The 72089-nt window shown below is 36.1% G+C and overlaps 1 protein-coding gene across 1 annotated transcript; it reads right to left on the minus strand.

The window, feature by feature from the left end:
• Positions 1-32472: 32472 nt before the first annotated feature.
• On the minus strand, positions 32473-33345 carry LOC111905651 (uncharacterized). The gene has a single exon (XM_023901342.1). The coding sequence runs from the start codon at positions 33343-33345 to the stop codon at positions 32473-32475; it is 873 nt and encodes a 290-aa protein (XP_023757110.1).
• Between the last annotated feature and the right edge of the window lie 38744 nt (positions 33346-72089).

Genomic DNA, 72089 nt, shown 5'->3' on the forward strand with positions numbered 1-72089 from the left:
TATGTATTGTTTCTAGTATATCTGTATATGTATTGTTTCTAGTATATCTGTATATGTATTGTTTCTAGTATATCTGTATATGTATTGTTTCTGCGTTACCCCGATGGTAACCAGCTAATGATGTACTGATGAGCATGAATATGGAAGTACTTTTATGTCTATACATGTATATATGATATATAAGTAATATGGAAATGACCTTCGGATGGTCACCCGAAATCCCACCAGACCACATCCAAATCGAGGAAAAGGAAATAGGGCGGATGGCATTCCTAAGCCTTTTGAACATTATTTATATATCTATACATATATGGGCATGCAATTGTATATATAAAGCATAAATAAGTTTTCATAAAACATTTTGAAGCGTAAATATAATTTCAAGAGAAGATTGATTTGATGTCGATCTATAAATCATTTTGAAAGCATAAGTTGATAAATCAGTTTAAGTAAAAGAAGCATTTGATTGAATCACAGCCTATAAGTAAGTTTGGATAGTAAGACAGTTTGTAAAACATTTCAAAGTAAGGCATTTTGATAAACAATTTGAACAGTGGTAAAAATCGTTGTTTTCCTAGTTATTAATCACATGTGATTAAACACAATCACATGTGATTGAAGTAATAACTTATAAGTATTTGACTTGTATCCCCCCCCCCCCATAAAGTATTTAAAACACTTAAAATCATTTCAAAGATTGATTCAAAGGGGTATGAACTCACTTGTGGTGAATCGTTTGAATTGCAGTGTCGGCTACCGTGCTAGGTGACAAACGGAGACTGGTTTACACGCACGAGCCTAGTTATCATATAATACACATATATATAACTAATTAGACATATAATAACTTAAATAAATAAGTTAAGACACTTAGAAAACATTTAAACACTTTTGTGAGTGTATAGGGTTCAAATGGTTGCATCTAAGTTGCTACGGGACAAGGCAAAAGGGTTTGAAACATCAAATAGCCTTGTATAGGAGTTCACCATCCAACAAACCCCACACCTTGGAGTTTACGGCCGTAAACTCATAGGTTTATGGCCGTGAACTCCTCAAATGGTGTTTTTGGGTGTTTTGTGGTGTTATCTTGCATCTAGAACACTTCTATCTTTATTGGAATAATGTATGAAGTAGTTTTAAGGCTCTAGAACACTCCATAAGGGAGTTTACGGCCTAAGGTCCTTCACCTTAGAGTTTACGGCCGTAAACTCTAGGAATTTAATTGATTTGAGGCACTTAGACATCAAGGATTGCTTTCATGAATTTATCTAAGGCTAATGGGGACAAGAGGCACACTTTGGTGCCTTCACTTGGAGTTTACGGCCCAAGTCATGTTCCTTGGCCGTAAACGCCTTCCAATGAGTGATTTCTATGTGTTCTACTCTCCATTCTAGTCCCAAAGGTGCAAGGTAAATTGTCTAAAGGCCTTAGGTGTGCTTGGAATGATTTTTGTCCCACAAAAAGGGGTTTACGGCCCAAGGGAGTTCCTTGGCCGTAAACTCCTAGAAACTTATGTATTTGATGTCTTTTGATGCCTAAAATAAGCACAAGCCATTTAGGGTAAAGGTCTTTAAGCATTTAGGGGGAGTTTAGGGCACTAATTGCCCTTAAAAAGGGGTTTACGGCCCAAGGTAGTTCCTTGGCCGTAAACTCCAAAGACTTATGTTTCTTGGATGCTTTTTGGCCTTTAAAGATCATACTCTAACTCCTAACCAAGTCCTCTAACATAGGAACGGGTCTAGAAGGCATTAAAGTTCCATTTTGGAGTTTACTCCCCAAGAACGTTCTTGGGCGGTAAACTCCCGGATCTTGAAATCTAAACATGTTATTGTTGCTAATATGCATTAAACAAGTATTGAAACACATATAGAAAAGTAGACTCACACTCTGGGATGAAAACCCGAAGATCCGTCAGAGAGAATATGGCTTTTCTCTATTTGGAATTGTGAATAATGAATTAATTTAATTCAGAAAACTATTTATAGTCCTGGAATATTTTAGCAGAAAATATTTTCATTCCTGATGTTGGACTGTAACAGTATGAAACTTGAAATGCCCAAGTTTCACAAAACCAGGAGTATCCACTCTCCTGATATCATCTAAAACATAAACCCTAATGTACACAAACTTGTTCGGAAAAGCTTGAAAATCACTGAAACTGAACTAGCTTCTATTGAATAGACGATGTTCGTACAATGGAAATTTCGGGTTGTCACATCATCCCCCTGTTAGAAGGAATTTCGTCCCGAAATTAGAATTTAAGCAAATAAAAATTACAAACAATTAAGCAAAAAAATGAGGGTATTTCAACTTCATCTGATCCTCGCGTTCCCAAGTGAATTCCGGTCCTCGCTTGGCGTTCCAGCGAACCTTCACGATAGGGATACGGCTTTGTTTCGTCTGCTTGACCTCACGGTCCATGACCTCTACAGGTTCTTCCACGAAGTTGAGGCTCTCGTTGATCTCGATCTCGTCGAGTGGGATTACGAGAGTCTCGTCGGACAGACACTTTTTCAAGTTAGATACGTGGAATGTAGAATGTACGTTACGCAGTGTGTCGGGTAGATCTAGTTTGTAAGCTACAGGGCCGACTCTGGCAAGAGTCTCGAAAGGCCCTATGTACCTCGGATTTAGCTTCCCACGCTTGCCGAAGCGTATCAAGCCTTTCCAGGGTGAGACTTTGAGAAGGACTCGGTCTCCCACCTGAAACTCCAAAGGTTTTCTTCGTTTGTCGGCGTAGCTCTTCTGTCGGTCTCTAGAGGCTTTCAATCGTTCACGGATTTGAACGATTTTCTCTGTCGTTTCCCGAATGATTTCCGGGCCAGTGAGAGTACTGTCGGAAGCTTGCCCTCTTGCTAATTGGGTATCACCAATCTCAGCCCAACACAGAGGGGATCTGCACTTGCGGCCGTAGAGAGCTTCGAATGGAGTAGCCTTGATGCTTGTGTGATAACTGTTGTTATAGGAAAATTCGACCAGGGGTAAATGAGTATCCCATGCCTTCCCAAAATCAATCACACAGGCTCGCAGCATGTCTTCCAAGGTTTGAATGGTTCTCTCACTCTGTCCGTTGGTCTGTGGATGGTAGGCTGTGCTCATGTCCAGCCTTGTTCCCAGGGAACGTTGTAGGGATTGCCAAAATCTTGAAGTGAACCTACTATCTCTATCGGAGATAATGGAAATAGGTACACCATGTAACCGTACAATTTCCCTAATGTATGTTCTTGTAAGTTTCTCCATCTTGTCGGTTTCTTTGATAGGCAGGAAGTGTGCAGACTTGGTCAATCTATCAACGATGACCCATATGGTGTCAAGTCCACCCGTCGTCTTGGGCAACTTGGTTATGAAATCCATAGTGATCCGCTCCCACTTCCATTCCGGGATCTCTGGTTGTTGCAGTAAACCAGAGGGCTTCTGGTACTCGACCTTAACCTTCGTGCAAGTAAGGCATTTACTCACAAAGGTAGCAATCTCTGCTTTCATATTGGCCACCAGTATAGCTTTTTAAGATCCAGATACATCTTATCTGAACCTGGGTGGACGGAATACCGAGTGTTGTGCGCCTCGGTCATGACCACGTCTCGGAAACCACCGTGTTTCGGTGTCCAGATCCGGTCCATGAAATATAAAGCTCCGTCACCCTTGGCTTCGAAGTTCTTGTCCATTCCCCTAAGGGCTTCACTCAACACATTTTCAGGTTTCATGGCCTCAAGTTGAGCCGCCTGAATTTGCTCAGTCAAGTGTGAATGGATGGTTATTGATAATGACTTGACCTTGCGACCAGAATATTCTTTCCGACTTAGGGCGTCTGCTACTACGTTGGCTTTACCCGGATGATAACGAATATCGCATTCATAGTCACTGAGTAGTTCGACCCACCGTCGTTGTCTCATGTTGAGCTCCTTCTGATCGAAAATGTGTTGTAAACTCTTGTGGTCGGTAAAGATAGTGCTCTTCGTCCCATACAAGTAATGTCTCTAGATCTTCAGAGCAAACACTATTGCTCCTAGCTCAAGATCGTGGGTCGTGTAGTTAACCTCATGTGTCTTCAACTGTCTCGAGGCGTAGGCGATGACCTTACCTCGCTGCATCAGAACACATCCGAGTCCTTGGTTGGATGCATCGCAATAGACTACGAAGTCTTCTATTCCTTCAGGAAGGGATAGTATTGGTGCGATGCACAAGGCTCGTTTGAGCGTTTGGAACGCTGTTTCTTGCTTCTCTTCCCAGTCAAAGGCCACGCCTTTCTGGGTCAGGGTCGTAAGAGGCTTCGCTATTCGGGAGAAGTTCTGAATGAACCTGCGGTAGTAGCCAGCTAAACCTAGAAATTGACGAATTTCTGTAGGTGTCTTTGGTGCTGACCAGTTCTCAATGGCTTTTATTTTGGATGGGTCCACGTGGATTCCTTCTTCGCTAACCACGTGTCCTAAGAATTCGACTCTTCGGATCCAAAATTCACATTTTGAGAACTTCGCATAAAGTTTCTCTTTCCGTAGTGTCTCTAGAACTTGTCGCAGATGATCACTATGCTCCTTCTTACTTCGGGAGTAGATCAGGATGTCGTCAATGAAAACGATGACGAACTGATCTAAGTAAGGTCGGCATACTCTATTCATCAGATCAATGAAGACTGCGGGCGCATTGGTCAATCCGAATGGCATCACCACGAACTTGTAGTGTCCGTAACGAGTTCGGAAGGCTGTCTTCGGCACATCCTCCTCGAGCACTCGTAACTGGTGATATCCGGATCTCAGATCAATCTTGGAAAAATAGTTCGCCCCTTGCAGTTGGTCGAATAGATCCTCTATGCGTGGCAGAGGGTAACGATTTTTGATCGTCAATTTGTTGAGTTCTCTGTAGTCAATACACATACGGAATGATCCGTCTTTCTTCTTAACGAACAAGACTGGTGCTCCCCAAGGTGAGAAACTTGGTCTTATAAAGCCCTTGCTGAGCAGTTCGTTAAGTTGACCAGAGAGTTCTTGCATCTCGGCTGGTGCTAAACGGTAGGGCGACTTGGCTACTGGGGTAGCTCCTGGGACTAAGTCTATTCTGAACTCGACTTGTCGTTGCGGAGGTAACCCGGGTAGTTCTTCTGGGAAAATGTCGGGAAAGTCGCTCACTACTGGGAGGTTCTTCAGTTCTTTCGTTTCTAGGTTCGTGTCGACGACGTGAGCAAGGAATGCGTGGTACTCTTTGCGCAGATATTTCTGTGCTTGAATACTAGATATAATGCGAAGGCTCGTACCAGGTTTGTCGCCGTAGACTATAAGCGTTTCGTTAGACGGGAGGTTTAGTCGGACTGCTTTCTCGTAGCACATGATGTCGGCGCGATGAAGACTTAACCAATCCATGCCGATAATAACATCGAAACTTTTTATCGAGACCGGCATAAGGTCAATTGGGAATGAATGGTTATCTAAGGTTAGAAGACAACCTAAGTATATGCTATTAGTACTTTCAGTTTTCCCATTGGCCATTTCTACTGTGAATTGTTCATTAAGTGCGTGTGGTTGTTGCTTAAGCATGCGAGCAAATTTGTGGTTTACGAAGCTTCGCTCCGCTCCACTATCGAACAGAATGCATGCATAGGAGTTATCAAGGAGGAACGTACCAGTCACCACTGTCGAGTCAGCAACTGCTTCCCCGTGGCCTATTGCTAGTATCCTCCCTGCTCCTCCAGTATTCCTCGCCTTTGGGCAGTCCCTTTTAAAGTGGCCTGCTTCGCCACATCCATAGCAAGTTGGGCTCACGCCAGAGCCAGGAACTTGGGAGATCGGTTGCGCCGGGAACTTACAGAATCGAACAGTGTGTCCTTTTCTGTGGCAGTTGTTACACTGCATTTCACGGCAGGCGCCGTTATGGTGGAAGTTGCATTTGTTGCACTTCGGCAAACTTCCAGAATACTGCTTCCCCGGAGCAGTAACAGCAGTAGGGGCTATCGCAGCATGTACTGCTATGATTTGTTGTTTCTTTGAAGCACGTTGTTTCTTCTTCTCATCCCAGAATTTCCTCTTGTTGCCAGCGGGTTTGGAGGGTTCTGGGACGGCTAGGGTGGTTGTAGTTGCAGGGGTCTTGACTCCATGGTCAATAAGTCTTTGTGCCAATCGCTTGGCACTGTCGAAAGTAGCAGGGTTGGATGCTAAGACGTTCCCCTGGTACGGAGGCACTAGCCCCCATATATACCGCTCAATCTTTTTCCCTTCAGTGGGAACCATATTGGGGCATAGGGCCACCAGTTCGCTACAACGGGCAGTGTAAGCGATCACGTTGGTGCCCTTCATTGTCAGATTCCAGAGTTCATGTTCTAACTTCTGGACTTCGCCCCTAGGGCAGTACTCCTCAGTCATGAGGTCCTTCATTGTTGCCTAGCCCATGTCGTTAGCCACGACGAGAGTTAGGGCTTTGACGTGGCCGTTCCACCACGTTAGGGCTTTATCCTCGAAGGTGCACGCGGCATATTTCACTTTAAATGCAGCCGGGCACGAACATATTTCGAAGACTGATTCAGTCTTCTCGAACCATTGCGAGAGAGCAATGACTCCGCCGGTGCCATAGAAAGGCTTCGGCTTGCAGTTTGTGAAATCCTTGTAAGAGCACTCCCTGGAGCGCACTGGGATTTCAACTGGAATAGATTCAACAGGGGTTCCACCTCTGCTAGCATCAGACGAGTGATACTGAGCCATGGCAGTTGCCACTGCTGCAGCTACGGCAGCATTCAGGGCTGCAGTATCGATGACTGCAGGTGGTGGAGGCGGTGGAGGTACAGGATTATTCCTATTTCTAGGAGACTTGCGAGGAGGCATCCTTCAACTATAAGTTTATAAAGACAAGAAGGATGTTAAGAATCAATTTGCAAGCAACTTGAGAGTGACCCATGGACTAACTAACCATAGCCCAACAGTTTGAATGAGTGTTAGAAATCACCATAAGAAATATCAGTAGGAATACACAAGTGTACAAATTTTCCCACAGATTAGGTAGATTTCAATAGCACTGGTATTATTGATGTAATAAGTTCAAGGAAAATCGACCTAACAGTAGGTCTTACATCATACCATAAGGACAATACTGATAGTCCTAGATTCCTAATTAGAGTACCGAAAGTTAGGAATATTTTACAGACAAGTGCCACTTAGAGCACATAAGTTCAAGGCTATCCCTAAATCAAAAGACAGAGATGTACTAGACATCATCTAATAGCGATGGGATTTCCTCGGGCGATCCCTGAGGTCGGACATTTGACGAAACACCTCTTGAAGGTGTCGGTCCTGAGCTCTCTGACGAGCTCGAAGTTCTAAGACTTCAGCACGGGAGGCAACCAGTTGTTGCTGCAGAGTTTCGTTGGTTCTCCGGGTCCGTTCCATGTCCTCTTCGAGACGGCGAATGCGGACTGTATTGACACCTGAATTGGCATCAATCTCCATGACCCGGTCGATGGATGCTCGACCTTGCTCGACATTACGAGCTATCCTGCGGATGATTACCGGCAGAGCTCTGTCAGCAGAGCCGCCATCGCTGATGTTGTAGAAGGTTCGGTACCCAAAGTATGGTAAGGGCTGACCCTGCTCATCACTCCAGCGATTCAGATTGTTTGCCCACATGGGTGTAGGACCTGGAAACGCTGGTCGAGGGTTGTTGTTCGGGGCTTGACCTACTAGCGGTAGGTTGTTGACTTCAGGCTCGGAGTCAGATCCATCTGAAAAACCTTCTGCGAGGTGATCATCCAAAGGGATTGGATGATCATCTTCGGGCTCTTCATCGATCCACCCGGCATTGCCTTCATTGGGAAAGTACGGGTCGCCATGATGGAATCCAGCCATTTAGATCTACGCGAGAAGAGAGGTATAAGAATATAGTATACGTGTAACTAATAGGACAAAATACTCCTATAGTATTTTAAGGTTAAGTTCTACTGATCTTCTTGTGGTATTGTTGGTAAGTTTTTAGACTTGTTAACATATCACAACCATTCTAGGGCATATGCTAATCACTCCTAGGACCAGCATAGTTGATCAGGCTATGCCATTCCAAGGACTGACCATACATCCCCGAGCTCACTTGTGATATTCAACAATCGTAATACTTTTGTTCTTGTCATTGTGACACTGATTTTAGTATGAATGCAGACTAGTATACTTAATTAAATATTTTATTATTTAAAGTATAGACTCTTGGTCAGAGTGTTTTAGTCCCTTTTGGGTTTATAGATTAGTATATCTTTTATGGGTTGATATACTTGATTCACTATAAACCTGGCTCTGATACCAATCTGTCACACCCCAAAACCAAGAACGGCGGAAACGTTCTGGGGCGGAGGACGTCATGTATAGTATCACAACACAGTAAATGTAAATAAGCAAACAACATCATCCATTGCATTAAATATATAATTTTAATACAAGTGTGTTCTGTACAGCTATAGACACCAAAAATAATGAAACACAAAATAATGTGAGATGAGTCTTGAATGCACTCCATCTTCTCAAAAGCTGGCCTCGGTACCTGTCTACTGATAACCTGAGAATACAAGTTATTTTGAAAGAGTTTATCAGCATAAAGCTGGTGAGTTCATAAGTATTTTAGTGTCAATGTTTCTTGTAAAAACGTTTGAACCTGTCTCAATGTATAAGTTTGTAAAAATGTAAACAAATGTTTGAAAGTGTTTGTAAAAGTTTAAATCACTCAGAAAATCCTATATTTTCTATAAAAGTAACCTTCTACCAAGGCTAGGCTGTTTTGTAAACTTTTCTGTTGTAAAGTGTGTGATTACCCAAATATAACTATCATTTGTTAAAATATAGTTTGTACATTAATGCTTAAGTGAGATTATCACTAAAATATGTAATGGGTAAATCATTGTAGTACGGTAGCTTTGTATATTAAGACTACTGCTGTACTAAATACTACTACCTTAAACCGGATTTATATTAAGGCATAATGTGATAAATTGCGCCATGCTATCGACTGGTAGCAACGACATAATGAATGGTCGTAATAAAAGAAATGACGTTTGGCACCCGCAGACCTGCAGGTCCGGCTGTAGCTAGCAGCAAGGTGTAGCATAGTCAATCCAGTATAGATCTATACGCAAACTCACGCTCTCCCTCCAAGAGAATTCTGGCTACAACTCGGGCCATGACAATTAAGGCATGCCCGATACAGTGGATCACAATTTTTACGTATTTATGTATATGTATTGTTTCTCGTATATCTGTATATGTATTGTTTCTCGTATCTTTGTATATGTATTGTTTCTAGTATATCTGTATATGTATTGTTTCTAGTATATCTGTATATGTATTGTTTCTAGTATATCTGTATATGTATTGTTTCTAGTATATCTGTATATGTATTGTTTCTAGTATATCTGTATATGTATTGTTTCTGCGTTACCCCGATGGTAACCAGCTAATGATGTACTGATGAGCATGAATATGGAAGTACTTTTATGTCTATACATGTATATATGATATATAAGTAATATGGAAATGACCTTCGGATGGTCACCCGAAATCCCACCAGACCACATCCAAATCGAGGAAAAGGAAATAGGGCGGATGGCATTCCTAAGCCTTTTGAACATTATTTATATATCTATACATATATGGGCATGCAATTGTATATATAAAGCATAAATAAGTTTTCATAAAACATTTTGAAGCGTAAATATAATTTCAAGAGAAGATTGATTTGATGTCGATCAATAAATCATTTTGAAAGCATAAGTTGATAAATCAGTTTAAGTAAAAGAAGCATTTGATTGAATCATAGCCTATAAGTAAGTTTGGATAGTAAGACAGTTTGTAAAACATTTCAAAGTAAGGCATTTTGATAAACAGTTTGAACAGTGGTAAAAATCGTTGTTTTCCTAGTTATTAATCACATGTGATTAAACACAATCACATGTGATTGAAGTAATAACTTATAAGTATTTGACTTGTATCCCCCCCCCCCCCATAAAGTATTTAAAACACTTAAAATCATTTCAAAGATTGATTCAAAGGGGTATGAACTCACTTGTGGTGAATCGTTTGAATTGCAGTGTCGGCTACCGTGCTAGGTGACAAACGGAGACTGGTTTACACGCACGAGCCTAGTTATCATATAATACACATATATATAACTAATTAGACATATAATAACTTAAATAAATAAGTTAAGACACTTAGAAAACATTTAAACACTTTTGTGAGTGTATAGGGTTCAAATGGTTGCATCTAAGTTGCTACGGGACAAGGCAAAAGGGTTTGAAACATCAAATAGCCTTGTATAGGAGTTCACCATCCAACAAACCCCACACCTTGGATTTTACGGCCGTAAACTCATAGGTTTATGGCCGTGAACTCCTCAAATGGTGTTTTTGGGTGTTTTGTGGTGTTATCTTGCATCTAGAACACTTCTATCTTTATTGGAATAATGTATGAAGTAGTTTTAAGGCTCTAGAACACTCCATAAGGGAGTTTACGGCCTAAGGTCCTTCACCTTAGAGTTTACGGCCGTAAACTCTAGGAATTTAATTGATTTGAGGCACTTAGACATCAAGGATTGCTTTCATGAATTTATCTAAGGCTAATGGGGACAAGAGGCACACTTTGGTGCCTTCACTTGGAGTTTACGGCCCAAGTCATGTTCCTTGGCCGTAAACTCCTTCCAAGGAGTGATTTCTATGTGTTCTACTCTCCATTCTAGTCCCAAAGGTGCAAGGTAAATTGTCTAAAGGCCTTAGGTGTGCTTGGAATGATTTTTGTCCCACAAAAAGGGGTTTACGGCCCAAGGGAGTTCCTTGGCCGTAAACTCCTAGAAACTTATGTATTTGATGTCTTTTGATGCCTAAAATAAGCACAAGCCATTTAGGGTAAAGGTCTTTAAGCATTTAGGGGGAGTTTAGGGCACTAATTGCCCTTAAAAAGGGGTTTACGGCCCAAGGTAGTTCCTTGGCCGTAAACTCCAAAGACTTATGTTTCTTGGATGCTTTTTGGCCTTTAAAGATCATACTCTAACTCCTAACCAAGTCCTCTAACATAGGAACGGGTCTAGAAGGCATTAAAGTTCCATTTTGGAGTTTACTCCCCAAGAACGTTCTTGGGCGGTAAACTCCCGGATCTTGAAATCTAAACATGTTATTGTTGCTAATATGCATTAAACAAGTATTGAAACACATATAGAAAAGTAGACTCACACTCTGGGATGAAAACCCGAAGATCCGTCAGAGAGAATATGGCTTTTCTCTATTTGGAATTGTGAATAATGAATTAATTTAATTCAGAAAACTATTTATAGTCCTGGAATATTTTAGCAGAAAATATTTTCATTCCTGATGTTGGACTGTAACAGTATGAAACTTGAAATGCCCAAGTTTCACAAAACCAGGAGTATCCACTCTCCTGATATCATCTAAAACATAAACCCTAATGTACACAAACTTGTTCGGAAAAGCTTGAAAATCACTGAAACTGAACTAGCTTCTATTGAATAGATGATGTTCGTACAATGGAAATTTCGGGTTGTCACAATTTCTCGGCACACTCCAATGTGGTGAAAATTGCACCTTCCACCCTTTGGAAGGTTTCCAGCATAACGACTGGTAGATGTTGAAACAGTAGGTGTCGTTGCGGCGCACATAGTACTCGCTTGTTGCTCTTGTGGGGGGGGGGTGTCTTGTGTTGTTCGCTTTCTCTTTCTCTTTTTCTCTGGCTCCTAATTATAATCCTCTTCCCTTGATGACTCGGGAATAGGGAATTTTATGCTGTGGCAGACTCCATGATCGATGAGTCATTGAGTCAAGCGTTTAGCACTAGCGAACGTCGCTAGGTTAGAAGACAACACGTTTCCTTTGGTCGGAGCAGTCAAACCCCAAATGTATCTTTCTATCTTCTTTCTCTCCGAGGTAATCATCTCGGGGCTTAGAGCTGCTAGTTCGCTGAACCGGTCGGTGTAGGTCACTATGTCTAAGCCGACCATAGTGAGATCCCACAGCTCTTGTTCCAGTTTTTGAATTTCGCCTAACGGGAAATATTCTTCCCGCATTAACTCTTTTAGGCTTTCACAACCCATTGAGTTTTCCACTGATAGGGTCAGTGACTTAACATAGCTGTTCCACCATGTTAGGGCCTTGCCATCGAAGGTGCAGGCAGCAAACTTTACTTTGCTTCCTTCGGGGCATAAACAGCTTTCGAAGATCGACTCTGTTTTCTCGAACCATTGCAAAAGGGCAATGACTCCTTCAGTCCCTTTAAAGGACAGTGGTTGGCATCTGGTGAAGTCCTTGTAGGAGAACTCTCCCTGGCGCACCGGAACCTCACCTTGAGTAGAATCAGTAGGCGTTTCGCCTCCACCTGTACTGATGGGGTGATATTGTGCCATGGCTGTTGCTATAGCCGCGGCCACTGCAACATTCAGAGTTGCTGCATCGATTTGTGGAGAAGGTATGGGAGTTATCGGAGTAGTGTGTCTGGGTGATCTGCGAGGAGGCATCTTTGCTAAAAGAAAACAAAGATGAGATGGAATAAGTCAATAGCAACGGACGCAAGGCGAAAGCTGAAAAGACAAAGTTATCCTAGTTCTGGATGTATCGGGTCCTTACTTCCACAGGGTTCTAGGAACAATTCATAAATGAGTCTATACCAAATAAACTCTATGAATTTGAAATAACTATCCTCGAATGAATATCTGTTTCCTGAATAACTGTTACCAGCTGCATGTAAGAAAATAATTCTAACACATGTAATGTGAGCAGTGTTTCCACTCGCTCGATAAATTAACCTAGTTAATATTTATTAGTGTGATGCGTATGACGTTTTGGTTACTTCGGCTGATCTTTCCTTGAAAAACATCTCGTGAACTTGTCCTCGTTCCTCCTGAACTCTTCTGTTGTCTACTATGAGGAAGTGGTTACGTTTATCTGGGCTTGTCGTGCGAGAATGAAAGTGACTAAAGAATCTATGAGCTTTAAGGTAACTTTATGGGGTGATCCTTACAAAAACCTCTTATAATTGTACAAGGTACACCAGTTTGTATTGTATATAATTAAAGATCAAATAGACCTTCGAATGATTGATCCCACCTCAACACTACTTCCTTAAAAGGAATGGATAGCGTAGCGTCGGTCGTCGATTCTACGTCTATAAGATCTTGATTATATATAAACTTTATGAATATACCCTGTAAGCTTATAGACCTATCTGTAAGGGTCTTTTAAGTTATCACATAAGTTATTTATCTAGATCAAAATACTCCTATAGTATTCTAACGTAATGTACTTGTTATGTTCTAAACTTGTTATCGCCCTATCGTATCATAGAATACTCCCATGGTAACTCTAACTGTACTTGTTCTGGCGTTCTCTTGACTGGTGTTCTGGTAAGTTTTAACTCTGTTGCAACACCACATCATTCCCAAACACATGTCGGTCACATCTCGAACGAATATAGTTGATCAGGCTATATTGATCCTAGCTATGATTACATAACTGTTCAGGTTGACGACAGTGTCCAACCTCTAAATACTTTTAGTTTTGTTCTCCTCGTGATCCTAATTCTATTATGTATATGTATGAGCAAGTAGGTATATTTTTATAACTTGTAGTTATACACTAAAATATATCATTATCCAGAGCACTTAAGCCCATTGTATTTATAGACATATATCTTTTATCGGTTGATATACTTAGTTCACTATAAACAACGCTCTGATACCAATCTGTCACACCCCAAAACCGGAACGACGGAAACGTTCGGGGGTGGAGGACGTCATGTCAAGTATCACGAGGTATGTATATGGTAAGCAAGTAATGAACGACCATTTCATTTAGAAAGAAAGTGTTTACAATGTATGTGTTCACAAAATATAGAAGTCATAAACAAATAACAAAAGAAGACTTGAAGCTATAATGCTCCATCTTCTGAAGTCCCAGCACGAGCACCTGTCTAATAGTCTCCTGAGAATACAAGTTATTTGAAAGAGTTGATCAGCAATTAAGCTGGTGAGTTCATAAGATTTTAGTGATGTGAGTAAGCTTTAAAATGTGGAAAAAGTATATGTAAAAGTGATGTAAGTTGTAAGTTCTGTTTTTAAATGATCGCCTGTTCCTCTAGAAAATCTTATATTTCCTACTTTAATGGAAGTTGAGTAAAATGACACTACAAGCCTTTCTATGCGTAATAAGTGGGTACAAGTTATATATATACTTGGAGTAAACAAATAATCGATTGTGCGCATCTGCCCTCAACTTACAACCCAACGGGGTACAGTAAGTAAGGCGGATAGCACACATTCCATTGTTTGTTAGATCGTTGTCATATATAACCTTGGTGTATTCACTTGTTACTTATGGAGTTATTTGTAATGGTTCCTTTATATCTAATAGAGAGTTCGTTTTAAGATAACCTATATTTCTTATAATAAAATATTGACTATGGTGATTACTTTTATAATAGCTTTGTTTATACAGCTATATATAATTTGATATCGGGTAGATAGTAGATTGGGTCACCTTGGTGTAAGCCCACATCCAACGGGAACAGGACGTACAGCAAAGAGCACACATCCTACTAGATGTCGGATACTAGTTTTATATATAAATATAGTGTATAAACTAAGGTGTTATAGAGTTAACTCACTTAAAGTCTTTAAAACTGTACTGTCTTAATAAAATGGATTAAGCCCTTAACTGGGAAATCGCTAGTTTTTTATACCAAAAGTACTGACTTTCAAACGAAAGTTTTATATTAGAAAAACTGTGCATTGACCCTGTGTCCTATAACCTGATCCATACCTGGTACCCTTATGATGACTTAATGTATACTAAGCATGAATATATATAGATTCGGGTAGATAATAGATTGGGTGACCTCGGTGTAAACCCACATCCAACGGGAACAGGACGTATAGTGAAGAACACACATCCTATTAGCTGTCGGAATCTACTTAGCATATATGTATCCTATAGTGTATACATTAAGGAATCATAAAGTTAGCATCATGGTCCTAACTTTTAAAAGTAGCCTTCTACCAAGACTCGACAGTTTTGAAAGTAGTCTTCTACCAAGACTCTATTGTTTTGAAAGTAGTCTTCTACCAAGACTCGATTGTTCCTTTGTCATATGTAAAGTATATTCTCCCTAGTTTATAACCATCTCGAAATAGAAAATAGATTAACCTTCAAGTGTTACCGACACTTTATGAAAGTAATGGGAGAAGTGAGTACCCTGATGTCGTTTATAATGACATGCGGAGGTACTATTAACCTAAAAACATATTTGTTTTATTACGGTCATAATGTGAAAGCTAGAACCCCTACTAAACGCTCTCATGAAAGGAGATTGAGGGAACCCGCCGCGACCCGAGCAAATCCATGCAAGCCGTGTAATTCACATTAAAGTTATATGATCATGTATACCCAATACAAATATCACTAATGCGTTAGCGATTCATTGGTATAATTAGATCCTGTCTGCGTGTTGTCATGCTATAGCAAATTAACTTGTTTGTTATGTTCTCTTCTGGTGTTGTTTGATTCTCTTCTCTGTTTGTTCTGTTATGGTATTGTTTCTTTGTGTGCTTCATTATACTAGAAGTAATGAATAGTATTCTCCTAAACTATACCTATAATAGTTTACTAATGTTCTAACTGTACTGATGATGAAAAGACTCATTTGTCTACCAAGTTATGCTTATACTTTAAAAACGGAGTTCTGTACAAATATAAAGTAACATAACCTTTAAAAGAGTTTTGAAATGTAAAGACGACCTATAAATGACATAAATAAGATTTTGAAGAATGTTTAACAACAAATAATTACACAATTATCATTGTGTTCAACCTGTATTCCCCCCCTTAAAACAGTTTAAGATAGTTAAATGATTCATTACGGGTTATGAACTCACCTGATGTGGGTGATTCAAATGGGTATGCGTGTATGGATGAGAAGTTCCAAGAATGATTCCGAGACACAATAAGTCCTAAATTATATTTAAGGACACATAATGACATGAATATACTGTTTATAAACAATTATATGAAAGATAACACCTTCCGGGACTAGGAAACACCTTGACCAAGTGTTGGAATCACATGTGATTCAATATAGGAAGGTATAAGGCACACATATGAGTTTACTACCATGAGTTCACGGCCCAAGGGAGTTTACGGCCGTAAACTCATGGCTACACATGTGGGAATGTAAGTTTGAAGGCTAGGGAATGATTTAGGGACATTAGCTCTAGCCTAAGATGAGAAAGACCACCTTCTTTTGAGTTTTTGAAGAGTTCACGGACCAAATGAGTTTACTACCATAAAATCATGGCCATTTATGCTTATGAGGGTCCTAAAGGTCATACGGAAGCATTCTGAATTCATGCCTAAGCCTTAAGAAGTGTTTGTGGCATCAAAACACCTCTATCTTGAGTTTACGGCCCATGGACCATTTGGTCATAAGCTTGCGGCCGTAAACACCTATAGGTGTTGGGATTTTGGTTGTTTTGGGTCTTAGACACATCAAGGTAAACTGTTATGCTTGTCTCTTGGCTTATGGAAGGCATTTAGGGCATTTTGGCACCCTAAAATGGAGTTCAAGGCCCAAGAACTTCCTTGGTTGTGAACTCACTTCTAGCCTTGATTCTTAATGTTTTTGGGGTCTAAAACAAGTAATGGTAGTCTTTAGGTTTAGTCCCAAGGCTTGGAGGGACATTGGGCACACTTTGACCCTCAAATTTAGTGTTCAAGGTCCAAGAATATATTGGGCCGTGAACACCATTTCCCTGGTGTTTAGGCTTGATTTCCATGTTATTAACGCATATAACACACTTATAACTCTCTAGGATGAAGTACTTACAGTTGGGGGTGATCGGGCGAAGATCCTTGAGAGAGAAATCGACTTTTCTCTAGCTGGAAATGCAACTAATGATTAAATATGGTCAAGAACCATATATATACCCCTAGGGTTTTTGGCAGAAAATATTTTATTCAAGGATTGAATTCTAATATCAAATGGCTTTGGAAAAACAGAGTTGCACACTACCCTAGTGCAACCTCTCTCCTGATATTTCCTTAAGTGTAAATCCTGAAATGCTCAAACTTATCTCAAAAGTTTGAAAGTTAGCATAACGGATTTGACTTCGCTTGCTGTAGATGGTTTTACAGAATGGAATCTTTTGGGTTGTCACATATTAAATACCAGTAGTTCAGGTTTATACCATTAAAATGACTACTTGCACATACTCACACGATTTTCTACTATTTATGGTGATTTTTACAAAATTGTCTATCACTGTAGCTATGAATTCCGACCAGTCTATGAATATGAACATTTTCACACCAGTTAGAGACTTCTAAAAATAATAATAAAATTTATGAACAAACTAGACTCGTTTTCTAAACTCTCAGAGTTTACGGATTTAGTTTTCGACTTTGTATGATTTTTCTGTGACTTTTCCAAAACAGTGCAGAAATATTAGAAACAAGTTAACAACTTATAACTTTCATCACACTTTGTAACATGATGAGCAAAGTGTTAATCTTTCATGATTTTATATTTTACATGTGTTTCCTGTTGTGGTATAATGATATGACAGAAAATACTCATTGATTTGTAAGAGTCCTCTATCATTACCAATAGTACAAGACAAGGCATGATAAACATAGTTATATTTTTGCTATACATTCGACTTACATAGAAAAGGGTTCTTTTACATTATAAACGTTTTGGATAAACTATAATAGGTATAGTTTATATTTTGTATACATTACAAACACTTATGATAAACTATAGTAAGTATAGTTTATGTTTCATATACATAATAAACAAGAGAAACCTCCAATAAAGTCTTAAAATTTTGGTCCAGTTTATGTTTTACTCCTAAACTAATTTTTGTTTACGAAAAAGTCCAAAAAACCGGCAAAATTATGCATTTTTACCCTTTTTGACCGGTTGGAACCAACAACAAATTAATTTGGGACTATTTCATAAACTGATCTAAAATATTTGGACTATTTCACAAAATGACCCAAAATATTGGGACTTTTTTGCAAAAAAAAACTATTAGGACTTTTCTAGAAACAAAAACCTTATTATTATTATTATTATTATTATTATTATTATTATTATTATTATTATTATTATTGTGATTATTATTATTATTATTATTATTATTATTATTATTATTATTATTATTATTATTATTATTATATTAAAAATATAAACAAGTATACTAATTTTTAAATTCATTATTATTAATATTTTTAATAATACATATAAATAAACTTAAATAAAAAGTATATTAAAGAAATTGTTTAAAGGTGAAGGTGGTGGTGATGGTAATGCTTTAAGCATTGAAATCATAAATATCTGCTAGTATGTCCTCACTTTGTATATGATCATTTAACATTTCTTATTATTGTTTTCAATTCAAAATATTAACACTTAACAATTTAAAAGAATTTGTCTATTTGTAAAATTATGTATAAATAGTTTAAGATAAAAGGATTTTTCACTTTGTATATAAAATTTCCTAAGGTATAATGATTTCTTTTCAAATCCAACAGATCAACAATAATTATTTACATTGGTGGCCCATATCAAAATTCAAAAATATTAATTAAAATATCTTATTTAATAGAAAGTAATATGACTTATTTTGCTTTATCACACTATATATGTTATGTGTCCAAAAAAACCACAAGGATAAAGTAATGAAAAAGAGCAACACACATGTTGGTAATTCAAATACTTAAACACAAGACATACATACATATCACAAGCTCATTATTTGTAAAGAATTTGAAAAATCAGTAGCTTCTTTTAAATTGTTGAATGTTAATATTCTGAATTAAAAACAATAATAAAAAATGTGACATGACCATATACAAAGTTAGAATATACAAACATACATTCATGATTTCAAAGACTAAAGCATTACTATCCGTTCAACTTTCACCTTTATAAAATGTCTTTAATATTTTTTTTATTTAAATGTATTTATATGTATTATTAACAATATTAATAATGACAAATTTAAAAAATAGTATACTTATTTATATTTTTAATATAATAATAATAATTATAATAATAATAAGGTTTTTGTTTGCAGAAAAACCCTAATATTTTTTTTTTGCAGAAAAGTCCCAATATTTTGGGTCAATTTATGAAATAGTCCCAAATTAATTTGTTACCGGTTCCAACCAGTCAAAAAGGGTCAAAATGCAAACTTTTGCCGGTTTTTGGGACTTTTTCGTAAACAAAAATTAGTTTAGGACTAAAACATAAACCGAGCTAAAATTTTAGGACTTTATTCGAGATTTCCCTATAAACAATTATGTTAAACTATAATAGGTATAGTTTATGTATCATTTACATTTCAAACTCATTACCAAAGGTTTCCAGTTCATATAAACGGGGTTTGAAAACAAAGTACCAGGTTTATACAAAAAGGGGTTGTCAGTTCAGTTCACACAAATCTATTAATGAATAAATTTGTGAGACATTCGCTTCACGTTACTTCCAATTTAACGACATCAAAAGTCCTGTAAATTGTAACTAGAGTCACTTTTAGGGAGAACGTGATAGTTGTGTATAGATCTATATCAGGTCTGACAAACCCACACTTGAGCTGCATGCAACAACTAGACTGGCAGGTCTGGGGTGACAAGTGTCATTTAACTTTGCGACGCTTGAAGAACGTCGTATTACGAGGCCGTCTAGGTCATAGTATGGTTATAATAACTCACATGGGGTATTAACAAAACATAAGATTTACGGGTTTTACTTCTAAGTTAAACAAGTTTATGTCGATTTAAACTTGCATAAATTACTTTAAGTATGTAAAAATACTTATACATTTCAGTCTTGACTTTTAAGATTACAATGCATTTTATAAGGGAAATATTGGATTTTTCTTGAACAAACAACACTTTTACAAAGAAAAGGATTTTAGCATCACCTTCAAAAGCTTATGAACTCAGCAACTTAATTGTTGAAACTTTTTCGAAACTACTTGTATTCTCAGGAATTCAGTGAACCAGATAAACAATAGCTTTTGAGGATGGGATGTTCAGACGTCAAACATTTCACATTGTCATCATAATGTAATTGAATTTGAAATATGTGAACACATGCTACAATGTAACTGTTTCAATTATATTTACGACGGATGTATTTACTTTGAGCACTATTATAGTCGCTGTTATGATACTACACATGAAGTCCGCCACCCCCGGACGTTTCTACCATCCTTGGTTTGGGGATGTGACAATATTCGACATCTACGGGGTGCCCATTGTTCAGGATTTCCCTGACGTGTTTCCCGAGGATTTTCTAAGAGTGCCTCTTGAGAGGGAAGTTGAGTTTCGGAATGATCTAATACATGGTGTGGCTCCGATGGCCAAGGGATTGTATCGCCTTACGCCACCATCTTCTTATTGAGTTTTTGAACAGTTATTTCAAAAAAAAATTGGTCGGCACTAGAAAAATACTGGAATTTCAACAGATTTTAGGTGTTCTCAAACTATAACATATTAATTTAATTTAATGTAATTTAATTTTTTTTTTTTTTGGGGGGGGGGGGGGGGGTATGATTTCAAAATCGCCTAATTTTGCAGAAGAGAAGTGGTAGATGATTAAAGAATATAGTCTCCATCTTGATGAATTCCTCTTTGAACCTTCTCATTTGAAGGTTAGTTAATCTATTTCACATCTTTGTTTTTCATGTGTTAGATTTCCTTTTTCTTTAGCAAAATAAAATTAATGATGTAATATCTTTACTTAGCTCCCCTATTCTTAAGGAAACATCTAAATGAGATAACAGATTATTAACACATTAGCTTACTTTTAGAGTATGTGAGAAAGAGATGAGACAAACTACTTTACAAAATCGTGTACTAAACTGTTTAATTAATTAGCAAACATTTACTACTCAAACAACTGGAGAAGAAAGAAAGATGCAGTTTCAAGGAAAAATATAATCTTTTTCCAATTCACGTATGTTGGAGGTAAAAACTATAAAAGATGAACTTATTTGCCATGATTCACTGAAATCTTTCCCTTTTCTTCCACCAAAAACTATCTTATATTGAGTGGAATCATGTGTTTTTGTAATTATCTCATTGCACCTGCAAAACTTTTGTTTCTTGATGATTACCAAAGAGTTCAACCATTGAATTGTGAGTAGGTTTGCTGCAACATCCATGTGTACCTCATAAAGATTCTTCTTTTTATTGTATATTTTTGTTGTTCTAGAGGTTTTTTGGGCTTTTTCTCAAACTTTTCTTTTTTACTGTATATGAACTCCCAAGATTTTTGAGTTAAATGTTAGATTAATCATCTGTTTGAACCCCAATTATTCTCTATATGAAATCTCCCATAAATTAGATGTATGAAGGAGAAAGGATTTATGTAACTAAGTTTCAGAGATAAACATGAATAAGTGACTAAAAATTATGCATATACATTAATGACATAGGCCTTTAATAATTGCTAAAGATGTAAAAATCCATGTGTTCTTCATGCAAATTTTATTGAAATCCTTTAATAGCTTGATTTTTTTAACATGCCTATTAATGTGATATTCATAGTATGAGGCAAGTATGGAGCGATTGGACCCAATACATTCAACATGTTGAAGCTACAAAAGTATCCCATCTTTACTTAACAGTAATAAAGGCAAATATTAAGTTGCATTAGAAGTGTCAATTTATATTTTTTTGGTGAAGTATATATTGAACTTTTATTTATTTTTATTTTATAATGTTATGATTATTATTAAAAATTTATATTAATTCAAATAAAAGGACAATACATACATTTTATTTGGGACAATGACCAAAACTGTAGTAAATACGTCTAATAAGGACCAAAAAATTGCAATGTGATTACTTTATATTGTCAAAAACATCGTAAATCCAAAATTGTAACATGGAAGGTTAATACATGTATTAACAATTGATCAAAGGTCAATGGTTTTTTTGTTAACCACCAGAAGGTTCTCCTATAAACATATTAATGGTGCTTTTTTGAATCAGAACAAGACTTTATTGTAATGTGTAGCCTTTTGCTCCCATTACTTCCATTTGTTATTTATTACAACATTGTACTTTAATTTAATTCTATTATAATACTAAACTTTGAAAATATTTGCTGGCTTTCACTATTGGGTAGGAAGGCAATTGCACCTTAGCCTTGGAATGAACGACAAGAAAAGGATCAAGGATTCTCTTGTCTTTACGAGTCACTCTAACTTGGTTTGCGCCCTTTCACTGATTTAAAGAAGGTTTTATACCTAGCTGGAATTGTTTATCTTAGCTAGTTTGGGGCCATAAGAAATTTGGTAGTGATCTATTTTGAATTTGTAAAACCATTCAATTATAGCATCATAGTTTGATTTTTTCCCTCAAAACATTCAGCTTCGGTTATTTTGCTTATTAAGACATTGTACTTTAAAAATCCATCTAACTACAACATTCTTCCAAATTACCCTTTGTAGGCTGTGCTCAGCACAACCCGTAAAGCATCACTAGTATATATATAGTAACTTCATCATTTATTTCGTGACAAATGTTATTAAATGTTCACATGAATGGTCCTTACTTTCATGCAAAAGTTACAAATATGGGACCTATGTTACATGCATTATAGAAATGTACCTATCTAATTGTTGTTACCTTATAGAATTGGACCCTGTCTACTTGTAAACTTATAGAGATAATCCATATAACTTTGTATAATGCCACTACCACCCTCAGATTTGAACTTTGTAAGTTTTGCAAAATGCATTGATTTTTGATTTTTTTTTTTAAACATCTTGGGATAAAGCCCGAAATCACCTCCGATTATATATTTATATACATATTAATAGTAATGTTACCATTCATTTGTTGCCAAGTGTTTTTCAATGTTTATATGAATGTCCCTACTTTAATACAAAATTTACAAATATGGTCCCTATGTTTCATTCATTACAAAAAGGTCCCTATCTAATTGTAAACTTATAAAAATGGTCTTTGTCTAATTGTAACTTATAGAAATGGTTCATGTAACCTTCTACAATTCCACTATCATCCCCTTGGCTTTGAACTTTGTAAGTTTTGCTAAAGTACACTTTTTTTAAAAGAAACGTATCATGGTGAAGATTAACTCCTATTATATATTTATATACATTTTTAAAAAGTGATTTTAAATGTTTACATGTATGGTCCTTACTTTAATATGAAATTCACAAATATGGTCCTTACGTTTCATACATTATAGAAAGGTCTGTTTCTTATCGTAAACTTATAGAAATGGTCCCTATAACTTTGGAAGATGCCACTGTCACCTCCTTGTCTTTGAACTTTGTAACTTTTGCTAAAATGCATTTGTTTTTGGCTTTAAAAAAACATCTAGGAGTGAAGCTTCGGATCACCTCCAATTATATATTTTTATACATTTTTAAATTACAAAATAATTATGAATAGTGATATATGTCTTCACGTTTTGAATACAGATGTTTACCTCATTATCTGTTTTGGTCCCTGAGTGTTATACACTTTTTGGTTCACTTTCATAGATGGTCCCTGAATTTTGTTGAGCTTAACCCTTATGGTCCTTATATGGGTTTTGTTATGATGCACCCCAGTTTATTTAGTTTGCTATCTTGCACCTTTGCCGTAAGTTACATAAACGATCCTTCACTACTCGAAAAATACCCTGTAATGACACACATTGCGTGTCGTAAAAGACACAAATGACACGCAAATGTGTATCAATGAAGACCCTGTCATAAAGAAAGACGACACACTTTTGCGTGTCGTAAACTTACGACACACATGTACGACACATATTGTTTGTCAAGGAAGGCCCTGTCATAAAAAAAAAAAAAAAAAAAAAAAAAAAAAAAAAAAAAAGACGACACACATTGGAATGTCGTAACCTTACGACGTGCATTTACAACAAGAAATGTGTATCATTAAATCCCCTGCCATAAATGAATACGACACTCATTTTGTGTGTCATAAACTTCAACAACCAAATCACAATACGCATTAACGATGTGAATTTACACATAATACAAAAACAAATATAATACGAAACATTCAATTTCCTCTAAATGTCAAACTAGTTATCAAAAACATTGTATGTATACTACATGTCAAAAGAGGATGTTACCTAACACTTCACATGTACAGTTAACAAAAACATTGTACATATGTCAAAAGATGATGCTACCTAACCTTCATTGTGATTTCGTTTGTAGATACAAAATATCACGATAAATGAAGCCTGTAACAAAAGTCAACCATTCTTCACAGACTTTGTCAATATCATCATATGTGTAATGAACTTTGCTACCCCGACTAGAGAAAAAAATGTGTATAATGTTTTAGTTAGCTACATAAATCAATCCAGTTAACAAAATAGTGTAATATTCATAATACGAAAAACAATATTATGTTAAGTAAAAAAACACTAATGTAAGTTTTGTCCTATGTCACAACCTACATACAAAAATAGTTAAATGTCTAAAATACCCTTGAAAGTTGAAACAAAAACATCATAGATATATAGATTACTTGTGCACCAATGTGATACTCACTATAATGATAAATCTTGAAACTAAAAGAAACATATTGAATTTAATATATACTTATTCTTTCTTTTTCTCAACATTTCTTGGGAATTTAGTACAAGTAAAAGTGAACTACTTGACCGTGAAGCCTCTGGTGTAGCTGTACGTATTGCATTAGCAGAAACTCAAGTAATTGTAAATACCAAATTTAGGGACAGTTTCGGGAACACTTCAAAAGTTTGACAAAACTTGTGATTTTGAGTAAAGCACAGGGACTAAATTTGTAATTTACTTTTCCATTACATTAAATATATCTTTTTTCCAGGTCATCGAAGGGATTTGCATTTGTCAATTCACCTACAAGCAGGATGTAGAAAATATATGGATAATGATATATAAGTCACACAACTTTTTTTATTATTATTTTTTTAACTTGAAATTTTCATAACCTTTTTGTAATTACGTTTATTTAGGCAGTCGAAAAGTTTAATGGTAAAAATTTCACTAAAAGACCAATTGCTGTTGATTGGGCTACACCAAAAAATACATTTACATCTGGTATTCAAGATACTCTAAGAGATTTATCAGGTATTGCTTAAATAAGAATTATTGGGTTAGGCTCTACTCGACGAGTTGGTTGACCTACTCATCGAGTAGCAACTGGATGAGATCGTGTTCTAAGTAACCTACTCGACGAGTCCATGTTGGGACTCGGCGAGTAGGAGCTGGCAGTGGAAACCCTAAATCTCGGGGTTTGCACCTCTATTTAAAGGAGCCTTAGCCTCCTTTGGCCTCTTTACAGTCTTTGAGAGCCCCTTAAAACCCTAATTTGTGTGTGTGTGTGTGTGCCTTGGTGTGGTGTTTGAAGCTTGGAAGAGAGGATCTTGGAGGAAGAAAGCTAAAAGTGCAAAGGGAATTGAAGCAAGGAAGGAGTGGGAAGCAGGATTTACCTCAGCTAGCATCCTTTGGAGGTATCAAAGTGCCATTCTTACTTCCCTTTTTCCCTTTTGTTGAGTTTCTAGGGTTTTTTTTTATGGATTTTCAAGTTGGTATGATGAGCTATGGGCTAGATCTAAAGTTGTAACTTCAGATCTGGACCCTCCTTGGATTCTAGAAGCATAAAGTCACAGTCTTGGTTGTGATTAAGGTCCCTCTTGAGCATGAAGTTCCATTAAGAGCTTAGAATAGACATTTAGAGCCTTTATAGTCATGCATGCACGTAAACGTTTGCAACTTTATGTGATAAGCATCCCCTAGAAGCTTGATTCTATGAGTTGGTGCCGTTGCATGGCTTAAAATATGTCTGTATGGAGAAAAAGGACTGAATGGACTCGGCGAGTCAAATGAAGATGGCCGTGAACTTGACGAGTTGGATGAACAACTCGGCGAGTCTGATGAAGATTTCCATAAACTCGACGAGTTGAAGAACAGCTCATCGAGTCAGATGAGTTTTCTCTTAGATATGCATGAGTGCGCATCTGTCGAGTTGCAAGGAGGGAACTCGACGGGTGGCCTTAGAGTTTGATCGAGAATCAAAGGAACTCGGCGAGCTGGAATGTACTTCAGGGTGCTCGGCGAGTAGCCAAGGGTACTCAGGGAGTTAAGGTCAACATGGAATGTTGACCTTGACTGAGGACTTTGACATTGACCAGGGATTTACTAGTGGGTAATAGAGTACCTTATAAGATTAAGGACTAACGAGTATGTTGTACTATGACGATAGGTGGTGGAGCTTGTGTCAAGTGATCCGAGAGTTGGAGTTTGCCTTTCGAGTCGACATATAGGAGGTGAGTTATCCTCACTATATCGATAGGGTCTACGGCACCAAGGCCGACTCTTTAGTTGTTAATGTTATGGTATGCTACATGTGGTTATGATCTGTTAGATCGGAATCAGGATAGACAGTATGTTATGCTCTTACGATCCGTAGGGATTGGCATGTTATTGACTTGTTAGGTCGATACTCTAGTTACATGAGAATTCTATGATTTATGATGAGTCTGACAGATATGTTTGATGTTTGTATATGCATGTATATGATAGTATGCGCACATGGTTACTTGCTTGTGGTTGGGTTGAGGTGGTCATGCTTTGTGCTGAAGGCCTTTATACCCTATGAGCGGTCCGGGGAGACTGTAGGCCCACATGACGGACCCGTCATGCCGAATGCTCTGGATAGATTCGGGCAGACTGTAGGCTCGGTAGGGCGGTCCAGTCAGGCCGATGGCCCAGTATGCATGTTGATTGATTGATTACTAATATGGTATTGTCAGTGTGGCATTGGTATTTTGGGGGTAGCTCACTAAGCCCTCGGGCTTACACTTTTCAGTTTATTGTTTCAGGTACTTCAGGAGATCATGGAAATGCGAAGGCGTGACTGTACCGCTCCTCATCCTTATGTTATGATTTTTTTGGGACACTCTGATGGAAAATGATTTGAAAACATTTTGTAAACAATGCTATTTCGTTTTTATTTATGATTGAAAAAGTTTAAATTTGGCGTAAAATTTATGGATGTTACAAAGATGGTATAAAGTTTCTCTTTGCAATTTTATTATTTTTAAAACCTTCATTATTGTTTTTATTTTTAATGTTTTGCTTCTTCTTTTTATAATTTAATTGTGCGTATATGCTTATTTAATTTACAAAACAGAAAGAAAGTGATGATGAGGATTCTAGTAATGATTTGGAGGACAATCAAGCTACAATCAAATCAAAACCAAAAACACTTTACACATACAACACTTATTGAGGAAAGAAAAGAAATAGCCCTAAGTGTTGTATAAATATAAACAAACATAGTTTCTTATTTAGAGTAAATAATGTAAAAAAACAAACAAAAAAAATACCTCAAGTTGAGTTAGGATCTCAATTGTCAAATTCAAGTCACACCCATTAGCATAATAAACCTCCGCAAGACTTTCAGCTGCAAAACCTAGAAATTGGGAAGCCAAAAATCCAAGAGAATTTACTTATATACCCTCATTAAGCATATCATCTAAATACCATTGCCCATTATCACCATTATAGGGTAGTAGCGGCTCATCTATAATCCTACCAATAAACTGATCACCATGCATTTATAGAGATTTACAGGTATGATATATAAATTTTAAGGTTAAGGAGGGCATTTATATCTTTTTACAGGGTGGTAATGATGGTGTTTAACATATTTCTTTTTAGGCAATAGTTTTACATGGGCATGCTCTGTTATTACAATATGCCACATGAAGAGCAATGAGAGAGTAAAAGAGAAAGTGGACAATGATCATAGCTCAACTAAGTTAATCGACTTAATGCAAAAAGAAACAATAACTAATTTAGAAAAATAAAAAAAAGGAAAAAAAGAAAAAGGGAATTAGAACTTGCCTGAACTCAACAATATGTCCAAAAATATCCGATAGCTCTTACCTCCTACCCTTACCCGATTTATACTCTTCAAGAAAAGAACACATTTTTAGATCAACAATAACCTGATTTCCCAAATTACCCTTCCACCCCGATACATCCCTTATTCCTCCAAAAGTTTCCAATAGCTCTAACCTCGTACTCTTATACAGAGAGGAATTCTTGTAACTTGTTGATAGGGATTGTCCAATAGTCGGATACAGGCGCACCGAAAAAGCAATTTTTAACAAACCTGACACAATCATGTGAGTTTGCATTTGGAATCAAGTGACACATAAAAATCATAAAAGATTAACCTAAAAATTAAGAAATTTAGTCATTATAAAACATCAATCTAACATATCTGAAGCCAACATATACTAATGTTTACTAACAAAGCAACATAAAACATAAACATTGATCTGAGAGATATGGAGAAAGTAAAAAGATGTACGTTTTTGCATCCTCAATTTGATCTCCAACAATGAAGAATCTAATTCTCTGGGAGAAGATGTATATGGAGTAATTATGCTTTCTTTACATAAAATTGTATTCATCCAACCTCCGGGTGACGAATTCTACATCACAAAAAACAGCATAAATTAATCATAATAATTTCTTGATAAATTAACCCACCAAATATTTGATATAATCATGATCTGAGTGAGGAGGTTTGATTTGGCTAAATTACCAAAAAATTATCCAGATATGATAATATACAACAATTCAAATATTTTATAGAACCTCATAACCTTAAATCAAAGAAAAACGCAAAGAAAAGAAAGAGATAAAGACGGAGCATAAAACCCAAAAGAGGATAAGTTGAAGCAGAGCAATCCAATACAAACCTAAACCAAGAGAAATACGAAAGAATAGAAGAACATAAAACAAAGAAAAGAAGTCGGAAGAAGACTCCATTAACAGAAAAAAGACTCCTTTGAGTCAATTGGGTAGTATCAAAACCTCAACCCCTACATAAATTCAATTATTTATGTTCTGAAGTGAAAATCTATTGAATTATACAGAGTAGAAGAGAAAATTGAGCAAAAAAGGTAAAGGGTCATACCTAGTTGCACAGACGACTTGAAGAATCTTTGATGAAATTAAAGATGCGGATTAGTAAATTGATATCGAGATGGAATCAGACAAATAACAAGAGAGGGGAATGAGAACAACAATGACCAATAAGGGAGTACTGATGATATTACCTGCACAAGGTCAATGAGGAGAATGATGAGAAGATGTGGCATGCCTAATGATATGATGAGCACAGAGACCAAGATGGAGGCGTAAGGGCCTAAGACAACGATGAGCATGGCGATGCGATGGAGGCGCGCTCATTATAGAGAAAAGAAATGAGGATTTGGAATAACAGACAACTAGGGAAGGAAGGATGTGAAAGTGTAAAAAGCAAGACTTAGGGTTCTGGTGGGTTTCCTAAAAGTAAAGGGTCGGACGAGTTATAAATCAGTGACAAGGTACACGAGAGCACCGGCACCAACATTCTCGGCAATGTGTTGTTTTCTAATTTTTGGGTTTCTAATCGATGTGGGAAGGTTAATAGATGTTTTCAAACTGCAATCAGAGATTAGAGAGTCGAAGAGGAGAGAATCAAAGAAGCGTTAAGTGTGGATTGAGTTTTTAAGGTTTAATGGTGGTGGCGATGGCTTAGGTTTACATAGAAAATGAAGGAGTGAATGAAGGTAGATATACAGAGGAGAGATTGTAGAAGCGGGGTACTTCAAAATTTCAGAATTTCAAATGATTTCATTTTTCCACTTTAAAAACGCGTGTTTGAGTAAAAAAATATAAAGTGACATATCTAGAGGACATGCATTTTAAATAAGCGCCCTCCGTGTTTGTATTTTTTTTTTGTTGGACATTAATTTTAGGGAACGCAAAAAATGTGTGTCCTCTATCCTTCAAATTTAGGAAACATAACATTATTTTTAGGACACACAAAAAATGTGTATCGTAAATCAGTGCATGTCATTGTTTGGTGTGTCATTAAAGGGATGTTTTCTAGTAGTGCTTGCATTTTACTGATTGATATGGTCATATTTAACTATATATGTTATGCCATTATCCTAATGTATTTGAGTAAAAATGTTATATTTTAAGATATAAGATACTTAATATGCTTTGAAATGTTCAATTATAGTTGAAATGGGAGCTAGAATGCAAAAGGATGAGAAATGAGCTAAAAAGACGGAAAAAAGATGTTGTTGGACAGCTTGACCCCTCGTCAATGTTTTGATCATATCTCATGACTCATAACTCCGATTGACGAGATTCAAAATGTTCTGAAAGTTAGACACCATTTTAGACAACTTTCATGTTTTGTGAAAATGCTGATTTTCATTGACCACGATGTGGCAACGCATTTCCACGGTGTGACAATTCAGAAACATTTTGTGGACGCGTAGAAAACAACTCCAACGGTGTGGCAGCTATTTCTCCATGTCGTAGTGACGCTGAAACCCGTAAATAGGGCTGAAATTACCCCTAATGATATATCATCAACCCTATATCGATTCCTACGATTATAAACCCCCATGTAGCCGTTTTGAGGGTCTAAAAGGCTGCCGAAGGGCCGTTAAGCTGATATGGAACGAATATATGAAGGATTCAAGAGCAGATTCATGTCGGGAATCACTTGGTTTGCTTTTCTGATCATGATTAGTATTCCGGTTATGTTCCATTTGATTTTACTTTCTGAATTCAGGTGTTAAAACTTGTTGCTTTTGTTTAGAGTATATAAAACTCGATTTTATTTGTTGATTTCAATGATTTTGGAATAATAAGGTATTTCTCTTTTTTTTTTCATATATATCTTGTATTATAATTAAAAGAAAGGTAGGTCTTAAGACTCGCCTTCACTTAAGGTGGCCATGAACCAAATGGTTTCTAACTTGGCGGGTGTTGCTCCATTCCTTAAAATTAAGGGTTCAAGTCTGGTTGTAGACATAAGTGGAATTAAGGAGTAGTTTAGTATTATTTTAAATTCCCTTAAAAAAAAAAAATACCCATGCGTTCTCCATTCGCTCAGGTCCCCAAGTATGCGCACGAAAAGGCCCTTCATTTTTGCTATTCATGCATATGGCGTATACAATGTATCAACCTCAAAAAGTGAAAAAGCAAGCTTCTAGTTATCTGTCTATCCATACATGAAAAACTTTCTTGTACATGCACTCAAAAGATCATGCACACATGCATCATGTGGCATGTTCTATAAAGAAGCCGAGTATTAGCAGCTGCAACGTCCATCTCTTCTGAACGTACACAAGGTTCCTCTAAATCACTTTCACCTCAGCTTTTCATCTCTTACTTTTAGTGATAGCCATGTGGTTACCAATTAATTCCACACAACTCTCCTATAATTTGTTTCAAAAAGAAAAACCAAACCAACATCATGACGGGAAGACTAACATGTTGGATAACCAGAGGTTAAAAAAAATCGACTTGTGAAGGGACACCTGAGAAATTAAAGAACCTAATAAAAAGTTTATAACACAAAGATAATGCTATCTGTATTGGATAAGGAGTAAAGTGGCTTCTTTATTCTCATATAAGTCATTGTATGCAACTTGACTACAGTTAGTTAAAAAAGCAAATCGTTAGATTTACCCATTTTTAGTAAAGAACAGAAAAAAAAAAAGATTTGATGATTAAAGTTGATAGTTATAGATGCGGTACTAGATAAAAAAGAATTAAAGCAAAACCACATAAGCTATTTAACTTTAATTTAACAAGTAAATAAAGCCATTACACCACCAACAAAAGATTACTCCAAAACTAGAATTAAAACCGCATTCCATGGCTAGTTGAACAATAAAAGAAAATATTAGAACCAAATATCGGTTTTTGCACAATTACAACCATGAGACCGTGAGTCCGTGACTGCATGCTGGCATGCGTCATACGAACACTAATATGTTTTGCCAAAGAGCTCAAGAAAAACCCATTACGCATTAATTATGTTTGAAAATATATGTTTTGCCACACGTACGTGGGTACACGGATGCGTGATTGATTCCGATATATATATATATATATATATATATATATATATATATATATATATATATATATATATATATATATATATATATATATATATATATATATATATAATTTTGAACACCAACCAACTATTAAACTAATACAATACTTATAAGTAAAGACTTTATTGTGTAATTATATAATTGAACCCAAATTTCCAACAAAAAATAAATAAATAAATGTAACTGAACCCAAAATACACAAAAAAAAAATCATTAATGAAATATTCTAAATAATTGCTAGAAATCACAGATTTCCAAATATTTCTTTGAAGACAACATTAGATGTCTTATTGGTAAGGTTACCTTCATTGTCTAAAATTAATATTTTCAATCCGTCTTTGCTTTTAACTCTAGACAATGCAACATATAACTGTCCATGAGTAAACACTGGTTGTCTAAAAAACAAACCAACATTTGATAACGACTGTGTTTGACTTTTGTTTATTGTCATCGCAAAGCATACAGCAAGTGGAAACTGTCTTCTCTAAAAGGTGAAAGGAATCTTTTTATCCGACAGGGTTAGTGACATGTTTGGAATAAACGTATGTTTTCCTATATGACTTCCATAAATTATCTCTGGTTCTGTAACACGCTTACCCAATGCTATAACTCGCAGCCTTGTTCCATTACACAAACCGTGTTTCTGGTCAATATTCTTCAATAACATAACCGGAACACCAACTTTTATTACCAATTTATGAATTGGCATACATGAAGGTCTAAGTCCATTTAGAACATCAGGAGAGTATAAAGATTCGTCAAAGTCATCGTGTACAAAATCTGAATGACAAAGACTATCTGAACTTAAGTATTCTTTTTTATCTCCAAGAAATAATGATAACAAACGATTATTTATTTCTTGAACAACTTCATTTTTCGATGCAAGGATTGCTCTTTCTTGAAAAGACATCGGATTATTGGCATTTTCAACAATAGAAGGATAGACAAATGTAATTAATGAACCAATAGGATCCGATGAATCTGTAATGAGAATATCATCTGGTATATCAATAATTGCCTCGCCATCGTTTAAACCACCAACCTTTCCTTCACCTATGTTCAAAATCCAGTTTGCAAATGTGGTTGTTTCTTCAATATTAGATGTTTGAAGACTTAACCTCATTTTTTTTGTTAATATTAAGACCTTGAAATTTGACCAATTATAGGAGGAACTTATTGTAGCATTGACGATGTCTTGTCTACTTCCATTAGGAACAACATGTAGAATTCGTTTGAAATCACCTCCAAAAACAATTGCTTTTCCTCCAAGTGGCAATTTTGTGTTGTTACGAAGATGACAACCCAATATATCCTTCAAAGATCTATCCAAAGCTTCAAAGGCATGCTTGTGAATCATGGGTGCCTCGTCCCACATAATCAATGGTGTTTTTTTAACAATTCAGCAACGTCACTTTCCGAAGTTATAGAACAAAACAAATCATCGGTAAGATTTAAAGGGATTATAAACCGAGAGTGTGCTGTCCTACCTCCTGTCAATAATAAGGAAACAATACAACTTGAAGCAACACTTAACAAGATTTCACCCTCTGATCTTAAAGCGACGGGTAATGTTTTCCAGAGAGATGTTTTCCCTTTACCTCCATAACCATAAACAAAAAAGATGCCTCCTATCTTTTGTTTAACATTTGTGATAATATCGTCGAAAACACCTCTTTGTTCATCTGTTAATGAACAAAGTAGATGATAAAACTCTTGCTTGAGTTGTCCTGTCAAAATCTAGCTCCTCAGAAATCAATCGATTATTTGAATAAGATACAGACTCATGATCAGGGTAAGGCATTCCATCAAAATCTTTGAGGCTTGAATTGTTTTGGAGTAAAAAATTTTCAATCTCATAAAGTATCAAGTTGTAACGACCCAAATTTTTTTTTTGTTTGATATTACTTTAGAAAACATTAATAAATAAAAACATTGTCTAAATAAAAAGAAACATTGTTTGTTCACACCATAACACATTGCAACCATGTTCTCAAAAGCCAAACCGTACATCCCATCAAATATCAGAGTACAATCCCAGTAAATCTCATAAATGCGGAAACCGAAGAGTGTGTGTATGACGTGCCGCTACCGCGCCGGCTCCTTCCCCTTCGATGCAGAGGTACCTGAAAACAAAACTGTAAACGTAAGCACAAAGCTTAGTGAGTTCCCCCAACGTACCGCATACCATACAAACACATAACATATATACTGCCAGGCTATTCTGGGGTGCCTGACTACCCGGTACGGCCATTCTGGGGTGCCGACCTACCCATACGGCCATTCTGGGGTGCCGTCTTACCCGTGTCAAGCAATTCTGGGGTGCTGACTACCCATCGGTCCTAACAACCGATCCTCGGGGACTATTTCACCCCTACTACTACGATCACATATAACATAACAAGCCAGCATGCATACATATCGTCACATACTGTCAGACGTATCTGGGGTGTCTGACTACCCTTCGGTCCGAACAACCAAACTCTACTACTATCACATACAGCATATCATGCTAGCATATAACATGTCAGGTACTAGCGAACTTAGATGATATCACAAAGACAATCATCTATCATACAACTCCTACCGGTGGGTCGGCATTGTGGCCTTAGACCCACCGCTACTGGAAGGTAACTCACCTCAAAGTAGCTGCTGAACTGATCGGGAACTAACTGACTGCTGCTGCTCCGGGAGTCCTCCGGCTGCAATTTCCACGACATACTCAATCAAACACTGCTAACTGTCCTTTAGGTAAAATGACCATTTTACCCCTGGATTAACTCTAAGCCAAAGCTGGAGTCAACTTTCAGTTGACCCGACTCGCCGAGTGGATCACCACTCGCCGAGTCCCTAGCAACCAATGTCCTGGGTCCCTGGTTCTACCCGTCGAGTCGGGCTATGACTCGACGAGTTCACCTTCTAACTGCCATTCAACACCTTCATCCTACTCGCCGAGTTGTATGAACAACTCGTCGAGTTCATCTTCATCCGATGAACACTTTATGCTAAGACTCGTCGAGTTGTATGAACAGCTCGCCGAGTCTGTTCTTGAGCTATGAAGATTGCCTTGGACTCGCCGAGTCAGGGCATTGACTCGCCGAGTCCTAACATGGGTGAGTTCAACTCCCAACCCACCGAGTCACCCCCTGTGACTCAAGGCTCAACTCGACACATGAAGAAGGGACCAATTCGGTGACTCGCGACCAGACTCGCCGAGTCACCTATGCGACTCGCCGAGTCGTCGCCATGCACTCCTTAAATATACCGATTTGCTCGGTTCCAGACCATGCCATTCATAGATCTGGACTTCTAGGACACGAATCACACGTAAAGTTTCCAACTTTACGTGTGGATATTCACCAATATGGATTATAAGGCTCAAAATGTCTCAAAATGGTAGATCTAGGGCTAACAAGCCTCATGAGGCCAAAAAGCTAACAGATCTGAGCTCCTGGAGCTCAATCTTACATAGATCCAAAGGCCAAACGCCTTATTACAACATATAATGAACATGCAAACTTGGGGAATTGACCAAGAAGGACCCAAATGAAGTTTTAAGCATAGAATCAAGGGGAAAACGGGTTATACCTCAAAGGAAATGTTGAAATGACACAAGGATGGCTGATCTCCTTCTCCTCTTCTTGATCTACTCCTCTTACTCTTCAAAACCTTCAAGAACACACCAAGAACACCTCAAACTCTCAAGAAAACAAGGGAAAACGATGTAGGGGGAGTTCTGGGGGTGAATGGGGACGAGTTGGGGCGGAATGAGAGTTTAAATAGGGTGCAAACCCTTGAAACTTAGGGTTTCATCCCGCAGCGGTGACTCGCCGAGTCCAGGATATGGACTCGTCGAGTCGCCTACTTAAAACGCGTCCTGAGTCTCGTCCCTACTCGGCGAGTCGGATCCTATGACTCGCCGAGTCTAAGGCTAAATTAGGGCAATGCTCAAATAAAATTCACATACCGGAAACCAGGTGCTACACAAGTTCTTAACTTGATCCTCAGAAAGTGATAAACCTATAGAAATTGCAAGTTAATTTTTCTCAATATATAATTATATACAATTAAAACTTACCGATAATAATAAGGTTAATAAGATTTTGTTAAACATATAAAAGTATATAATAAGTTTTATTGAATAAATATAATATATTATGTAAGAATTCATAAGTAAAACATTAATTTAAATAGTGAAAAGTAACATATTACCTGATGTCTTAATCTTAGTTGTTGATTATAGAGAATTCCATCTGATAAGTATTGCCAAGTTTTTTCCCAGACAAAGTACGGTCTAGACAAACTATTAGACTTGAGCATAGATGCAAATAGATAACGCAAATAATATCCAGAACGCGAATGACTTGCTTCCTCAATTGCATCAATATATTCCTTATCATCTTCCAAAAGTCCAAGAGCATAACATGTGTCTCTAAAAGTAGCACACACATGTCCATTAACCGTACGAATGTCTGCAAAACATTTCGGATCTTTGACTTTATTAAAAAGGATTCTCAAAAAATATACTTCGCCGAGATTAGGAGATAGACAGTGTGATTCGACCGATAGAAAATCCTTTTTCTCTTGGGTTCCAACAACGATCCTTCAATTTCCAAACAAACTTGGTAGTACATTCAACATAAGTAAGTTTGCGTGCTTCCTTATTATGTTCATTACACTCCATCCAAGCTAGGAACATCGAAGAAGAAACAGACCATTTATTGAGGACATCTTCGATATCATCGTCAGCACCATATACAACATTTTGTTGTCCAGGAAGATGAAAAGGAAGCCTCACAACAGAAGGAGTCCTGAAATGAACGTCAAATTTAAATATACGCCACGAAGCTTCACATGCAGACAAATATGTACAATCGTAGTAGTTTTTTATTTCGTCAACTACATCATCATTATCATCTGCGTTGTTGTTTGGTACAACCGCAAAAATAGCCCTATCAGGACCCTTGTTAGTATATTTAAACAAATATTTGATGGAAGCACCCTGATTGCACCACTCGACATTAATGTGAGCTTGGTATCTTTTCAAAAGGAGTTTGTGATATGGAACCAAACATCTATTGTCTAACTTAACACCTGACTTTTCAACAAAAGATCCATCATACGTCACCTATATTGGATAACCATTTTCATCAACCGAAGTATGCTCTGTGAATGTCTTTGGGAAGTTTTTTGAACACTTGTTATCCATCATGCACGGGTATTTAGGATTATCACTACCATAAGGACCATGCATCATGAACTCGCTGACAAGTGCATACAATTCTGGATTGTCGTCTTTGTTTGGAATTTCAGCAGAAATAACTTGATCAATATGTTCAACGGTTGGGAGCTTGTAATCAGAGTGCATGAATAGACATATATGAGCATGAGGTAGGCCGCGCTTTTAAAACTCCACAGTATAAACAACTGAAAATTTGGAAACATAGAGATGTATTATAAGATTTTCGAAAAAATAAAAAAACATATTAACAAAATATATAAAAACACTTTATCAATGCATTATTAATATAAATTACCTGCTTCGACCGAACCCAATAATGAATTTTTCTCTAAGTCTTTAATCAATGAATCTAGCTTCATTTTGAACAACCTAGATAGGATATCCAGTCTATCTTTGGGTTTGAGGTCTGTGTTAGCAATAAACCTTTTAATCTCGGGCCAATTTGGATTGCATGTTCTAGTTATAAAATAATCTGGGTGGCCAAACCACTTACAAAGTGACATGGCATCTAAATAGTTCTGCATCATGTAGCGTGCACCACCAGTAAAAGAAGAAGGCAATATCACACGCTGTCCAATATTCGAAATATATGTATTTCTATTGTTTTTCACACTGTGTAAAGTTTCATAGGATTGACATCGAAGAACTTTTTTTGGTTGCGTATGTAATATAGTGTCTCTCTTTCAATCATCGCATAAGCATCAACCAGAAATTGTTGAAAAAGCCTTCTTGAATTCAGAATTAATGAGAAAATATTAACTCTGTCTTGAATTCTATAAGAAAAGAATTCTCTAATTGTACAGTTACACCATTTTCTATTTTTTGAACACGTAACACCTATATGAGGGATATCAACTTTATATACATCGTCCCCATAAGGAAAGAGTAGTGGGTATTAAAGAGTAAGGTAAGCAGGATGCAATTCATTTATACGTTGTAGACTGCCTGATTTAGTTGTTACAATGATATCTCTATTATCAATTGAATTACCAATGTCACCAACAATTAAAGCAGCAACCTCAGAAGCGGTAGGTAGGCTAAATGTCCTTCCATCTTGTTGTCTTCTTCTTATAAGACATAACTTTAAATCTATATTAGGAAAGAGTAGTGGGTATTAAAGAGTAAGGTAAGCAGGATGCAATTCATTTATACGTTGTAGACTGCCTGATTTAGTTGTTACAATGATATCTCTATTATCAATTGAATTACCAATGTCACCAACAATTAAAGCAGCAACCTCAGAAGCGGTAGGTAGGCTAAATGTCCTTCCATCTTGTTGTCTTCTTCTTATAAGATGTAACTTTAAATCTATATTAGGACTTGCATTAAAAAAATCTCTTGCCATTCTATAAAACTTAACCAACTCATTTGTTGAATCTAACATAACCTTCAAAAATCTTATGATTTCGATATCAAGTTGCCGAGAAGTTGATTTGCACCCATCTTTTTGTGTACTATTACTTAATGACGATTATATGTAATATTTAGTAGGTAAACAAGTATAATGAAAAAAGGATTATTATAAAAAAAAAATAAACATCAATATATACCTGAAAGCATGTTGTCTATTTGAAAGTTCGTTCTCAATATCATATATGGACAGTTGAGAGAACTTTGTTTTTGATCCATCTATAGGTAGAAGGTTGCCCATACAATGGTAATTTTGACCACTAAGTCTAAAATATATGGACCTTTTCCTTTGTTAATAGAAGAATCAACTTTTCCACCCATCGATGTAAATGAAAACATTGAATTGAAAATACGAATGTTGTTCAGAAAATGTTTTCCTTTGGGATGAACAGAACGATACAGGTTTTGGTAATCTTCAGGTCCTTGTTTTAATTTAGGAAGCTCGACCTTTCCGTTACCACAACAAATTGAAAAAAGATGTTTTATTGCCATCTTTATTACCTTTAAGGGCTTCATTTTGCCATAATTTTGCATGACAACTCGTACACTTAAAACTCTGATCACCATGGTCGAAATAATATGTTTAAAAAATTTTGATTAAAGATATAAATACATTATTCTTGAAATGAGACATAGTTTATATATAAAAATTAGGGTTACCTTTTGAGATACCCGAAATTAATTGAACATGATTATGTTGAACATTTAAGTCTTCATCTGATGTTAAGTCTATGGGTACATGATATATATTTGAAATCTTCCTTTATGATTTTTTGTTTGTCAAAGATAAATTGATAGAATTATCTCGAGTGACTGCTGATGAAGATGTGTTTGTCATTTCATTAGACAATATAGAATATTGTCTATTTCCTAACACTGAAAGTATAAATGTTAGTACTGAATTTTGAAATAAAAGGGATAAAAGTATGATTTAAATTGTATACAATGCATACATATTATTTTATGTAACTTATATAGTAGGAAAATTAATGTGAAAAGAAATTAGATATACCATTGGTCATGTTAGATAACGGAGTTGTTGTTGTATAATTGGAAGTAGATTTGAAACATTGCTCAACACAATCCATATACGCTATGAAATAAAAATATATTAATTATAACAAAAAAAAACAAACATAATAACCAAAGTAATATATTATTACACAATTAATTACACATTAGATGGATGAAAGAGAAATTATATAATATATAAGATATTACCATTTGGTGTAGTGCAATTCTTAATGGATCTTTTATTATCCAAATAATATTTTCTTTGTTTTCGCTTATCTTTATAAATGTTTTGGTTGACATTTTGATTGTCACCGGCAACATTATTAAACTTGTTTGATGAGAGGGTTTGACTTTTGCTACTGTCATTAGTAAGCACTAAAAAAATATATAAGAAAAAAGTTATTATAACCTTCAAAATATGGGATAATGACTTAAAAACGGTAATATATTTTTCGATTTGTTCACATTTAGTCATTGAGTTTTTTTTTTCATTCACATTCACCCCTTCAACTTGTTAAACTGTACACATTTAGTACTTATGAACGGCTACTCCAGGTTAGCCAATAAAAATGACTTAATAGGGTAATATATTTCTCACTTTGTACACATTTAGTCCTTAATATTTTTGTATACATTTAGTCCTTAATATTTTGATGCAAAATAAGTCATTTTTGTTTTTGTATTAATTCAGTACTTATGAATGATTTCTTTAGGTTTTTCTCACGACATCTTATGTGGGATAGCCATATAGTGGTGGGATAGGTTGAGGTGGTCATGCTATATGTTGTAGGCCAAAATACCTGGTGCGGGCCGGCTATAAGCAATAGGCACGGAGACCCGAGAAGAGTGATTAGGTTAAGGAGGCATGCCAACAAACCTTGGGTATTCTAGTCTCATGACTGATTGGACCTGTTGCATGTTGGCGTTCCAGTCCGATGACTAATTGGGCCAATGTATTTCAATCTGTTGTATCGGGTATTTTGAGGGACACTTACTAAACTTTCTGCTTACCCAGTTGTTATGTTTTCAGGTTCTATCGTTGGTCATGGGAAGGAGAATGCATGACTATACACACTCATCAACAATATTGAGGATTCCACATTTCTTATATTACTCTGATTTTCGATTAATGTAGAGTAAATTACACGAATGGTCCCTATGGTTTACGGTAATTTTCATGTTTGGTCCCTAATTTAGTTTTTTAACTCGGAAGGTCCCTACTGTTTGTTTTTGTTACGCGTTTTAGTCCTTGTCTTACCTAAAAAGACTATTTTGCCATTGATTTTTTTAATTTATTCAAATAAACATACCCCCAACCCCACCCTTCACCTTACCTTACCTACCCCACCATTTTTCTCTATGTAAATAATAGTCTTTTTAGCCAAGATAGGGACCAAACGTGTAACAAAAACAAACAGTAGGGACCAAGCGTGTAACAAAAACAAACAATAAGGACCTTCCGAGTTAAAAAAATAAGTTAAGGACCAAACATGCAAATTACCCCCAACCATAGGGACTATTCGTGTAATTTACTCATTAATGTATTTTGAAATAAACATTTTTTTTCTTAATAATGGATTTATAATTAGGGAGTTTTGTCTTATTTAAAAATGAAAATTTTTTGTTGTGAAAATGATACATTACACATAAATATACACAGCCCCACACACTTCATCAATGATTGTCCCACGTAAGATGTCGTGAGAAAAACCTAAAGAAAACATTTATAAGTATTGAATGTGTACAAAAATAAAAATGACTTATTTTGAAACAAAAAAAATGTTAAGGACTAAATGTGTATAAAAATATTAAGGACTAAATGTGTACAAAATGATAAATATATTACCCTACTAAGTCATTTTCGCGACTAACCTAGAGTAACCGGTCATAAGGACTGAATATGTACAGTTTAATAAGTTGAAGGGTAATGTGGACGAAAAAAAACTCAGTGACCAAATGTGTACAAATCAAAAAATATATTACCTTTTTAAGTCATTATCCCTCAAAATATTTATAACTAAGCATACATATGACGAAAAAAATATATATGCATACTTATACCATCGAAAATGAAATATAACATATTTATTTAAATAAAATATTAAAAGATCAAAACAATGTTGATGGTGATGACAATTACTTGTGAAATACTAAGAGTTTTATGAGGAAATATGCATGATTTATGTCGTAAAAGGTTAACACAAAAGAAAAACTAATCAAGAAAATTAAAAGTATTATGTAAAAACAATAATATGGTAACAAACTAATTTAAAATGCATGATAGAAAAAAAAAAATATACCATTTGGCGTGGTGGTCATATTTTTATATTTTCTGTTATCCAAATATAACTTTCTAAGTTTTCTTTTATTTTTATCATCATTGGATAAGGAACTTGTAATATTAAAATCCAAAGTAGATTGAAAACTTGTATACTGATATCCACCTGAAATATTTGAATTTATATTTTCATTGGTACCTACAAGATATATAGAATAATTTGTAGTGGTTAAATGTTGATAAGGATAAATGATTGGTGAAAACGATATATAATAGATTTAGTTATAAAATTAATAAAAAAATCAAATAAATGTTGATCATGAGGACTATTACGTATGAAATCGTAAGAGTATTATGAAAAAAATGCATTCTTTATGTTGCAAAAGGTTTAGAAAAGAAATTAATCATCAAAATTTACAGAAATACGTAAAAACATGGAGATTTATAGCATTAAAATGCATGATAGGAAAAGATATACTGTGTGGTGTGGTGGTAGTGATTAGATCTTCTATTATCCAATATAACTTTTTAAGATTTGTTTTGTCTTTAGCATCATCTAATAATAGACTTGTAGCATTAAAGTTTGTAGTAGATTGAAAAGTTGTATGTTGATATCTACCTAAAATATTTGGATTTATATTTCATTGTTACCTGCAAGATATGTTATATACGGTGAAGTAATTACATGTTGATAAGGAAAAAGAACATTTAATATATAATACTCTACCGGATTAATAATATATGTGACATACAAATTTAAATGATATAAATCAATATATTTATAAAATAAGTTAAATAAAAAAGTAATGATAATAAAACAAATTTGACAAGTTGAAAAAGAATTACCAATTGAAGTGGTGAACATGACATCTGATTTTTTTTATCCAAATTTAACTTTCTTTGTTTGTGCTTCTTTGTTTGTGCTGGTTTTTAGAATCATTTGAATCCATACGATGTTTATAATAAAAAACAATAGATCCTATAATAAAACTATAATAAAGTAATGTTATATAAATTGTTAGTATATATTATGAATTAGTAAAATTGACACATTATAAAAATACGTATGTGTTAAAAAATTGTTAATGTAAGAAAATTTGAAGCTTATATTTAATAAGGATAAATTGGCGTGGACTTGTTATACTGATTTCATGTTTATATATTAAAATCCCCAATCCCTAATCCTGATAAAAGACTTTTAAATCACCTCGCGTTAACTTTATAGACGTGTTTCATTCCACATGGCACTTTTTTAGACCATCTTCTCTTCATTTTCCCGCCCAAGAAAATTTAGAGAATATATTTGGCAGCTAATTATTGATATTGATAACCTAATATTGATTGAAATTCAAAATTTTTGGATAATTTGGTTACATTCAAAAAGTTTCTTTAATTATCCGTTTTAATTAGGCAGTATTTGTTGACACATCGGTTATCCCCTTCGCTCAATCTCTTTTGAAAACCAAATTACATGTAATTTTTCTTCTGTCATTGATCAATTAGTTAATGCTTTCTTTTTTAATTTGACAAGAAGTCGTCATTTTTGATATGCAAAATATGCAAAGTTGAGTTATTTCATCTTCTTCCGCCAGGTTATGGGTTCTCTTTAAAGGTTTTTGAAGATAAAATTGATTATGAAGACTTTGATTCACAGTGGGCTCCCGATAAAGATTCCTAATGCAAGGTATTTCATGATTTTTTAGTTTTGATTTTTTTTTGTATGCAGTTCTAATTTTGCGATTTTGTGGAGCCAAAGCCAATACTTTGGGTTTTTGTTTTGGCCACATTTTCGGTAGTGACAACATTCGATGATTTATGTCTAATTTTCGTATAAAAAAGTATCTTGACAAGTTATTGGTTGGAAACCGAATGGAAGAAGTTTGATTCCACATTTAAATTTACATATGACATATAATTATTATTATGCCTCCAATTGTAACGATTTCGGTTTATTTATCTGTTACAATTTTTCTTCTTCTTCAGTTTGTTGTTCATTACTGTATGTATGTGTGTGTGTGTGTGGTATTTGATTGTGATAATCTAATGATATTTAGAATCCTCTTGTACATGATTTGGTGATGGAAAACTTGATTTTGATGTTGCATTCTATGTGTTTGATAAAATTCTTATGAGATGTTTTTTCTCATATGAAAGATTGTTACACACTTCAATGTATGTTTGTACGTGTATGTGTTTGTGTTACTTCTTTACTCCATAAATTTGAAATCTGGTGTGAAGGTTGAGACCTGTAAAACTTTTGTTTGATATTTAAATGCTTTTGCTTTTATGCAAACCATCATATGGTTAAAAAAGAGCATATTTTTTTCTTGCAACTAAAAATAACTCATTTATACGAACTAATTTTCTGTCAGAAAAATTGGAATAATGAGCACCTATATAATCTATTTTCAACTTTCTATGTTTATCATTACCTGATTTACATTTGTGGTTGTGTCACTAACAAAGGATAATAAGAACTTGATGATACATCTGTCGTTACCTCCCACAACTAATACAATTTTATTACTTTTTAGTTTTTTATTATTTTTATTATTTTATTACCTTTCTAAAATCTTCTTTTGGTCCATTTAGATTTTCCATTGTGTGGCGTCTATGTGTATCAATTGAGTGTAGAAGCCAACTACCGTAACTGATTTCTTAAGGCATGATCCTTCTAAGGTACATATATGCTGTTTTAAAGTCATATCATTATTTAATTGCTTTTAACTAATATCATTGAGTCGTATATCGATGATTTGCTTTTTATTCTTTTGAAAAACATTTACCAAAAGGGATGAAAATGAACTTCTAAATTGTTGTGATCAGGTGAAAACCTGAGTTGCTCATATCAACATACAAATAATGAGGGTATGTAAGCATTTCAATTGATTACGAAGGATTATAAGTCACTTACATAATGTTTTCGGTTAACTTTGAGTTGGTTAGAGTTAAAATATGATTTATTTCATCGAGATTACTATCCCATATAACAGGTTGAAACAGATGATTGTTGCGTGAAAAAAAATATATATCATCTTAATATTGGTGGCATCACCATTTTAATTTTTATTGTGCATGTAGAAAGGTATCGTGAAGTTATTGAAGTTGGGGTAGGGTTTAATGTTGCTCTTCATGGAGGTTGACTTCAAGGAAAAACTAAGGGTGATAATGTCTAAAAAACCACTTTTTTAAAGAAAACGGTTCAAAAATAGCAACACATTTAATATTATTGTTTTGTTTTTTATAGCATCCTACTTTCAAGTGATAAATGCTAAAAAGTTGATATCTCTTTTATTGGCTGTCAAAAAATGTCTGATTAAAAATTGTTTATTTGTTTTTTTTTATTGCATCTTACTTTTATTGATTTGTTTGTATGGCATCTTAATTACTTTTCTAAATTTGTTTTTAAAGCATTTTACTTTGGTTTTTTGTAAAATACTTCGTGTGTGGCAAAGAATCATTATTTTTAAGACACATGAGATTTGGCATAAATATAAAAGATCCAAAAATGTGGACTAATTTATGATAAGCATTAGTGGATTATAGTAAATTGTGTTTGTATTTTATTTTGTGACTATGTAGGCATAAAATTATTAATTTTGATTGTTTTAACGTGAGTGCGATGAAAATGGTGAAAATGGATTGTAACTTTATTCTTGCGGCGAAAATGGTTTACCCCAAATTGATTTAAATTAAAAATTAAACAGCTACAAGACAAAATATCTAAGTTCATAAAAAAATTGTTTGCAAAACTGCTACTAATTATTATTATGCAAATTAAATTTTAAAGTTGTTTTATTTTGCAGTACTGTATCCAGGTTATAACCTAATTTAATATAAATTATTGGATTTGGTAGAAAACGATGGTAAAGTAAGAAAAATACAATGGCTAATATAGAAATACAAAATTTTAGTTGTTAAACCTAAAATAAAACAAACTTTTGGTGGTTAATTGGAAAAAAAACATTTCGGTAGTTACACCAAAAAAAAAATCATAGTATAGCGATCCTTATAAAAAGTTTATTTATTTCTTTTACTTTGATTTTTTTTTTTTTTGCTTAGCAAGCAATTCAAAGATTGCTTTAATAGTTTTATTTTGTCATATCTAAAAGATAAAATTTAAAAATTAACCATAAGTTATCCTAAATTTTAAACTTAAATATACTTAAAATCATTTAACGCAAATATGTGTTTTTTTAACCAACTTGTGTATGGTAAAGACATTTTATAAATCAAGTTTGACTATTAAAAGAAATAGACGGTATATATTATTTCTATGTGATTGAGGGGTTATTTAAAATAAACGTAAAAATATAACAAAGGAATAAACTTTTCAACTATTTATTTTGGGTTTATCATTTGTTTTGTAGCCTAATTGAATCGTCATCAAAACTTCATAGAAAATGTGATTATTTAAACATTATAATATTTATTTACTTCAAAAGACACATTTTGGTTATATATATATTTAGTCAAATTAAGTTAAAAATGTATATTTATTTATTAATAAGTTTAAATATAAAAAAAAGGGTTTATGTAAAGAATGAGGATAAAAAAAGATAAACAACACCGTGTTTGTCAATGGAGGCGTTGAAACTGTATCTGTGAATATCGAATCTTGACTTAAACAGAATGTAAGACGCACTTTGGATCGTATCATGTACAATTGAACATCGAAGGAACGTTGAAGGTTTCGTTAAACAATGACAGTTGAAGAAAATCATAGATGATACCGTCGGAGTTTATTGGTCCTAAGATGGAAATTTCTCTATTCGACAATGGATTTCAGATGGGCAGACGTAGTGGAACATGAATTGTTAAGGTTTGTTTTAGAAAAAAAGATATAAATTGATGAAAATTTCAATTTAGGCTTTTTTTTTTATTAATTGGAGAATATTTCTTCAGATTTTATGCTTAATCTTTGGTGAGTTTAGTATATGTGTTTGACTTACCTTGTATTCATTATAAAACGTTTGTGGATATGTTAAGCAACATTGTCTCAAACAAATTGAATATTTTTGTTTTTATTCAATTGTAATGGTTTCATTATTTTCTATATCATCGAGCCTCTACATTTATAGTAGAAACATCTTTTTGACTCACATAGCTTCCAATCATTCGGTTAGTGTATTAAATTTTACCTATTTACTCTTATATTGACAATGCTTTACCACAACTCCACTATCTATGTTTGTTTTTTGAATAATTGCTATGTTGCTTACAACGAATGGAGAGAATTTTTTTGGACGAACTTCAGATTTTAGCTCCTTGTTTGCAAGACACTGGAAAGAGCAAGAGTCTTCATCAATAAGAACGGTAATTTCAAAATTCTTGCTATTGTGTGACTGTGGACTTTTCTATAAGTTGTTAACATTGAACTCCTTATGATGTAATAATCCATTATTGTATGCTAGGTTAAGTTTTGTTATTTGGACCAAAATGGCCCTTCCCAGATGGGGTTGTATTTAGAGGTCTAATTCGTAAATGGGGTTCTATTTCAGAGCAATGAGGTAAGTTTTCTTGAAGTGTACACTTTGCGTTGAGCATTATGGTTTCTTTGATGTTTTGAAATGAATGAACAGGTCAGATGAGTGATGAACTTGAACAAAAGATAGGAACGATAGAAAGTTGACTACAAGGTTTGGGTTGATGCTGGAATCTTTTTAGACAAATGTAATGCATGTCAGTAAAGGATCAATTTTTTTTTTGCCATGGATAGTTTGTAGATCTATCTCATAAAAAATATGTCCTATTTGAAAAAATGTATATTCAAATATCTTGTACTGCCATCATAACTAGTATTTTGACATATGTCAGATTATTTTTATTTACATTTATTGGAAACCATACGCTATAAATTGATTGCACATGACAATTCCTTGCAGACAATCAGCAACTCCTTACAGATGATTGTGAACTTCCTACAAATAATTGTGAATATACCTTATATTCTCATTGGTTTAGTATCTTGAGTCATATTTTATAACTGCATTGAATGACTATAAGTAGAGCAAAGGACAAGAAGATTCAAAAGCTAGCATCCCTGAATGTAATATTATTTTTGTCAGGTGTTATCCGGAAAAATTATATGTATGAAAAAAATTTGGTTTGGTTGATACTTTTTACTGAATGAGAAGGTTGAGACATATCAATTATCATATACACATACCATGTAATCAGAAGCATCATTAAACCTTACTAAAGATTGTGAGTGGAGGTGTCGTGCTATTTTTTGACAAAATAAAGATGCTTACTTTTTTCCCCTTTAGGGTCTCATCTTTGGAGTTTGAGGACAGTTTTTTATAAATACAAATACCATTGAAGTTCTAATTGATGAAAAACTTCTTTAAACATTTATTTCAAGAAAACCATTTGAGTACCATTTTATAAAAACATGTTTATGATGAAATGGAACTTCAAAACTAACACCCCTACATAGAACATATAAGGAACGTTTTAGGGTCTTAAACTTTTCATAATAGGGATTCACCATTAGACTTGAGATATTGGAGTTGGGCACTACCTTTTTTGGTTATGTTTTCTGTTTGCACAAGAAACCAAACCTGAAACATGGTAATAATGTCTTTTAAAAGTTAAAACCAAACCCAACATCAGGAAGAATTAAGCATATTAATCTTTCAGTTATATACAAGTTTAATGTATAAGTTTGATTATTAAATGAAAATGACATATATTGAGAATTGGAATTATTAATAACAAAACAACCATACACACATAAACATGCACCATATTTATCATACACACAGTAACAATTTAAAACTAAATAAATGACAACATTTGATAAGGAAATCAAAATCCGTACTTAACATAAAACGAAAGAAAACCGAATTTCTGAAACCAAAAACGAAAGTATTCTGGACAAACCATAAAACCTCAAAATTATTGTTGGACTGGAATGTTAAATAAAAAACGACAAACAGAAAATTGTATGAAATGTTAATAAGATCTCACTTCTCGACTTTAGGAATCAATAGTTGTGTTGACACAACACTTTCCTTGATTCCAATGGATTTTTTTGAAGGTTTTGTTGATGACTCACAAACAGTATCTTCAAGATCATAAACATCTACAAGTTTACGTTTCGCATTCGTAGTTGGTGAAAGGAGGCTACTGGTGTCATGGTTGGTTGATGGACTCATTGAAATGGTATTTGGAAAAGTAGAGATAGGAGTATTATGAGCAACAACGAAAGTAGAACCCTTAAATGCAAGAATTAATATATGTTAAAGATTGACATATGAGTAATGAAAAACAACGAATAGAAAAAAAACAGGAAATTATACCTTAAACCCAATTGTATCCTGAGAGTTGAAATCTGAAACCACGACATTAACAGACTCAGTTTCAATGTCCGATATAACTATTTGTAAATTGTATATTAGATTGGTAAATATCAGCTATATAAAAGGTAATATGTAACTGGATTAAGATTTTGTTGTAGTTAAGTTGTTCAATGTGTTTTTCTTTTTCAAGCTTCTCGAGCGTAGAAATTATGTTAGCATTATCACTTATCTTTGATATGTTGTAACTACGGATGTATTTTCTTCCAGAGGTAAAGCCTTTAACTATAATTTTGAAAGCCATTTTTCTACCAATAAGTTCATTAATCTCAACAGGAAAACCATCACTCTTACCCATATAAAAAAATCTAAATTAAACAAAACTTAAAATGAAAATGTAGAAATGATTAGAATAAATTATGGAGTTTATAATATATACATTTTCATACTTTTCTATCAAATCTGATGCAGAAATGTTTAGAATACTTCTAACATCCCAACAGAGTAAGTGTCACTACTCCCACCAGGGGTACTCGAATTTTGAGCATAAAACAAAGGTATTTAACAAACAAATAAAAGAATACAAATTAGATATATACAATAATGAAAGAATATTACATTTCTTATGATACCTTGGTTCAGCAACTATGTCTTGTCCTTTGCACTTGGCATGTGTACATACCCACTGTTCATTTTCATTCAAATGGTCCAAAACATTAGATTGTTAAGGGGCTTTTTTTGGACCTTTCTCTTACAATTCTTGCAAGCTAGGTAGTACCATTGTTGACTATCTTCAAACATCTTAATTGTGCCAAGAATGATGGAATAACTCCTCATTAGTAAGAAGAAATGATGGTGAATTAGGAAAATTATGTATTAATAATTTAAGATTTAATAATGTAGATAAACCTCATCTAATTCATGGATCATGGAAATTTGGTAGAACGGATTGTTTTTCAGAAAGTCATCATGTATATTATACATGATGGAAGACGTTGTAGCACGAGAACATGAAGAAGCCAATCCAATTTCTTTTTCATTCAACCTATTTACAAATAAAGTGTAAGTACAATATCAATAAATAAATATATTTAGTTCAATAGTAATATACAAAGGACTTGATTGAAATATAATCAAACTTTTTTTTGAAATCAATACTTTCTTTAACTTACTCATCAATGAATAGTTTTGTTGCTAAATATGTGTTATTCACATACGCACGCCCCGAAAAGAAAATGAAAAAAATGTTGGATTAAATTATTTTTTATATAAATATTGAAAATGGTAAAGAGAAAACATTGTATTAATAAAAGGACCTCGGTCATTCTTCCACTTAGTACATTGAATAATCATAACAAAATTCCCCCGGTGTTTGGATCCATAGGAATCAATTTGTTCAGCGTAATCTCTCCACAAAGTAGCAAACACTTGTCGTCCCCTAAAGGAATATGAATAAAAAAAATTTAAAACTAATAATACACAAGTCATAAAAGAAACTTACTCTAAATCTTCCAATTTCAATGTAATCGTTTTATCCAGTTTTTGGGTTGCAGGTTCCAGTGGATAGCATAGAAAAACATTACCGATGACATCTATAATATACATGATGGAAGATGTTAGTATATAATTAGTGGTAGGATGGACAAATTATATATACAAATATTATAAGATGTAAAATGTGAAATCAAAGTTATGAACTTACCAAAAGAAATAGTTGAAGGGATAGCCTTATCGATAAGAACTTGGAAGTTTGCAAAAGCGAACGAATTTTTGGGCCCATTAAAACCAATGCACTTGGTTACTCTAATTGGTATATTATAAAAACAATTTGTTTTGAGTGTCAACGAACTTCATAACATCATCAACATATAAACCATGTGATGGCTTATGAATGTAAACATCAGCATATTCTTCAAGTGCTTGCCCCAATATCACATATGATTTGTCCACAGTGCATTGAATTTTATTGCCCTTCAAAAAACTATTAAATAAATAACTAATAAACAGCTATATGTTTAAAATTAGTTTTCTTAGTAGGGGCAAAACAATCATATAGAGATTTTTCCCTTAATTGACTTGTAAAAAAATCCTATCAGTAGGATGCTAAGAGTATATAAGTAATAAAGAACTATAGGATTAACATGGATAGTGTATATAAATAAATATATGACAATATGAAATCATTAAATAAATTAAAAGCAATTCAATTTAAATACCTCTTCATCCATTAAAATCATTCTGATTTGTCGTGTCTCATGTGGTTTCGACCAAGTTGTTTGTTTCCAAAGCCTGATTATTCGAACCTTAATTGTGTAGTTGTTGTCAAAACCCTAAATTTTTTTATTCTTAAATGTCAACTGTGTTCAAACTTATTTCTTCCATCTATCATAAATTAGATGGATTATTAGTTTACAAGATTTGAAGCCTTGTATCTAAGTGTGTGATAGTTGAAAGGGAAAAAGCCTTAGGAACTGAGAGCCTTCACATTGACCACCAAAGCTTCGCAACCGTGAAAGGAGCCAAGAACTTCGGACCATGAACCACCGAGCCGTGAACCTGCGAAGTCGTGAAGACCTTTAGATTGTGATCAAGCCTCGGACCGGGAACCCTCGCTTCACGGCCGTGAACTCCTCGGCCGCAATCTATTCGCTATTTAAAAGTGGTTGATGCATTTTATCTTCATTTCCTCTTCTCCCGGCGGCAAATAACCCATTCCCTCTCAAATATCATCCTCAAGAACACCATCTTTCACTCTTAAACACCCTTTTTCCTTGATAATCCTTAGAAGCTTACTAGGATCTTCAAACACTTGCCAAAAAACCAAGATCTTTAAGTGTTCTTCAGTTGGGCCGTGAACCATTCAGTTGGTCCGTGAACCATTCAAGTTGGGCCATGAACCATTCATCAAATTGGGTCGTGAACACCCCCATTAGGTTGTGAACACCTCATGCCAATCCGTGAACACCCTTTCAACCTCCTAACTTGCTTCTATCACTCCATTGGTGAGTTATTCTTGCATCCTAGGTTGTTTCCCAATCGCCGTTGTAGTTAGATTCACTAATTTCATGCCTATATGTATCATTATATGTCATTTAGGACTCGTTTGTGCCTCGGAACTTCATTCGTGGAACTTATCATCCTTACTTGAATCTTCAATTGAATCACACACATAAGGTGAGTTCATACCCCCCATGTCTTTTTCCAACTTTTTAAATGTTTCGGGGGGGGGGGGGATATAAGTATAACACAAGAGTTATTGTGTTATAAAACATTAAATTTCTTATTATGTCTTAGTACCAATAACTGTATTTAGAACATAAAACATTGATTAGAACACAATAATGAGCCTATAAACTTTAATAAGTTTAGCTTAAGGAACAAAAAGATCTTTTTATAAACTTATCTGTTAATTACAAAAAGGGTTTTTCCGTATTATTACTTATAAAGTCGTTCATCTAGCTTGTGAGACACGTCTTCGAGTACTCACGTAAGTACCAGTGGAAGTCTACCCTTACGACCAAAGTCTCCTGGAGGGAGAGTGTGAGTTTGTGTATAGATCTATACGGGATTGACATCCCGCACCTCGCTGGTAGCTACAGCCGGACTGGCAGGTCTGTGGGTGACAAATTTCATATTCTTTTCGACGTCTACAATACGTCGTGGTTAACCGGTCCAATTAGTATAGTCGTAAAACTCAAAATAGATATAAATGATACATTTACATAGTAATATAATTTTCATGAACAATCTCAAAGGATACTCACTATGTGATTACCAATATGTACTTTAGGGTTAGATAAACTGAAGTCCGATAGACAGTGGAATGTGTGCTTTCTGCCTCATTTCCTGTTCCTTGTTTGGTTATGGGCATAGGGCAGATTCACCCATTCAACTGTCCGTTCGATCTCGGTTATATGCAACTCGTATGTATTAAGTAATCATGGGAGGGTAGTATTGTCGTATCAGGTATCCAGAACAACCAAGTCTTTATTTAGTTTAACCTATCAACAAAACTAGACATTATGGTAGTTAGTATATGGAGTATACTTGTGCTTTTCAAACTTAGACAAACATAGACATCGAGTCACTTTTATACAAAATATATGATTTTCTATGGTAAACATCATTCTTTTAAGGTAAACAGTTTTCGATGGATCTTTCTGAAACTGGAAATTTATCTGTAAAAGGTTTAATTCGTTTTATTAAAGATGTTTAACATATAGGACCGTAAATGGTTAATTCTATAATTCCTTGGTTTATACATCAGGGTTATATATAATTAATATCCGATAGGCGGTGGAATGTGTGACTTCCGCCTGACCTCCTATTCATTGTTTGGTTGTGGGCTTAGAGCAGATTCATACATTTAGCTGTTTGTTTGATATTAGATTATATATAACTTGTATAAACTCAATGATTATAAAAGGAACTATTGTGGTTACCATTTTTACTAAAAGAAAATATATGATTTTCTTAAGGAATGTTTTCTTCAAATATAAAAGAGCTATTACAGTTAACTCCGTAAGCACCTAGTAAATACGCTAGGGTTATATACAATGATGATCTAACAAACAATAGGGTGTGTGACTTCCACCTCATTTCCTGTTCCTTGTTTGGTTGTGGGCTTAGGGTAGATTTACATAATCGATTGTCTGTTTACTCTGAATTGTATATAACTTGTATCCATTGAGTACTCATAAAAGGAATTGTAAGAGTCATTTTCACTTATCTTTCATCACATCATAAAATATAGGATTTTATGGAGGAACAGACGAACTTTTCTAAAAGAATTTAGATGTAACACCTGGTTTAGGTGTTGGTTGGAAACTTGCCAAATTAGGAAGGTTTTATGCATGGAATCAGCGAGTTGGGAGATCAACTCGTCGAGTAGAGTCGATACATTTTGGACGCGGGTCGGAACTGACTCGGCGAGTCGAAAGGCCCGAATCGGCGAGTCAGAGCTCTTTAGAGAAAACCCTAGTTTCGGGGTTTTCCCCTATATACACATCATTATACGCCTTCGTAGCCTTCTTTAACATCATAAAAGAGCGTTTACGGCCGCAAACCTGCTAGTGTGTGATGTAAGAACATTTGGGAGCTTATCTTTGGGATTGAGGAAGGGATTCCAAATCTTGAAGAAGAGGTATCAGGGGGAAAACGCTAGATCTAGCATCTATTTCATATTTGGCATCGAATTAAGGTATGAATCTGTTATCTTAAGCCTAGATTCTATTTGAGAGTTTAGGGCTGTCACACCCCAAAACCGAGAACGTCGGAATACGTTCTGGGGTGGAGGACGTCATGTACAATATCATAACAATGCATAACACTAAAAGCAAGCAACAACATCCATTGGATTAATATAATAATTGTAATACAAGGGTGTTCTGTACAGTTTGTTAGACACCAAAAGTATAATCAAAATAAGAGGGAGTCTTGTGTGTGCTCCATCTTCTCAAAAGCTGCATGTGTACCTATCTACTGATGACCTGAGAATACAAGTTATTTTGAAAACGAGTATCAGCATAAAGCTGGTGAGTTCATAAGTGTTTAGTGTCATTGGTTGTATAAAAGTGTTTACAATCATGTAATATAATAGCTGTCATCAATGTTTCAAAATAGTGTGTTCCCTAGAAAATCCTATATTTTCCAGCAAAAGTAGTGTTCTACCAAGACTCGGTTATTTGTATGTTTTGATCCTTTGAAAATGTAAAAGTTTTCCCAGTGAAACTATCAGTATGAAAAATATAGTTTTAGACTTCATTTATGTAAAGTAGTTGGGAAAAACAATGTTTTACCCCAACGGTGTTACTGCCGGCTGAATGAAATAAAAATGTAGACTCCAGGTAGTATTGCATGCACAATACACCACGAGGAGTCTGTTTTGCCTTTAATTCTTAATGTGTTAATTAAAGGTCTGAATGTGAACTCGTATGTAACCATGCTGACTGACGATCGAATAAATGATGACCCTCTAGGTCACACGTAGTATGGTGACATTTTGTCACCCCTAGGTCTAGTCGGCTCGGGCTGTAGCTAGCAGTCAGGATGTGGGAGTGTCTGTCCGTATAGATCTATACACATAATGCCCGCTCTCCTTCCAGGAAGCTCTGGTTACATGGTGATAGCACAGTGAAGTGTCGTATCGAAAAGTAGTATGTCACATTCTGTTTTAGTATATTCTCTTGTATTAATGTATAATGTACTTTCTTGGTATAATGTATAGAGTGTTCTCTTGTATGGTATATAGTATTCTCTTAGCATAGTATTTAGCATGTATTGAATCATAACTGTACTAATTATAGTAAGTATCATGGTAATAGTTGTATTGAGCGGTAATCCTTAACTATACCTATTATAGTTAAATAGAAATGTTAGTTGTATGCCTTTGATACACAAAGGTATTGAACTGAAGTGAAAACTCTTATATCCAACACAAATATATATAATATATAACTAATAATTCAATGACAGTTGGACAGATAACAATATACCCTAAGTCCACAATCAAACAAGAACAGGAAGTAAGGTGAGCTATCAGTCCTAAGTCCTTCAAGTCTTATGTATATAAATATATTGGTGTAGATATGGTTTGGGAACAAAAGAAATTTAAAAGAGTTTGGAAATAGTTTTATAATAATTTAACATGAAAAATGAGTTTGATAAACATTTGAAGCAGTTTTGTTGGCAAAGCAGTTTAAAAGAATAGAAAATCTTTTTGGTTGCAAGTTATAAATCGCATGTGATTGATAATATAACTTGTTTGATTCAACTGGTATCCCCCCATAAAAGCATTTAAAAACATTTAAAAGGTCAATTAAGGGGTATGAACTCACCTGTAGTGAGTGGAGTGGATGGAAGTTCCGGGTAGGATGATGGTTGCCAAGTGAGGACTTGGACACACACACGGATCCTATGTAACATGTAGTGATACATAAATGTATCTAATTAGTTATTTAGTCACTCATTATGTATGTAAAGACACTCTAACGCATGAAAACACTTTGCTTCAAGTGCTAGGAGTACTAAGGGTTGCATCTAAGGAGTGTATAGCCTTATATTGGAGTGTAAGGCCACAAAAACATGGCCTTTGTGTGTGTGTGCGGCCAGAGTGTGCATCCAAGTGTGTGTGCGGCCGCACACTCACTATGGAGTGTGTCAAAATCGTGGTTCCAAGCCTTTGGGACTTTCTAGCGAGGGTGTTTTGACCATTGCTTCACCGGATTGGGAGTTTGGGGCCATTTTGGACCCTAAAAAGGGTGTGTGTGGTTGCAGACGGTGTGTGTGGCCGTACACACTCCTACAAACTTGTCCAAATCGATTTTCCAAGGCTTTGAGATGATTCTAAGAAGGTGTTTTGGTCGATGTTAAGCTTGGGTGAGTATATAAGCCTATTTTAGGGCCAAAAGATGTGTGTGCGGTCACACATGATGTGTGTGCGGCCGTACACACATGAAGATCATCTAAAATGATGATTTCATGGACCAAACTCAAGGCAAAGGCTTTCCAACATGTTTTAGTAGAGATCTAAGGGTGTTTACTTACTTGTTTTGAGGATTGGAGAGGAAAACTTTGAAGAATTCTTGAGAGAGAATGATCCAACTTGAAAGAGTGTAAAAAGGGTGTAAGTTTGACTTAGGTCCTTTATATAGGCCGGAGTGTGAGGCTAAGGGGTTGTGCGGTTGGCTATGTGCGGCTGGCTGACTGCACACTCGGGTGTGCGGCCGCACACACCTTGTTAGGTGTGTTTGGCCCGATTTTATGATGCTACGCACATTCTCACCCTTCTTAAGACTTATATCTAGGTTATACTAAGCCTCAAGCACCCCAAATAGACTCAAAACTTATTATAAAACAACAAAATGAGGCTATCTTTAATAAAAATTGAAGAATGCACAAGTTAGAAATTTTGGGTTGTCACATCATCCCCTCGATAGAGGGAATTTCGTCCCGAAATTAGAGTTCAAGCAGCTAAGTTAATACAAATAACTAAGTAAAAAGATGAGGATATTTAAGTTTCATTTGATCCTCGCGCTCCCAAGTGAACTCCGGTCCTCGCTTGGCATTCCAGGGAACCTTCACAATTGGGATGCGACTTTGTTTCGTTCGCTTGACTTCTCGGTCCATAATCTCCACCAGTTCTTCCACGAAGTTGAGACTCTCATTGATCTCGATCTTGTCGAGTGGGATTACAAGAGTCTCTTCAGATAGGCACTTTTTCAAGTTTGAGACGTGGAAGGTAGGATGTATGTTACTGAGCTCGCGGGGTAGATTGAGTTTGTAAGATACGGGGCCGATTCTAGCGAGAATCTCGAAAGGCCCTATGTATCTTGGATTCAACTTTCCGCACTTTCCAAAGCGTATCATGCCTTTCGAGGGTGAGACCTTCAGAAAGACGCGGTCACAAACCTGGAACTCCAAGGGTTTTCGTCTCTTATCGACGTAGCTTTTTTGCCTGTCTCGTGAAGACTTTAGTCGTTCTTGTATTTGAATGATCTTTTCGGTGATTTCGCGAATGATTTCAGGACCAGTGAGAGTACTGTCGGGGACTCGTCCCTTGGCTAGCTGTGTGTCGCCCGCCTCAGCCCAACATAGAGGGGATCTGCACTTGCGGCCATAGGGGGCTTCGAACGGGGCAGCCTTGATATTGGTATGGTAGCTGTTGTTATAAGAGAACTCGACCAAGGGTAAATGAGTGTCACATGACTTGCCAAAATCGATGACACATGCTCTCAACATGTCTTCCAAGGTCTGGATGGTTCTCTCACTCTGCCCATCTGTCTGAGGATGTTAAGCTGAGCTCATGTCTAGCTTATTTCCAAGAGCCTTCTGTAGGGACTGCCAAAATCTTGAGGTGAACCTGCTATCCCGATCGGAGATAATGGACACAGGCACATCGTGCAGTCGGACTATCTCTTGAATGTAGATTCGCGTGAGTCTTTCTATCTTGAATGTTTCTTTAATCGGTAGGAAGTGGGCGAATTTTGTCAATCGATCGACACTTACCCAAATGGTATCGTACCCACTCGGAGATTTGGGTAATTTGGTAATGAAATCCATAGAAATCATCTCCCACTTCCACTCAGGTATCTCGGGCTGCTGGAGCAGGCCCAAGGGCTTTTGATATTCGACATTCACGTTGGCGCAAGTCAGACACTTGCCCACGAAGGTAACGATCTCGGCTTTCATGTTTGGCCACCAATATAGTTTCTTGAGATCAAGGTACATCTTATCCGAACCTGGGTGGACAGAATATCGAGTGTTGTGCGCTTCCTTCATGACCAAGTCTCTGAAGCCACCGTGTCGCGGGGTCCAGATTCGGTCCATGTGGTATAAGGCTCCGTCACCCTTGGCTTTCAATATCTTATCCATTCCTTGCAGGGACTCTCCCACCACATTTTCAGGTTTTAAGGCTTCAAGCTGAGCCTCCTTAATTTGTGCGGATAGATGCGAATGGATAGTCATTGTTAATGACTTGACTCTTCGACCAGAATACTATTTCTGACTTAGGGCGTCTGCTACCACATTGGCTTTACCCGGATGATAACAAATTTGTGGTCAGTGTATATCGTGCTCTTCGTACCGTACAGGTAGTGTCTCTAGATCTTTAGGGCGAACACAACTGCTCCTAGTTCGAGGCCATGTGTTGTGTAGCTGACCTCATGTGTCTTTAGCTTCCTTGAGGCGTAGGCGATGACCTTACCTCGTTGCATCAGAATACAACCGAGCCCTTGATTGGATGCATCGCTGTATACCACAAAATCTTCTTTCCCTTCGGGGAGGGATAGTATCGGTGTGGTGCATAAGGCTCGTTTTAGGGTCTGGAATGCCTTCTCTAGTTTCTTTCCCCAGTCAAAGGCCACACCTTTATGGTTCAGTGTAGTAAGGGGCTGTGCTATTCGAGAGGAAGTCAGTATGAACCCGTGGTAGTAGCCAGCGTGGCCTAGGAATTAACGAATTTCTGTAGGCGTCTTTGTCACACCCCAAAACCAAGAACGACGGAAACTTTCTGGGGTGGAGGACTTCATGTGAAGTATCATAACAGTGTAAAGTAGTAAAAAAGCAACAACATCATCCATTGCATTAATAGTAAACTTTTAATACATGTGTGTTCTTTCATAATGTACAACAAAAGCATGAATAATCAAAATAAGATGAGTCTTGATTGTGCTCCGTCTTCTCAAAAGCCTAGCCACCGTACCTGTCTAACTGGTGACCTGAGAATACAATTTATTTTGAAAGCGAGTATCAGCCTAAAGCTGGTGAATTCATAAGTATTTAAGTGTCATTGTCTTGTTTTGGAAAGCTGTTATGAATGTCTTGTAAATCTTTAAATGAAACAATTGATATAAGCTTGAAAACCCTAGAAAATCCCTTATTTCCTACTAGTATGAAATGTAGTCTTCTACCAAGACCCAAATGTTTTGCTATGAAAATGATGGTTTTCCTTCTTTTTGACAATTACAAACAGTACTTAGTCTAACTCATCGTTTATGTGAATGTATCACAAAATATAGTAAAATAGGAAAATGATATGATATAAGTGTTATCCTTTGGTACTAGGACTAACACTACAAAAGAATATGATAGTCTTCTACCAAGACCTGAATGTTCTGTTATAAAAATGATAGTTTTTCCTTCTTTTTGACTATTACAAACAGTAATTAGTCTGACTCATCATTTATGTGAATGTGTCACAAAATAAAGTAAAATAGGAAAAAGATATGCTATAAGTATTATCCTTTGGTACCAGGACTAACACTACATCGCGGTAAGCGAAATGTATAACCTAATGAACATCCGAAGATTGTCCAATTGTCCTCTGTAGTAGCAGCAGGGGGTATGAAGGGTTAGTCCCGTAAACGAATCCTAATATAAGTATTAACCGTAGACATTCGTAGATGTTCATTAACCTTTGTAGCGAACAGTAGGCTCGAGGAATGGTTAGTCCCGTAGCTGACTCCTAATATAAGTAGTAACCATAGGCATCCGTAGATGTTCATCGCCCACTGGTGCTAACAGTTGGGCTCCGGAATGGTTAGTCCTGTCTAGACATCCCGTTAAACCGGGATAGGCAGGAAAATTTACACAGAAGGTACTAATAAATCTTCCTTGTAACTCTAGGTACAAGTATCCATGTAAGTGTATACAGGAAAATGTATCTATGTAATAAAACTCATGTATGGTATTCATGTAAGCGTATTCAGGTAAATGTATCTATGTAAACGTACTCATGTATCATGTAAGCCTAGGTAAATGTGCTCATGTATCATGTAAGAATATGTAAGTGTACTCATGTATCATGTAATGTACTGGTATAGACTCATGAAGGAACTGACTCTTGTGTGATTCCTTGTAATAGGAATAATATTTTGTATCTTCTAACTATCCCTATGATAATTAACTAAAAGGTAATTGGTTGTTCAAGTAAGTTTATACACCCTTGCTACACAAGAGTGTGGGAAACTGAATGAAGGATGAAAACTATGACATCAATACATATATAAGATCATATGTGTATAAGTATAGTTTGGTTCTAGAAGGTAAAAATGGTTTTGTAAAACATCTAAGAGTTTTGAACAATAATTAAAAATGACTTGATGTCATTTTAATAAACATTTCAAAAGTAATACATTTGATAACGAAGTATTTTTAAGATAGAAAACCATTTCATGCATCACATTTTGTAGTATGTGAAATTTGCTGAATGAAAACACAGTTATAAAATACTTATGATTGATTTAATAACATGATGTTTTCTACTTGTATTCCCTCCCATTAAAGCATTTAAAATCATTTAAAACATTGATTAAGGGGTATGAACTCACCTGTAGTGAGTGGTACGGATGAACTGAAGATGTAGGATCGCTAGGTGACAAGTGAAGTCTTGAACACACTTTATAACCCTAGTTAACATATAATACCACATATATGTATCCAATTAGTCTTAAACTACTAATTGATATTTTTAAGACATCCTAGAACATAATAAACATTTTATATAAGTGCTATAAGCCCTAAGGATTGCATCTAAGTTATTGTGCGACAAGGCTAGTGAGTTTAGGGTTCCAAGGGACCTCATACTTGAGTTTACTCTCCATATAACCCCACACAAGGATTTTACGGTCGTAAACCCTTGTGTGGCCGTGAACTCCTAGACTTTGTGTCATTTTGTGTTTTGAAGTCCTAAATGGTTTCTAGAAGCAATTTGACTTGGTGGTTTAATCCTTGGAAAGGTTTAGGGCATCAAAACACTCTTTTTAGGAGTTTTCGGCCCAAATGCCATTTCCTTTTGAGTTTACTGCCGTAAACTCATATGGAAGTGGATATTTTTGTGCTTTCAAGTCCCAAACTAATGTAGGATAGGTTCTATACATTTATCTAAGGCTAATGAAGGCCTTAGGCACACATTGGTGCCCTTCTTTCATGTTTACGCCCCAAGAGCCTTTTCCCTTAGAGATTACGGCCGTAATCTCTCTTTGGGAGGGGTTTATGATGTTTTAAGCTCCCCCAAACTGTGGTGTTTCTTTGATGTTTCTTTGATGTTTCTTTGATGTTTTTTTTGAAACACCTAAACTGTGGTGTTTCTTTGATGTTTTTTTTTGTCTTAAATACACCTATATACAAGCCTAAGTTCGTTGTTTAACAAGTGGAAGGGACCAGGCATCATATAAGCCTTATATAAGAGTTTACTCCCCAAGATGTTATTGACGGTAAACTCGCGAATCTTGCAGTTTTGTTATGATTTTGTGGTCTAAACATGAAATGGTAGCTTCTAGGTTCATTTCCAAGGCTTTGAGGGACATTGGGCACACTTTGGCCCTTATAAAGGAGTTTACTCTCCAAGTGTTCTTGGGCGGTAAACTCCGAAATCTTGGGATTTTGATTTGATTTTGATGTTATAAGCACAATCTAAGCTATATAAAACAACTAGAGAGGGGTACTCACGATTTGGGATAAAAAACCCGAAGATCCGTGAGAGAGAAAATGGTTTTTCTCTAGTTGGAAATGTAACTAATGAATGAATACGGCTCAGATTTCTATTTATAGTCTTGAGATTTTTGGCAGAAAATATTTTATTCCCGGAAAGAACTCTAATATCATAGAGTATTGGAATAACAGTGTTGCACAAAACCCTAGTGCAACCACTCTCCTGATATCTCCTTAAGTGTTAAACCTGAAATACTCAAACTTATACCCAAAGTCTGGAATTTCTCTATAACTGTTCTAACTTCTATTGGCTTGATATGGTTTGTTCAGAATGGAAATTTCGGGTTGTCACATCATCCCCCTGTTAAAGGGAATTTCGTCCTGAATTTAGAATTTAGGCAAGGAAGTAGGTAGAAGTGATCGACTCGTTAGGTGAACTTCCTAATCGATTGTTTCTCGCACTCCCAAGTGAAATCGGGTTCTCGGTTGGTATCCGAACGAACCTTCACCAATGGGCGATGGTGTTGCTTCGTCCGCTTGACCTCTCGGTTGAGGGTCACAACGGTTCTAATACGAAGGCGTGGATCTCGTTAATCTCGATCTCGTCGAGAGGGATTACGAGAGTCCTAACGGATAGGTACTGTTTCAAGTTCGAGACGCGAAGGGTAAAATGTATGTTACTGAGTTCGCAGAGTAGGTCTAGTTTCTGAGATGCGGGACCGATTCTGGTAACAATCTTAGAGGTCCCAACTACATTGGATTTAGCTTTCCACGCTTTACGAATCGTATTAAGCCGTTCCCAGAGTGAGGTTTCCTAAAGAATTTGGTCTCTCACATGGAATTCCAAAGGTTCTTTCTCTCTCTTAACTTCCCAGTCAAGGGCCACCCCTTGCTGGGTCAAAGTCGAAAGGGTTTCTGAAATTTACGGGGAGTTCTGAATGGACTATGATAGTAGGTCTGTAAGACCTAGTATTTGGCGAATTTTCCGTCGGTGACTACGGTGCCGACAAATTCCCAACGGTTTTGGATAATTTGACAGAGTACTCAAGAATTTCCACATCACTAATAGTGTGTCTCAGGAAATTTGACTCTTAATTCCAAAACTCTTGTTCAGAGAACTTTGCGAAAAGTATCTCCGAGGGTAATGTTTCCATGGGTTCATTCTTACTACAAGGGTAGATAAGTAAGTCATTACATGGAGAAATGACGAACTGATCCCAGTAAGAAAGACGTACCCCACTCATGTAGCTCATGAATACTATGGGCGTATTTGTCCTATCTGAGGGATATCACTACGGACTCGAAGTGTCCGCATCGAGTTCGGAGGGTAGTCTTTAGGACATCCTTCCCTAACACTAGAACTGGTGATATTCGGATCTCAGGTCCATTTCTGAAAGTAATTCTTTCCCTACGTTTGCTCAATCAACTCATGTATGCGAGGCAGAGACAATGATTTCTAAAGGAAATCTTAATGAAGTCCCCGGTCGTCGAGGTACATAGGATGCACTTCGTCGACTTCTGGTAAGAATAAGACTAGAGCTCTCAAGGGTGAGAAGCCTAGTCTTCCAATTCTATTGTTGTGTAGTTTGCTGACTTTTACGGGTTGTTCTTGTATTTTCGTGGGTGTTTAGACGGTAAGGCGATCTGGTTATAAGAGTCATACTGGGTTCTAAGTTTGTTCACATGCCAAATGCAATTACTCGTAGTCTTGGGCAGTCTCCGTCCTGAAGTTCATATTAGAATTCATACATGGTTTGATGATCACAATCTCGTGTATACGAGTCGTATATAATTAAGATTGACAAGGTAGTCGAATAACTGATTCTTCCTTAATCTCACATCCCATCAAGGGAAAAGAAGTTAAAGTGGAATCATCAATTCTAAACCTATAGAACATTGATTATATATCACCCTCATGTATACATTCTTCAGTGATAGATCAACTGTATGAATCCTTGAATTGAATTTGACGTACTGCACGGGTGATACTACATGGATTCCTTCGGAAAGGAAAAGAATTATAAGGTACTCCATGCATGAGCAACTCGGTGTTCTAATATGACGGCTTCGCTAAAAGTCATTTACTAAGAAAGAAATGTACTTATGGAGCTGGTATTGCGAGGATCAAATTTACTCGAGTCGTATGATAAAGTCGGAAACATATGGAAACTAAAGACATTAGATTTGAACATAAGGCGTTACAGACCAAAACACAACAGTGCAACTTTTAACAGAGTTACTGTACTTAGGATTTACTACAAGACTATTGCTGCGAACAAGGTATACTACAAAAGACAAGTATACACAGCACGAGCATCCCTAAACGGACAGGATTCCGCAAAAGATAAGACTCTGGTTGCACTAGTGTTGGGATGGTTCATAAGTCTGTTACAATGAAACACCTAACTTACATTAACGTGGGTCTGGAGTAGACTCTCCTGCGGTGGTGGTCGGTAGCATACTTCTGTCTGTGCCAGCATTTGCTGCCTCTGGGCAGTTCCTTCTGTAGTGACCTACCTTGCCACAACCGTAGCAAGCCTAGTTCACACCGGTGCTAGACACTTGGTTGATCGGCCTTGTCAGGCTCCTGCAGTAACGTCTGGTGTGCCCCTACCTGTTGCAGTTTGAGCACATCATCTCTCCACAAGGTCCAAGGTGGTGAAAACTGCATTGAACGCATTTTGGGAGATTGCCAGCATATTGCTTGGCTGGGTTAGGGACAATTGGGATGCCCGAAGGGATGGTAGTAGGAGGTACCGATGTCGTGGCTGTGAAGGTTGTTACTGGTGGTTGTTTCCTGTTCGCCCTTCGAAGCGACTTGTCCTTAGATTTAGCCCAAGACTTCCGTTTGTTACTCTTGGCCTCGGAATTCCGGATATCGTGGTAGTTTGTTTCTCGTCGAGGTGCTTGATTGTTACTTGGATTGGAATGATTGATAACAATCCCGCTAATAATTGCGTTGTTAGCGTTCAGGTGGGTCAGAATAGCTGACACGGCAGCCGAGACTGCAACTTGAAAGGTAGCTGCATCAATCTGAAGTGTTGGTGTTTGGTTGATGGGCTGATCGTTTTTCTTGGGTGACATGATTCTGTTACACCGAAAGAAAATGAATTTGTGAGCGAAAATGGTTGAACCTAGACGTAGTTCGGTCGCTCATGAAAAGAATAGAAGTATGTTTTCTAAGGTTCGACCTACATCCCTATGATGCAGTCCTAGTACGGAATGGAAGTATGTTCACGAAGGTTTGACCTACATCCTTATGATGCAATCTTAGCAAGGATCGGAAGTAAGTTCGTACAATGGTCTCAAGATGTTTGTCGTTCGAACCGAGGTATCGTTGGTTGGCGAATAATGTGATACGACCATTTAAAAGAGACTTGGAGATGTCTCCGGAGTTAAATTGCTATAGTCCAATGACTTGACTAGAGCATGTTTCAAATAGTCTCTAATGAAAGTATGATAAGAGTATTTGAATAAAGAACGACACAAAAATTAGCCGACAGTCAAAATCTTGGATATTCATGACATACAAGTTCGGGAAAATGACCTTGTAAAAAGGTCTCACATCATATCCAGAGAAGATAGTTCCTGACAGTATAAAGACCTAACTAAAGTACTTACAGTACAAGATAGTTTCATAAAAAATGCCACATCGGGCATAGACAGGAACACGATTCCTTTCTAACAAGGAATATAAAGTAAAGTATCTACTACTAGCGATGGCCATCCCTCTGGTGAACTGTCAGTTCAGCCCGTTGGCGTTCCACATCAAGTAGGTGTCTTTCGTACACTCTCTGGCATACTCGAAGTTCTATGACTTCGGCTCCTGATTCGGCCAGTGCTTGCAGCAGGGTTTCATGGTTTCTCTCAGACCTCTCATGAGCATGTTCAAGGCGACTGGTGCGAAGCATATGCATTCCTCCATTTGTGTCAACTTCTACGATACGTTGTAGAGCTGTCCTACCCTGGATTTCATTTTGGGCAACTCTTCGGATCATAATTGGTAGAACTCTGTCTGCTGAGCTCCCTTCACTTACGTTGTAGAAACTTTGGTCTCCATTGAATGGCATAGGTTGATCTTGATCTTCGCTCCATGTTTCCAGACATTTCACGCATGGAGGCGTCGAGCCATGAAAAGCCGGACGAGGGTTAGGAATTGGAACGGGAGCTGCCTTGGGTAGGTTCTCAACCTCGAGTTCGGAGATAGCATCGTCTGAAAGGTCTTCAGCATGGTGATCATTCAGAGGGATTGGATGATCATTAACTGGTTCTTCTCCAAACCATACAATAATAACTTCGTTCGGAAGGAACATGTTGCCGTGGGGATGGAATCCAGCCATTTTATCTACGCAAGAATTGGGGTAAGAAAATAATTATTAGGCGAACTATCTAGATAATTATTTAGAAAACCTTCATTAGTTATATCTTTATTTGTAAAGTGCATACCAGTTATGTGTAATCAACACAGGATAGGCCTTCGAATAAGTGACCTCAACTCCAAATTCACAAGGAATAAGGGTAAAGCAAAAATTTCACCAATTCTAAGTCTATAACATCCTAGTTACATATAACTTTAGTGTATCCACTTAGCAACTATCAACTTAGTAATGAAGATCCCGTTTTAGTTCTCAAGTATAAAGTACTTATAGTAACACAAAACACCCCTATGGTATTTTAGACTTAGGTTTTGTTATAATGTTCTCATTGTGGTAATGTTGGTAAGTTTTTAGACTTGTTTCCATATCACAACCATTCTTGGGCATGTGCTAATCACTCCTCGGACCAGCATAGTTGATCAGCTATGTCACTCCCAAGACTGACCATACACCCCCGAGCCTACCTGTGATATTCAACAATCGCAATACTTTTGTTGTTGTCATTGTGACATGGATTTTAGTATGAATGTAGGCACGTATACTTACTTAAATATTTTATTATTTTAGAAGTATAAACTCTTAGACAGAGTATTTTTAATCCCATTGTATTTATAGTTAGTATATATTTTATGGGTTGATATACTTAATTCACTATAAACAATGCTCTGATACCAATCTGTCACACCCCAAAACCAAGAACGGCGGAAACGTTCCGGGGTGGAGGACGTCATGTGAAGTATCATAACAGTGTAAAGTAGAAAAGAAGCAACAACATCATCCATTGCATTAATAGTAAAGTTTTAATACATGTGTGTTCTTTCATAATGTACAACAAAAGCATGAATAATCAAAATAAGATGAGTCTTGATTATGCTCCGTCTTCTCAAAAGCTTGGCCACCGTACCTGTCTAACTGGTGACCTGAGAATACAAGTTATTTTGAAAGCGAGTATCAACCTAAAGCTGTTGAATTCATAAGTATTTAAGTGTCATTGTCTTGTTTTGGAAAGCTGTTATGAATGTCTTGTAAATCTTTAAATGAAACAATTGATATAAGCTTGAAAACCCTAGAAAATCCCTTATTTCCTACTAGTATGAAATGTAGTCTTCTACCAAGACCCGAATGTTTTGCTATGAAAATGATGGTTTTCCTTCTTTTTGACAATTACAAACAGTACTTAGTCTAACTCATCGTTTATGTGAATGTATCACAAAATATAGTAAAATAGGAAAATGATATGATATAAGTGTTATCCTTTGGTACTAGGACTAACACTACAAAAGAATATGATAGTCTTCTACCAAGACCTGAATGTTCTGTTATAAAAATGATAGTTTTTCCTTCCTTTTGACTATTACAAATAGTAATTAGTCTAACTCATCATTTATGTGAATGTTTCACAAAATAAAGTAAAATAGGAAAAAGATATGCTATAAGTATGATCCTTTGGTACCAGGACTAACACTACATCGCGGTAAGCGAAATGTATAACCTAATGAACATCCGATGATTGTCCAATTGTCCTCTGTAGTAGCAGCAGGGGGTATGAAGGGTTAGTCCTGTAAACGAATCCTAATATAAGTATTAACCGTAGACATTCGTAGATGTTCATTAACCTTTGTAGCGAACAGTAGGCTCGAGGAATGGTTAGTCCCGTAGCTGACTCCTAATATAAGTAGTAACCATAGGCATCCGTAGATGTTCATCGCCCACTGGTGCTAATAGCTGGGCTCCGGAATGGTTAGTCCCGTCTAGACATCCTGTTAAACTGGGATAGGCAGGAAAATTTACATAGAAGGTACTAATAAATCTTCCTTGTAACTCTAGGTAAAAGTATCCATGTAAGTGTATACAGGAAAATGTATCTATGTAATAGTACTCATGTATGGTATTCATGTAAGCGTATTCAGGTAAATGTATCTATGTAAACGTGCTCATGTATCATGTAAGCCTAGGTAAATGTGCTCATGTATCATGTAAGCATATGTAAGTGTACTCATGTATCATGTAATGTACTGGTATAGACTCATGAATGAACTGACTCTTGTGTGATTCCTTGTAATAGGAATAATATTTTGTATCTTCTAACTATCCCTATGATAATTAACTAAAAGGTAATTGGTTGTTCAAGTAAGTTTATACACCCTTGCTACACAAGAGTGTGGGAAACTGAATGAAGGATGAAAACTATGACATCAATACATATATAAGATCATATGTGTATAAGTATAGTTTGGTTCTAGAAGGTAAAAATGGTTTTGTAAAACATCTAAGAGTTTTGAACAATAATTAACAATGACTTGATGTCATTTTAATAAACATTTCAAAAGTAATACATTTGATAACAAAGTATTTTTAAGATAGAAAACCATTTCATGCATCACATTTTGTAGTATGTGAAATTTGCTGAATGAAAACATAGTTATAAAATACTTATGAATGATTTAATAACATGCTGTTTTCTACTTGTATTCCCTCCCATTAAAGCATTTAAAATCATTTAAAAGATTGATTAAGGGGTATGAACTCACCTGTAGTGAGTGGTACGGATGAACTGAAGATGTAGGATCGCTAGGTGACAAGTGAAGTCTTGAACACACTTTATAACCCTAGTTAACATATAATACCACATATATGTATCCAATTAGTCTTAAACTACTAATTGATATTGTTTAGACATCCTAGAACATAATAAACACTTTATATAAGTGCTATAAGCCCTAAGGATTGCATCTAAGTTGTTGTGCGACAAGGCTAGTGAGTTTAGGGTTCCAAGGGACCTCATACTTGAGTTTACTCTCCATATAACCCCACACAAGGAGTTTACGGTCATAAAACCTTGTGTTTACGGTCGTGAACTCCTAGACTTAGTGTCATTTTGTGTTTTGAAGTCCTAAATGGTTTCTAGAAGCAATTTGACTTGGTGGTTTAATCCTTGGAAGGGTTTAGGGAATCAAAACACTCTTTTTAGGAGTTTTCGGCCCAAAGGCCATTTCCTTTTGAGTTTACTGCCGTAAACTCATATGGAAGTGGATATTTTTGTGCTTTCAAGTCCCAAACTCATGTAGGATAGGTTCTATACATTTATCTAAGGCTAATGAAGGCCTTAGGCACACATTGGTGCCCTTCTTTCATGTTTACGCCCCAAGAGCCTTTTCCCTTAGAGATTACGGCCGTAATCTCTCTTTGGGAGGGGTTTATGATGTTTTAAGGTCCCTCAACTAACTAGGAGTAAATCTAGGTAATTGTCCAAAGCTTTAGGAGTGTTAAAAGCACTCTTTGGTCCTTAGTTTTGGAGTTCACGGTCCAAGAACTTATTGGGCCGTGAACACCTAAACTTTGGTGTTTCTTTGATGTTTTTTTGTCTTAAATACACCTATATACAAGCCTATGTTCGTTGTTTAACAAGTGGAAGGGACTAGGCATCATATAAGCCTTATATAAGAGTTTACTCCCCAAGATGTTCTTGGGCGGTAAACTCGCGAATCTTGCAGTTTTGTTATGATTTTGTGGTCTAAACATGAAATGGTAGCTTCTAGGTTCATTTCCAAGGCTTTGAGGGACATTGGGCACACTTTGGCCCTTATAAAGGAGTTTACTCTCCAAGTGTTCTTGGGCGGTAAACTCCGAAATCTTGGGATTTTGATCCGCTTTTGATGTTATATGCACAATCTAAGCTATATAAAACAACTAGAGAGGGGTACTCACGATTTGGGATAAAAACCCGAAGATCCGTGAGAGGGAAAATGGCTTTTCTCTAGTTGGAAATGTAACTAATGAATGAATATGGCTCAGATTTCTATTTATAGTCCTGAGGTTTTTGGCTGAAAATATTTTATTCCCGGAAAGAACTCTAATATCATAGAGTATTGGAATAACAGTGTTGCACAAAACCCTAGTGCAACCACTCTCCTGATATCTCCTTAAGTGTTATACCTGAAATACTCAAACTTATACCCAAAGTCTGGAATTTCTTTGTAACTGTTCTAACTTCTATTGGATTGATATGGTTTGTTCAAAATGGAAATTTTGGGTTGTCACAGTCTTTGGTGCTGACCAGTTCTCAATAGCTTTAATCTTGGATGGGTCCACGTGGATTCCTTCTTCGCTAACCACGTGTCCTAAGACTTCGACATTTCAGATCCAAAATTCGCACTTAGAGAACTTCGCGTATAGCTTCTCCGATCGTAGGGTTTCCAGGACTTGTTGTCGGTAATCTCTATGCTCTTCGTTACTTCGAGAGTAGATAAGTATGTCGTCAATGCAGACGATGACGAATTGATCCAAGTAAGGGCGACACACTCTATTCATCAAGTCCATGAATATTGCGGGCGCGTTGGTCAGTCCGAACGGCATTACTACGAAGTCGTAGTGTCCGTAACGAGTTCGGAAGGCTGTTTTCGGAACATCCTCCTCCAGCATTCATAGCTTGTGATACCTGGACCTCAGATCAATCTTAGAACACCCTTTGCAGTTGGTCGAATAAATTGTCTATACGAGGAAGAGGGTAACGAATTTTGAGCGTCAAATTGTTGAGTTCTCTGTAATCGATGCACATACGGAACGATCCGTCCTTCTTCTTTATAAACAAGATCGGCGCTCCTCAGGGTGAGAAGCTTGGTCTTATAAAGCCCTTGCTGAGCAGCTCGTTAAGTTGACCGGACATTTCTTGCATCTCAGCAGGCGCTAGGCGATAGGACGATTTGGCTACAAGGGTAGCTCCTGGAATTATGTCGATCCTGAACTCAACTTGACGTTGGGGAGGTAAACCTGGCAGCTCCTCTGGAAAGACGTCGGGGAAGTCGCATACTACGGGGAAGTCTTTTAGATCTTTCTCTTTCTAACTCGTATCGACGACGTGTGATATGAATGCACGATAATCCTTACGCAAGTACTTCTGGACTTGGATACTTGAGATGATGCGAAGGCTCGTACTGGGTTTGTCTCTGTAGATTAACAAGGTTTCATTATTTGGTAGGTTTAGGCGGATGGATTTGTTGAAGTACAGGATATCGACATGATGGAGACTCAACCAGTCCATGCCCACTATGACATCGAAACTCTTGATCAGTACTAGTATGAGGTCGATTGGGAACGAATGATTATCGAGCGTGAGGGTACAACCTATGTGAATCTCGTTAGAACTCTCTGTCTTTCCATTAGCCATTTCTACGATGAATGTTTCTTTCAATGGTTGCGGAAATTGTTTAATTAAGTGTTTAAAGTTTTGGTTTACGAAGCTTCTTTCTTCCCCACTATCGAATAGGATACAAGCATATGAGTTATCAAGAAGGAACGTACCCGTGACTACTGTGGGGTCTGCAACTGCTTCATTGTGGCCAATAGCAAGTAGTCTTCCCGTTCCTCCCGTCTTTCCAGCTTTCAGACAGTTTCTTTTGAAGTGCCCTGTCTCGCCACAACCATAGAAGGCTTGGCTCACTCCGGTGCTGGGAACTTGATTGATGGGTTTGGGCTGAGATCTGCAAAACCGAGCGATATGGCACTTCTGGTCACAGTTAGTGCAGTGCATTTCACGGCAGGGGACGTTATGAT

The sequence above is a fragment of the Lactuca sativa genome, chromosome 9, assembly GCF_002870075.4.
Source record: "Lactuca sativa cultivar Salinas chromosome 9, Lsat_Salinas_v11, whole genome shotgun sequence".
NCBI classification, from domain to species: domain Eukaryota; kingdom Viridiplantae; phylum Streptophyta; class Magnoliopsida; order Asterales; family Asteraceae; genus Lactuca; species Lactuca sativa.

Excerpts from the sequence above, each read along its gene's own strand:
- LOC111905651 (XM_023901342.1), bottom strand. The coding sequence starts at position 33,345 with ATGATTCACAAGCATGCCTTTGAAGCTTTGGATAGATCTTTGAAGGAT.